The 72,089-nt window shown below is 37.8% G+C and overlaps 1 pseudogene; it reads left to right on the forward strand.

Moving 5' to 3' along the window:
• Positions 1–6,725: 6,725 nt before the first annotated feature.
• On the forward strand, positions 6,726–20,007 carry LOC149261702 (uncharacterized; annotated as a pseudogene).
• Positions 20,008–72,089: the final 52,082 nt, after the last annotated feature.

The following is a 72,089-nucleotide window of genomic DNA, read 5'->3' on the forward strand; positions in this document are numbered from 1 at the left end:
TTATGCAGGAGCCACGAGCTCAAATGTCAAGTTCTTGTTAGCAAATAATGAACAGATGGCAAAGAACTTGTAAGCGCGCAGGCAGAAGGAAAAAAAATCTGCAGGATCCACAATGGCAGAGATGAGGAAATAATTTTTTTATGAAGTATCAACTCTTGAGGCCACCATGCAGAAACTCTATGATGGATTTTTCACCGTGCATAAGGCAGTTGTCTATCTATATGGTTTCTAGCAGTGAAGCAGAAAGATTGTCCAAACTCTCAGGGACATACATGTTGTTATCGCACATGTGCAAGAATGGACAATGAGGTACAAGGGTGCCCCGCTTCACTTGCCCAAAATGATGAAGTCGCAGGCAGAGTTAGACAAAGAAAATATCCGGCTGCGGATCCAAAACTATGAGCAGCTCGCCCTGTTCGTCAATAGCATACAGGCTTCATATGCATAGTTGTATAATATTTTGGATGTCATGGTGAGAATGCAGCAGATCCCTCAATTCATTCCCTCACCGAAGCTAAGGAGAAGAACCAAGTTTGACTAGAGATCGATAGGTACATGGAGCAGCTAAGGTGAAAGGCCACTAGCGATGACTTGGAGCTGAGCGCAGAAAATATGCAGAAGTACATTGGTGGTCCTAGCGTAGTCAAGACCATGTTGTGCATGCTTCAGGATGAGTTGGATAAGGGTTATGCAGCTCTTAGGCCATAGTCGCTCTCATCCATAAGGGAGCGACCAGAAACCTAAATTCTCTCTCATAAGCCTGCCTGCCAGCGACTATGGAACACAATTGCTAGTTTTGTGCCAGTGACCCCAAGATTTAAGCCACTTTTCTAACCTAGAATCATGGCCTCTACCCAGAACTTGTTGTAACTTCCAGAATTCACTAAAAACATTATAACAATGTTGATCAATCAAAAATCACCCTCAAGACTAGGCTTGAGCATCCCCAACAGGGACTGACATTTTGTGAAACACTTGGCATCAATGCAACCTACAGGTCTAGGATACAAGACAAAGCATAAACGACTAAAACAACTTATGAAGCATAACCAGAAGGATCACCTCCTTCTCCAATGAACTACTACATCATCCATTAGGTTTTGCATCCATCCATTTAATAGTTACAAGTAAATATATGAAATAACCATGAAATAAACTAGTCATCAACCATGCTTATAACCAGTATAAAACCATATAAATATCATAGATATGAAAGTCATTAAATCCACATATAAATCAATTCAAAAGTAAGAGAACTTAACTTTTATTAATCATAGACAAATCTGAACAAGTTCAGGATTTCCACCTACCACCCAACCATAGACATGGCTGAACCAAATCTCTCTTTTAGCTAGTCAACCCCATGCCATATTCCAAGCATGAATGTGGGATCTCATAGAAAAAAAAAATACAAGAAAAACCAAGGGAATCCAGATCTTAAACCACCTCCACCCTCATCAAACCGTGATCACACCAAAACTAGTGCTCCGATCACAACCGAACCAAACTTGGAATGCCATTTGGCATCCATCAGTATCCTTGAGGTATTTTCTGTCTCCTTGTCTCTCAGGCTTTATCGCAATCCAAATCGGATCACTAGCCCCTAAACCGAGACCGCTCCCTCAAGATTTATTGTGTATCCCACCAAAACCGGTCAAGGAATTCCTAGACCTTTCAGAATGAACCTTGAGACCACCTCCGCCTCAGATTCTGAAATTCATCCCGCAAACCAAAGCTAAAAAACTGAAATAAACATCCCAACATACCATGGCATCTGGAAAAAGGAAAGACTAGGCTGAAAACCATTTTCATAACCCGGAAAAACCATGCCTTCGACAGCAAGAGAACCATAGACCAACATGCAAAGCCATGCATGTCCAAACTAGCTAGGAAATCACACATGCAAAATCTTACATGCAAGTATTCATGTTGAAGCTGCTTGATCCTGCTTTCCTTTCCTTGATCCTTGCTTTCTTTTCCTTTCCTTTGCTTGCTTTTCCTTTCCTTGCTCCAAACTAGAGTGCTCCAAGAAAAATCTAAGTGACCAAGAGTGAGAGAGAGAGAGAATAATGAGAGAGCTCCAAACTATAACTGACAAAAGATTAACATTGAGCAACCTACCAACTGATCCTCAGAAGTGTTTTTTTTCAATTAGGCCTCTAATTTCTTCATTTTCCATTAATTTCCTTCATTTTCCTCCTCACATGTAACCTGTGACCTTTCACCTTACTCTTCTCCTAATTTCCTTTATTTTCATAAATAAATGTGCCAAAAATGCCTTTTTCCTTTTAATGCCTTTGTCAAATTTCCTTGGCCAAAACACACATCCAATGATGCCCACTAGTATATATTTGCCTAACATTTAGCTTGGAATAAGTGTCCCTTAACCGTGGCCTTATTTTGCCTTCATTAACGTTTATTACATGAACTTTTCACCAGGCTTGTTACATGGAAAATGTATATTATTTGTAAATATGTTGTAAGTGAAATTCCAAGTGTCATTAGTGGAATGTGAATAGTCACTATGTAATGTAATGAGTTATTTGTAAAGAAATTGAAGATTCATGAGGGTAGTCAAAGAGTCACAAGGGGAATGTCAAGGGTCACCCACCCTTTGTTATAAATAGAACCTCATAACTCATAGAACAGGCTTTTGGGAGCCAAGATTTTGGCTAGGCTTAGGTTTAGAGAAGGCTTGAGAGTATTGTGATGATCCTTGGCTTCTCCACAGCATAGAGCAAGTATACTTCTTTGGAGGAGCAAGTGTTCTTGACTGTAATGTTCCACTATTGGGGCTAGTGGTTGTCAATGGTGTATGTGTGGATGGAACTTTCACTTATAATAATAATAAATGAGCCAACATGTTTTCATGCATATGTTGTTATTGTAGTTGGACTATTCTGGTTGCTTTAGCAATGTATGTTGTTTAACTTACACATTTTCTTATGAACTATTTTTTATGCAATGGTATGAATCTGGTTGAAGACATGTTGTTGGATTAACCCATCACTTTGTTGTGTGGACTATTCCGTATTTCATCTTGTGATGTCATTTTGCTTGTGTGTTCCTTTCAAGCTACGTACTATTACAATATTCTAAGGGACACACTTCCTTTTCCCCTCCATTTGTTAGAACCCCCATGCAACTCACTTGACTCGCTGCAAGGTCACACACTTGCTTCCGACCAAAGTCATCATACTTACCTTTGCGCACTACCGTGATCAAGGCACTACATTACCACCCACCGTTGGGACTCTTACTCCAAACGGTCAGAGGTCTAGTTGGGACTTCTTACCGAGGAGATTCCCTTGAATGTTGGCGAAGCCAACACCGTCAACAATACCTCAACCTAGATAATGATTAACAACCTAGAGATATTGATAGAGACTATAGTGTATTCTCTTAGTTGTTAAAATAAAGAGAAATAAATAGCAACAAGAAAGACAATAGAAACACAAATAAACACATAGAACAAATATTTACCCTAGAAAGCTTTAACCAAGAAAACTAGCACCAAAATATATATTTATAATTATTTGGAAAATTCATCCAATTCCAAACCACTTGAGGCATGTTACAATGGAGTTATTGAAGCATTAAGGTAGGCTTCATAACATCAAATACCATGGGCTACCCAATGTCATGGAACTATAAATAACCAATGGTAAACCCATCAATGATTGAATAAAATTATGTTAACTTATCTATGAGCTAGTCAAGATTAACCCAACATTCCCCTATTAAATTTACTTGAGATAATCATGCACCTTCCTCAAAGTTTTTTAATTGGGCTTCCATGAATACAACATGTCCCTTATCACTTAAGTCTACATTTATACTTTACATTAGTGAACCATCAAACCAAAAATATGTGTGCATAAATTGGTCTTATAACTACATGCCCATTACATACACGTGATAAAATCCGACTCAACAAAAATAATTACAATTATATGCATGAGCACATGAAGTTATGAATCATCAACCAGTTTCATTACCAACATCCCTCCTACTCCAAATACAATTAGATATACCAAGTACTTATCTTATCACTATATGCGTAATCAAATGATGCAAGAAGCATCTAGCTACTTCTTTACTAGCATCCCCTTTACTCCAAATACAATGAACCAAATCAAGCACTCATTATCTATTTTTTTATTTTTTTTTCTATACATCCATGAGATTACAAAATTTATGCTCCACAGAATTCATCTAATGCATTTCTAGCCATCATTCACCATGGTTCGTATACTCATGAACCATCACTTCTATTTATGTGCAACCCAATATAAATATTTGTCAATTGTAAACCATATTTAAGGTATTTCCACAATAGGCATTCATAGCAAAAATTCCCTCTATGGGTAGCGAATAAACATCTCAAATGGGTTTCACTCTAATTAGCCACCAATGAGTATCTCCAAAGAAGGATTTTTTATTAGATTCTCAATTATCATTACATGAGTTTTTCTAACTATCTAGATTCAATATTGAACAACTATACTACATACCAATGTTTCAAGCTCTGTTCCATTTTCATCAATTTCAAGTATCTAAGCCTTAAGGCATATGGTTCTCAACTATTTCTATCATAATAGACATGAAAGAATAGCATCATGCATGCATATGCAACTACTTCATTTTGCATATCAACATTTGGCATCTACATTCTTTGAACATTGCCAATCTCGACATGGGGTATTTCCCATCACCAACAATCTCATTCGAATAATCAATAATCATGACTCATTTTATAGTCGTCTACTAATATTTTAGCTATATCCTCAATATGCATACAAATGAATGGGCATACTATCATCCCTTCTAAACTATTCAACCTTGCTTCTAAACATAGAAACATAATCATTATTCTCACTCTAGGCGTCTAACTCATGATTAGCTTCCTCCTTACGCAAGAGGTGTTTTGAGATTTACATCTATAGCAATACTAACTTTTTCAACCATAACCCCAAAACTATCCATCTTATGAACTTCAAATAAAATAAACCAAATTAAAGTAGTGATGTCATCCCAATAGCACAAGTAAAATTAGGTGGCCCTTTTCTCATTAGCAAAACCACATAACAAGATTTCCATAAACTTTTGGATGACCATGAACATTTCATCTCACTTATGTGTAGATCAAGAAAGGAAAAAAGATTAATTCCCCATTACTCTTTTCAAGACATTTTACACATCCCAACAAATCTATGCTTTGCCCTAAACATATTTGGATGCAACAAAAGAAGTTAGTTCCATTTTTCATATTTCAGTTATATAGTCTCTCCTCCCATATCCAAGCAACTAATTTGTGGATTCACTCTTATGCATACATTTATACAACTTTTATTTATGTGCCAAAAATAGTACTCTCATTGGAAAATCTAGGTCAATCTAGCTCTCATGCCATATGTTAAAACTAAAATAAAATAGCAATAAAATACATAATAGAAACTCTATATTTACCCTAGAAACTTTTCACTAGGAAAGCTAACACCAAGACACAGCTCTTATTTATTTGGCCAAAGTGAACCAAGTATACAATCATTATTTTTTCAACCCTTTAGATAGGCTTTAGCATATCGAATTTCACAGGCCTCTAAACCACCAATGGTTCTTTCCTCAACGAGTTCAACCCATTGTGCAAGACAGCGAGTCCATTCAAGGGGGATTTGTAAGATAAATGAAATTGGCTGAAGGGGAAGATTGTACACAGGAGCATAATTGCGATTCATGTCTACGCTTCTGCCTAGTAGAGTGTTATCAAACGCAGAGGTTGCCATCTGAGAGACAATATTTTTTCCTCGAAAGTGTGCACTAACAGGGATGATGATTTCCCTTCGAAAAGAAGGAGAGGAGGAATCAGTAGAATGTGTTCTTTATTTTTTCATACAAGCCTATTTCACCTTTGAGCTCTTTTATTAAGGGAAAAATAAGGTCATGAGCAGTTATTTTCCTGTGAATTGCAATCGTGATCGCATGGTGTTCAAATAAGTAGACAATTAGTGCGAAGAAAAAACGAGCATAGCATGGGATCTGTCATGTGAGTGTGACTTTGAACAGAGTGGATTGTTTTTTTTCTTTCAAACGCCTTTAAATATTAAAATTTAATGAATAAATTGGGTAAATTCATCTGGATAATAGTAGTGAGGTTCAAATCTATGAACACCTTAATTGCCTAAAATAGGAATGGGAATGTTCTGTTTATGTATTTTGCACATAAATTTGTTTAGTTCACAACTTCTTGCAAATATCCAAAAATACTTGCGCGAAAGAGATCTTTTCAACACTATTGTAAATACTCTACACTTTAGGATTTACAAATTTTCGATAAAATCTTTATTTTGTAGTAATGATAAAGCGTAAGAGTATTAAAAACCCCTTAGCCCTGTACTGTGTAAACGCATATTTCCTTTGATTGGGCAGCTCCCTCCTCCCTTCCTTTGTTAGGGAGAGGAAAAACAATCCATGAATTGATCGGTGCCCTGCAAGGCAACTGCCAGAAATCTCTCTGCATTGCTGCGGAAACACTCCATCCTGCGCTTCTGCCGGATGTGCACCAGTAGAGTGGCCGCGTCCAGCGGCTCCTTGAGAAAGAGGCACTCGCTCACCTCCATCATTGCCCTATTCTTTTCCTCGCTTATCACCGCTCCCCTGTCTTGTTCTGTTCTATTATGCTTCGCCAGCAATGGAGTAAACTCAGCAGGAGCTGCCATATGATTATGTCGCCACTTCACAGTGCTGAACGCAATTCAGACTTTCGAGCGTGCGCGATTCGATCTCGGTACCTTCGCAGTTGCGAAAGAGGTGTGGAGCCAGAGCAAGAAATAAAAGCACAGCAACTCACGATTGTGTCCGAGAATTGCACCTTGGAAGTGTAAAACAGCTGCGGTCCGCGGTATAATTTTAACTGGATATAAATAGCAAAAACAACTGGCTTGGTCCACTGTTATGTCTATATAGGAAAGTCACCCTTATTATTTAAATGAATACTGTTGATAGATTCCATTTTCTTTAAATGAACAGATTTCTTTAATACCGTGGGCAGGTTCCATATTTTTGCAATAGAATATAGTTGGTGGCTCCAAAATAATGCCGTAGTCTTTAACGCGACTTTTTGAAAGCCTTTCCGGCGATTTTTTCCGGTGAAAATCCGGCAGTAATTTAGTGAAATCCAAGTTTGATAACTAGTTTTTGCACAATGAAAGCGTCCCAGAGGTTTTTCAGGGTGCTGAATCCGAATATGCAGTTAAAAAACGATTTTAACTGCAACAAATCATGATTTCATCTCAATTTCTTCCGCCGGATTCCGTCACCGGAATCTCAAAAAGTCGCATTATAGACAACTCCCAAAATAATTCTATTTTATACGTAACGTGGATTGAAATCTCCAATGTGCGGATGGTTGGTTATTGTCTACACCCAGGTGAAGTTGTCAACATCATGTGAACTACCACGCTGATAAGCCACCGCTAACAAATGGGCATCATTACCACTGAGATGTGTTGAAAGTGAAAACTAGTGATATGGAGGCAACGCCTAACCAGTCATACATAGGGTATTTAATACCCGGGGATATGCACGCAGGTTAACGCGATAACATCGGAGCGAGAAGTTTTGGCATTAAATAATTTTTGGGCTTTCGCGTGTTATCGAGCTAAACTGCGAGCATATCCCCGGACATTAAATACCCTATGTATGACTGGTTAACCGTTGCCGTGATATGCACACAGAATATGAATGATGCAGCAGGCGCATTGAACCTTTTAACTACTTTTGGTGTCGATTGTAAGTACCCATGTTGGCCGGTTATCTATGCGAATTTCGCATCCTTCTCATTTTTAATATCACATTTTCATTTTATTTTTTTGGGTTCTGATGCAGCAGGCGCATTGAACCTTTTAACTACTTTTGGTGTCGATTGTAAGTACCCATGTTGGCCGGTTATCTATGCGAATTTCGCATCCTTCTCATTTTTAATATCACATTTTCATTTTATTTTTTTGGGTTAGGTTAGTTTAATAGCAATGAAAATATTAATTAGTAGATAAATTAGTTTATTTTAACTCTAAATTTATCTCGCAATTGGACAAGCTTAAAAATATAGAAAATGACTCATGGTAGAACAGAGTAAAATAGAGTGGTTGTGGTAAAACTAGATGTGAAAGTTTAAAGCTATATCACAACAAACCAAACTTTAGATTATGATATCAAAACATAGGAAAATACATTCCCATGATAAATGGAGGCTCAGCTCCAAGTAAACACAGTGAACCCAATAACTTGTTGTTTTCGCGTGCTCACCAATATTTGCTCCACAGTTTTCTCCTCTCCCAATAACTTGTTGTTTTCAGGGGCCCACCAATATTTGCTCCACGATTTTCTCCTCTCTACCTCTCAGATTTACACCCTCTCAACTTCTCCACTAGACAAAAAGACTTTTACATAGATATATATCAAAACATACATTTTTGACACATTAATGCATGATTGAACAAAACATTAAGACACACACCCTCTCAACTCCTCAATCATACAAAAAGACTTTACATAGATATATATCAAGACATACATTTTTGACACATTAATGCATGATTGAACGAAACATTAAGACACGGTATGGGCGATTTTACATAATAAATGATTTTCTGAACTTGCAGAGGTTGTAGAATGCAAGTAATAGTTGCGAAGTGATTTTTGAATTTAATTATCTGATGTGTGTTGCAGAATGGAGAACTCGTACTCCTGCTCAGAACTTTTGTCCTTCAGCTTGCAAACAAAACCCACAACCTGCAAAAATCGACTGGGAAAGTATGGTTGCTGTGAGTTTATTAACTGCAGTAGTTGAGATTAATACTTCAACACTCCCCCTTAATCACAATTGTCGTCATTGACAATTATCAAACTCTGAGATAAACAAAATTTTCACGTGCCAATGGCTTTGTGAAAATGTCAGCAAATTATTGTTGTGACTTAAGTGCTACAACACAATTTCTCCATTTTTAATCAACTCTCTATTATTTAGCATCAATGTGCTTAGTCCTCTTGTGAAAAACATAGTTCTTTGATATAGCAATTGCAGAAGTGTTGTCACAGAAAATAATTGTTGTTCCCTCTTGGTCATGGCATAGATCCCTCAACATCCTTCTCATCCAAACTTCTTGACATGCTGATGTTGTTGCGGCGACATATTCAGCTTTTGCTATTAACAATGACATTATTAGTTTCTTCTTGGAGACCAATGAAATGGCTCCAGAACCCAAATGAAAAACATATCCTGACATGCTCTTTCTGTCATCGACACTCCTTGCCCAATCACTGTCGGTGTAACCAGCTAGCCTAAAACCATTTGTTGCGGTGTACAAAATATCATACTCCTTTGTCCCATTGACATACCTTAGAATCCTTTTGGTTGCTTGCCAATGTGTCTCCTTAGGTGTCTCCATGAACCTCGACACCAAGCTTACTGCATACATTATATCCCGCCTAGTGGCGGTCAAATACATCAAGCTGGCCACCATACTTTTGTATAATTTCGGATTCACATTGCTATTGCAATCTTCTTTGCTCAACTTCAACCCCATGGCAATTGGAATTGGTGTGGGCTTGCTATTCGGCAAATTAAACCTCTCCAAAATGTTTGCTACATACTTTGCTTGGGAAAGAAAAATACCATTTTCTATTTGCTTCACTTCTATGCCCACAAACTATCTTAACAGCCCCAAGTCAGTCATTTCAAATTCACTTTTCATGACTTCTTTGAAATCAGCGATGAGGAAATCATCACTGTCTGTAAAAATCAAATCATCTACATATAAAACAACAATTACAAGCTTACCATCACTCTGTTTAATGTAGAGAGTAGGCTCACTGTCACATTTGTTGAAGGCATTGTCCAACAAGTAAGCATCTATCCTACTATACCATGCATGCAGTGCTTGCTTCATCCCATAAAGAGGTTTCAAGCATCTATCCTACTATACCATGCATGCAGTGCTTGCTTCATCCCATAAAGAGGTTTCCTCAACCTATACACCTTGTCTTCTTGGCCTTCTACCTCATAACTAGGTGGATGCGCAACATATACTTCCTCTTTTAGCACTACATTCAAAAACGCTCATTTTAGATCTATTTGATACACTTTCCATTTATGTTGCATGACAATCGACACGACTATATACACTATCTCCATCCTTGCGACTAGCGCAAATTTCTCAGCATGTCTTCCATGTTGCTGCTTATATCCTTTGACAACTAGCCTTGCTTTATGCCTTTCAATCTTCCCCTCAACGTTGCTCTTGGTCTTATAAACCCACTTCACTCCAATGACTTCTTTTCCTTGTGGAAGGTTCACTAACTCCCATGTGTCATTCTTTTCTATTGCTTTTATTTCTTCCTCCATTGCCACAACCCATTTTTCTTCTTTTACTGCATCCTCAAAATGGATTGGGTCATCTACATGACAAAATAATGCAAATAAGGAATTCAGACCAACACTACTATCAACTTCATCTTGCTCATAAATTTCATTTAAATTTCTGAATTTTGGTCTTCTTATGCTTGCGGAAGATGGGCTTGACATATCACTTGGTGTTGCGCTTGAAGTAGATGACATTGTGGGTCTTTGCGGCATGCTTGGAGAAGAACTTGCTTGACTGTGTGACGTTGTCATGCTATTTGTTGATGGTGTTACTTGATGCTTACTTTGTTGTGCTTCAATAGGAGTAGAGGGATCCATTGTTGAGGAATTGCTTGTTGTTGTCAATTCCTCTTTGTCTTCATGTGGTATACATGCTTTCACATTGATTGTCTTCTCTAAACTTCCATCCCATGCTTCCTCTTCTATGAACTACACATCTCTGCTGATTATGACCTTCTTGGTTGATGGATTGTAGAGCTTGTATGCCTTGGATTCATCACTATATCCAACAAATATGAATTTCTCCCCCTTGTTGTCCAACTTCTTCCTCAACTCATTTGGGACATGTGCATATGCCACACACCCAAACAATCTCATGTGAATGACACCATGATTTATTCCACTCCATGCCTCTTCAGAAACCACGTTCTTGACGCTTTTGGTTGGACACCGTATTCATGATATATGTTGCACAAGCAACAGCTTCAACCCAGTAATCATTTGGAAAATGATTTTCCTTCAACATACTCCTTGTCATTTCCGTAATGATCCTATTCTTCCTTTCCGTGACACCATTTTATTGAGTTGTATACTTTCTTGTAAATTTCTTGTGAATTGCATGCTCCCTACAAAAATGAAGGAAGTCATTTGAGATGTATTCACCACCTCTATCAGTCCTCAAGACTTTGATGTAGTGTCCACACTGCTTCTCAAAAAGATATTTGTATTGGCGAAAGCATTCAAACACTTCACTTTTATGTTTTAGGAAGTAAACCCATGTCTTCCTTCTGTAGCCATCTATGAAGGTCAAGAAATAGTAACTACCACCAATTGATGGTGTCTGCATTCGTCCACACAAATCTAAATGGACAATCTTCAAAGATGCCTTTGCCCTTATTGACTTTCCTACTGTAAATGTCTCTCTATGTTGTTTGCCCAAGATGCATCCTTCACATAGGCTATCCAATTTTTCTATGAGTGACAACCCCTTTACCATGTCTTTCCTATGCAGCAAATTCGAACCTTCAAAGTTGAGATGACCAAATCTCAAATGACATAGCCAATTTTCATCTTTGACCTATGCTTGAAAGTTTACTTGTGTGACAGTTGCAACTTTTCTTTCATCTTCTTATGAATTCATTGATAGTTGTGCTTGTGCACATTCTTCCTTCAAATCTGATTTTATCTTTAGGGGAAACATTCTATTGCTTTTCATCTGAACTTTTGCAATCAATTGTCTGCTTGGAGGCTTATCCAAAATTGTGCACTCATCATTTTTGAAAAAGACATTGTAGCCCTTTTGCATGAGTTATCCAATGCTTATGAGGTTATGCTTCAAACTAGGGAAAAAATAAACATTTGAAATGTACTTCTTCTCCCCCTTCTTTCTTAGAATATTGACTCTTCCTTTCCCATGACAAAGAATTTTCTATCAGTCCCTAATGTCACTTCAAATTTCACACTTTCATCTAAATTGGAAAACATTTCAATGTTCCCTATCATGTGGTTGCTGCACCCTGAATCTAGAAACCATACATCACTTTGTTTTTCTTGTGCTACATTACAAGCTAAAAACATGCTATCTTGGTTCTGATTTTCCTTTGTGAAATTTTCACTTGGTTTGTTACTTGTGTCATATTGCTTCTTTCTACATTCATTTGCATAATGACCATACTTCTTATAGTAATGACATTGGACTTGAGATTTATCATACCTCTAACCTTGTGCTTGATTTTGACTTGGGCCTTGACTTGAATTTTGATTGCTGCCCCTTCCACTTGAGTTTGAAGGGCTGCCTCTTCCACCTTTGTGTGGGCTTCTTCCTCTTCCTCTAGCATATGATCTTCCTCGTCCTCGACCTTGAGCAAATGAAACTTGTGTCTTGAAGGCATGCTCCAATGAGGAGCTTGACGCTCTATTCAGTCTATGCTCATGAGAAATCAATGATGCATGTAGGATCCACTGAAAACTGTGAGAGATCCTTTGTCTCTTCTATGGCCACAACAATGGCATCAAACCTTGCTAGCAAACTTCTCAAAATTTTCTCAACTATTCTCCTTTCCTCAAGTGTCTCACCATGAGACCTGATTTGAGTAGCTAGTCCAATTACATGTGTAAAAAATGAGTCTACATTCTCAGACTCTTTCATATAAATTGTCTCAAAGTCTCTCCTCAACATTTGTAGCTTTGTTGTCTTCACTTTTTCCATGCCTTGGTAGGTTGTCTGGAGGGTGTCCCATGCTTTCTTGGACTTTGTTGCTACTGCAATCCTTGGGAAAATACTTTCATGAACTACTTGAAAGATGTAGAAGAGGGATTTTGCATCCTTCTTCCTATTGTCCCTCAACAAATCCCTTTTTGGTTGTGTCAAGGCATTGTATGCTGCTGCATCTGCTGGTTCTTGAAACCCATTCTCCACCAAATCCCAAATGTCTTGAGAATAAAATAGGGCCTTCATTTTTATAGCCCAATAATCAGAATTTTTCCCATTAAATTGAGGTATCTGAGGGTTAGTCAAGCTTGTGTTTGATGCTGCCTTCAAAACAATTTGTACTCCTAGTAAAAACACTTGTTTTTACACTAATAGAGGTTAACTTGGCTCTGATACCATGTTAATAATTTTACATGGGGCAAAGGAGAGGAGTCTACCTCAACAAATCAGTTGCATAGGTAAAATCTCCATTTGTAGCAAGCAAATCACAACAAGACAAAAGCTTAAAAACATAGAAAATGACTCATGGTATAACAGAGTAAAATAGAGTGGTTGCAGTAAAACTATACGTTAAAGTTTAAATCCATATCGCAACAAACCAAACTTTAGATTATGATATCAAAACATAGGAAATTACATTCGCATGATAAATGGAGGCTACAACTCCAAGTAAAACAACAATTTTTACTGCAATTTCCATATCGCAACAAACCAAACTTTAGATTATGATATCAAAACATAGGAAATTACATTCCCATGATAAATGGAGGCTACAACTCCAAGTAAAACAACAGTTTTTACTGCAATTTAGGCTTCACCAGGGGCCGCGGAGTAACACACAGTAAAATCCAGTAATTGTTTTTTTCGCGCGCCCACCATTATTTTCTCCACATTTTCCCCTCTCTACCTCTCAAACTTACAAACAAAAAGACTTTTACATAGATATATATCAAAACATACATTTTTGACGCATTAATGCATGACTAAACAAGACATTAAGACACAGTATGGGAAATTTTACATAATAAATGATTTTTTGAACTTGCAGAGGTTGCGAACTACAAGTAATAGTTGTGGAGTGAATTCTTGCCCATACATATTTACTAACTATGTATTAAATACTCATTTGAATTTAATTATCTGATGTGTGTTGCGGACTGGAGAACTCGTACTCCTGCTCAGAACTTTTGTCCTTAAGCCTACAAACAAAATTTTCAACCTGCAAAAATCGACTAGGCAAGTATGGTTGTTGTTAGTTTATTAACTGCAGTAGTTGAGATTAATGCTTACAACACAAATCTCTCCAGGTGTAAACCTCTTTTTTGGGTTCAAAACTTGAGGAAACGTTTGCACGTTGAGATATTTGATCCCTCTAGGCGTTAGGAATGGAACATTTGTTACCAACAAGACTTCCTCCCAAATTAAAATTCAATACAGAGGGCTAGGAATGGAACGTTGGTTGCCAAGGCGACTTCTGAGATGGGCTATATACGTTGCTTAGAACTCACACAAGAAGTTTAATCTAACTGATTTTGACTAGATCTCTGCTTTGAAAATTATGCACTCATCACACCATGCAATGTTGAATTCAAAAAAGGAATAGCGAATTTATGGGTGAAAGGTACATACATTGTTAGTTAGTTTTGTCGCTTCAAGGTCTGAACCATTATGGGATGAACCCGAATCATGTGACCTTAGTGTTTTATCTACATGTAGCCATGCAAATTTAGTTGATGAAGACTCTAAATATTTTTACTGCATGAGAGAACATTATCATATCACACCTACAATGGAGCACTATATATATATGTATGTTTGTCTAATCGGCATGCACTTAGCATCGATAGAAAATCTTCCATATCATCTTTGGAAAGCTTGGGAATGGCATGAAGGCCCTTCCAAATGAAGAGGAATGGAGCCCAACCAAAAGGGAAATCCTCACATGTGTTTCCTCAGCTTTCGCTGCACCAAAGGCTGGACTCGCCTAAGGGATCACTGCAGCAACCTCCATTGACAACATCTGAATGCAAAGCACCCTCAACTTATCCCATAGGTAGGGGCCGATCTACTTTCACTCTTCTAGGAAGAGGCTAGCAATGGATTCAACAAGCTTGAGGATTTTATCAGAGAGAGGAGGATTCAACCCATATGGGATCACAATGTGATGACAATTTCAGTTTTTTGGATTTGGTTTCCATAGAAAAATAGTTTGGAGTGTTAGATTGGGCTCCAAATGGAATGTACAAAAGTGATATTTGGTATTTATCTGCGGCTTCATGTCTCAAAGCAAGAATGGGATAGTTTTTATAGTATAAATCAAACTCTAATATGTACTAGAATGGTAGTCTCATGCTTTTAAAGATGAACTTAAAGTTGGGAATGACTCACCAGGTTTTGAATATATCGAGAAGAGGAAAGTTGCTTCAGGAAGATGGATATTGCCAACGACAACAAGAATATATGTCTCTGAGTTTTTGAATGATAATGGTTCCTAGCTCTGGAAAACCCTATAGAGTTGCCTTATTTCTCTACAGAGCTCTAGAAGTTTAGTTATTTGGCACTAAACACAGTCTCTGTAAGTTGGACGATAGAACTGAGACTCTCTTAGAGTTGATCACGTGACTTGAACTTTGGATCAAACTGCATACAACAAACATGCCCATATCATTCTTGGACCAAACTCCATCACCAATTTCCGAGGCCAAAAATCGCGCTCCTCTACACAGGGTTCGTTGTAATTTCTTGTTCTGATGGTAGTTTGACTTGGATGGTAGTTTAGAAAAAAAGTGAACAATGTTTACCTGCAGCCATGATGTGGAGAAGAGAGATACCTGAGGCTAGCAGACAGAGATATCTAGCTAGCTAGGTCCAGATGCTAAAGTACAGTATGAACAAATCCCCTCAGTATCCTCCACTAGAATCACTTCTTGTCCATGAAGATTCGATGGTGGCATTCGATATTGCATCTGTCGCAATGGACTGAAGATTTGATTGTAGCATTTGATATTGGGTCTGTCGCCATCAATGCACTGAAGATTCGATGGTGGCTTTTGATATTGGGTCCGCTAGTAGTAAAACCATAATTCACAATTCTCTCAGATGTCATTTTCCGATATTATGAAAAGTTTGTTGGGATGTCATTTTCCCGCTCAGTGAAAAGTTTGTGGTTGGGAGGGGTATTGTAAAACAAAATTAATGTTTAAATTTTTTAAAGTGTTAAATTTTCCAATGTTCAAAAAATAGATATAATATTTTATTTGCACTTTTACATATTTTAGTTGTATTTGAGAAACTAATAGGATTTTACATGTTTTTGGTTGAAATATTAGGTGGTATTTATTATAATAATAAAAATAAAAATAATTTAATTTTAAGGTTATGTTTTTATGTATTGATTTTGTTATTAAAGTTTATGGAGGTAAAATGTGAGATGTTGGAAGGAAACAAGTGTTTTTTAGCCTAGTTGTATTGAAAACATTTAGGTGTTCTTGCATATTAAGTGAGTAAAAATAAAATAGAGTATATAATAAATAGATTTAATAGTTAAAAACAAGTGTTAGTTTATTAAAATTCATATTTCAAATTTGGAAGGAGTAGAGTACACATGTTTCTTTAGGTTAAATATATTCAACTTTTTGGCCAATGGGGTTGTAAGACAACTTGTTGGCCAATGGGGTTGTAAGACCCTATGTTTTCATCTTGAGAAAATGTAGTTCTCTCCTAGTCATTCGCATAGTTTAGGTTGTTATAAGAAAAGTAGGTGTTTTTCCTTAAGACGTGAAGATTTCCTTTTACGTAGTATGATAATGCGGTTTCAATGAAGGATTAAAATAGGGAATGAGCATGCACATGGGATGCTAGTGTTAGGTTCTGCTTCAAGTATGAGTGCATGTCTAAGAAGACTCTAACAAAGGTTGAAGAGTTTGAATAGTTAGATATGTTGGAGGGTTGTAGTCTCAATTAGAGATTTAGAAAAGTAATTTAAGCACCATGAGAAGTTGTGAAGCAAACTTAAGACATTTGACAAGTTGCACGAAGGAAATTTGGTAGTGGTACTAAGTGAACATTCTTTGATCAAAGTTCATACCCTCTCCTTAGCACTACCACTTTGCAAGACGAAGAAGAAATGTGAAATATATGTGCAACCAACTAAATAAGTTGGCAAGGTTGTTGCAACATATATAGGTGGTCATGTCGTGTTGCAAAAGGAGGTGTTGGCCCACTCCCCTTTTCGATAATTTGTCAACCTTTGAATTTAATTCCCTGTGAATGTGATCAAATTATATGACCCTAAAGATTCTAATAAGCTCCATAATTTTAATAATCCTTTTTATCCAATAAAGAAGTGTACAAGGAAGTATAACCTTTCATGAATTTAAAACAACCTTTGAATCCCCTATGACTTGTAGGTTTAGATTGTTGAAGTGATGCAATTAAAATGACTAACATAAACGACTAATTCATATTATTGTAGTTTCCTTTAGGTAGTCATATTTTTGTTCCTAGACTAAATTAGTCATTCACGTTAGTCATTTTTAGTAGTATTACTTATTAGCTTTTCATATATTTTAACTCGGGACTAAATTAGTCATTTATGTTAGTCATTTTTAGTTGTGTCTCTTAATATTGCTAATTTTTGGTAGTATTTCACTTGGAAAAGTTGTGGTGACTAACGTTTTTAGTCACCTAGTCACTAATTTCACCATTTTATACTAGTGAGAGAAGCATAAGGGAGGCCAATATTTTTACAGAAGAGGAAGGTCAGGATCTTTTCATTAGGTGTCAGCAGTGTAATGAAAATGGGCTCATAAGGTGCCCTGTGTGTTGTTGAGGTTTTTGTGAAAACCTAAGCCTCCCAGAAGTTGTATATTCACACTGTAGCATTTTTAGATGAATGAAAGGGGATTGACTCTCTTAGTTTGGTAATTTTCATGGCTTGTTCGATCTCTCAAAGATTCTTGGCAATTTTGGGCTTTGGAGCGTCAAAGTTTCCTACAGAGTAAAAGCGATGCAAGGACCTTAGAATCCAAGGAACAAGCATCATTTTCAGGTTGGCTGCTTTATCAACCTTGGCCATTATTTATCTTGAATTTCTAGAAAAAAAAAATTGAATTTATAAGCTATGCTCTAGAAGGGTATATTTCCTGTTGAATTTTTTTGTTGTTAAGCATTAAGACCTACAACGTTTTGTTGTATGAGAGCGCGCATAAGATTATTTTGCGAGTGGGTTTAGCGCTACACATACACATTGAGGATGATTTGTTGAACTTTTGTTTTGAGGAAATGCGTCTACAGTTCCTATTGCACTTTCCTAAGGAGAGTTTGGATCCAAGGGCCATTGATATCATTAACAGTTTTTTGTGGAGGGATCTGAAGAGAAGACCCAAAGCGATACAAGCACTGCAACATCCATTTTTCTATCAGTACTACAAAATATTCCAACCTCCTCTCTTTCCATATATGTGGAACCCTATTGGTCATACAATTTTCTTATCTGATTTAAAATAGAGAAGTTTCCATCCTTATTTTGTTTGCCATAAAGTTGCATTTACAGGAGAAGCTACATCGCAAATCAATCCAATGGCTGGATTCGGAGTAGGGAAACAAATGGTATTTGAATATAATGGCAATCAAAATGGTGGGAACGACATACCCATTTCCTCCACAACGGATCACATGTTGAGGTTGAGTTATTCAATTTGGCAAAAAAATAGTTACCTAAGGTCATATCAAATTCCTCCATCTTTCTCCATTACAAATTTTGCATCACTCCCATTTCTAGGAATATGCCTGAAGCTACTCAATCCAAACACTGGTATACCAACCTGATTATGATAATCCTGACAGTGCCAATAGCTGATCAACCGAACAACAAGGGCTTACTCAGTTGTGGCATAGTTGAACTATATGTTATCTCCTTTTTCAAACCCGGAGCCACCTATAGCATATATAGCGGTTATGGATGGATAAGAGCTATCTGTATCAACATTAAATTAGTTTATCATTTAATCTGTTTGTGCCTTCCCATCCATAAAATCTGTATTTTTCATAAATTACGTTAAGGCTTGCCATAAAATCAAATTTGTACTAGGAACAAAATTTTATAAGTTGAATAAATTTGAAATGTGGTTTAAAATGTGAGTCTTAATGTTTTTGTGTATGTGTTTTCTTGCCAAATTTTGTTTTTTAGATAGTACAAAGTTTTTTTCACATTTTTAAAGTCTGATGGCAGCCCAATGAAAGAAGGTGGTACTGCTATAAACAAGAATCAAGATGTTGTGACAGACATGCTTGCGAAAGGGTTTATTATAGGAAAGGATGTTATGAACAACTCCAAGGCATTTGATGAGAAGCATGGCTTCACGGAAAATGTTTATGCTAAGGTGACAAATTTTGATAAGAAAATCAGTTTCACTGAAAAGATTACTACTGGAACAAGTGTTATAAATGAGAAAGTAAGATCAGTGGATAAAAAATTTCAAGTATCAAAGAAAACAAAATCAGCATTTGTTGTAGCTGAACAAAAGGTCAATAATGCAGGTTCTACCCTCATGAAGAACAAATATGTGTTCACTTCTGTAGCATGGGTGACTGGTGCCTTCAACAAGGTTACAAAGGCCATTGAGGATGTTGGTATGAAAACTAAAGAAAAGGTTCAATTAGCTGAAGGGAAAAAGAATATACAAAGTTCAACTGCAACTAGTCATCTATCCTGTGATTTTGAACAATTTCACAATGTTAAACCTCCAAATGCATATGAGCCTTCAGGGGTGCCATTTAGTTCAGCAGGAAACTCAACTACATATTCCAACTTGCCACGATATTATGATGATTCCTTTTCTCCCATTAATCAGTCTGTCAAGGGGTCTAGTGAACCAACTGAACTACCACCTTCTTAAGGCCTGATTTGTCACTTAAGATGGAAATTTATGTATCTACTACCTCTCTTTTATTAATTAATATTTTTCTATCAGTTGAAGTCTTGTAAATTGTCATGTATTGTAGACCTCATGTCACTCAAAAAAATTTCTTCCGTTTTATTTGATTTCAAGTATTTTATATTATTCAGTTGAATTTACTATTCAGGTTCTTTTCAAGAATTGGTGATGGGCATTATCTTCCACAATTTTCAGCCATCAGGTTAATAGCATAAATCTAGAAAATGGAATAACTGTTACGGTTAATCAGAAGGTGCAATAGTATAATGGAAAGCTACTCGAACACTTGTTGTTATGTTCGTTGTTGTGTTGGAAGGGAACTATATATTCTTCTTTTTGGAAACCATTTGTTAAAAATTGTCTTTCATAGGTGAAGAAAATAAGTTCAAGCTTCAGCTTTTTGTTGTGAATTAACTCACATATGACCTAGTTTAGTTATTCATTAAGTGCCCCTTGATACGATCGAAATAGACATTCGTTTTATGGGAAGGTCAGTGTTTTGGCAGGGGGATTACAAAATTATTTTATAATTATTTTATTTATTTGTTTTCATTGGTAGTGACTAGGTTTAGTGGCCTTGGGAGGATGATGAAAATACATATATGTTTTATAATCTGTCAATTTTTGAATTTTGATTATCTAAGCTTAAAAAGATGTCTTTACATGGACATAATTGGATGATAGTATCTTTTAGGAGTTGTGTTTAATGTACCTGATAAATGTGGGCATTGTGTTGAGAATGCAACAAGATGATGGAGCTTAGTGGAAAGGAAGTCGCCTTCACTAAGTGGGCTCGCAAGCTATTTTTGGCGCAAAGTCTATTTTTAGACTATGTCTATTTTTAGACATATGGATCATGGTCTATGAGTTGCAGGATGCTATTTGTGGATGATTGGTCATGTTGGTAAAAATAGATGGACTTCTATTTTTATACATATGGGCGGAGTCTATTTTTAGACTGCCAGGCTAAAAATAGAACAGTCAAATATTATTAGCTCATAATAATATTTGGACTATAAACATTATCTTATCCTCTTGGAGCACTTCAGTTCGAGCTACAGATGTGGCACATGCAACTGTCAGAAGGAAATACGCTTTTCTTATGGGTCAGTTGAGCTATTGCATGATGGAATTCAATTAGAACTCAAGTGATTGAGTTTGGTGGAGTTGATTGAGGAGTTGATGGAGTTGTGTTCAGTTTGACTTGGTTGAACTAGTTGTATTTAGTCTAATTGCAGAATACACTAGTGATGAGTGGTGTGAATTAATTATTAATTAATTCACTAACTATTAACTCATAAAGCAACTAAAGAATACATTAGTTAACTCAGTGCATGGACAGTTCAGTGGAGACAGGTGTTAGAGGTTGAGACTGCTATCAGTTGTCACTATAGTTCTGCATGAGATTTGCACATGCATTGATGGAGATTGCTAATGAGGATTGCGTAGTACAAGCCAAGGAAAACGAGCTTGGATCATTCCTATTCTTGCTTTGGATTGCGCAGTAGAGGCAGGCAGACAATGAAGGAGATTTGAACCTGTGACTTGATTCAGATCTGAGCTAGTTTGTGTGTAGCAGGTGGAGATAGTACTGAGTACTTGTGAGGAGTATTGTACTATGTATTGTTACATGTTCTCTATCATTATAATATACAGATAGTGTGGGGTTGCCAGTTGTATGCTTTCCCCAGATAACATACTATGTTAATGTGCGCATGCGATTGATGTTTCATTGTTTTTAATTCTGCAAAATTGATGATCAACGTAGAGGAGGTTATGTATTATGCATGCATTCCGCAATAGTGTATAATCGGGATAATATCTGTGAATAAGTGTCATATTATTCAAAATTTCTACATGGTATCAGAGCAGATTTGATCATCAGATCTATTATTCAGAAAGTGTTTACATTTTATTTCTTCAGGAAAAGTCTGTAATCGGGCCAGGTAGCCTCTGGATTCATCCTTCCTTTGGAAGGTGAGATATCCGGTAAAAGCCCATACAGTCAATCTTTGTACGAGAAATAATTTGTTCTCACGAATTTTAGATCAGAAGTGGTTGAGTTTTGAGCTAGTGGAATTCGAATTTGTAGCAGTGTTTTCTGGGTGTCAAAGTTGAAATGTCTTTCAACGGATTGCGATTGGAGTATGCTCTTGAGGGCAGCTCTAATTATATTGCATGGAAAGACAAGATGGAGGCGCTGTTAGATGACAATGGGCTGAAGGAGTTCATAGAGGTTGAGGTCCCAAAGCCTATTGATGCTGCTCATGTTGAGGTTTGGCAAAAGAAGACAGCAAAGTGTCGAAGGATTCTATTGGAGGGCGTGAAGGATCACATTGTGTCCAGCCTGCATGGAAAGGCTTCTCCATACTTGATGTGGAAAGCGTTGACAGATCTATTCCAAAGTAAGAGCAACCAGAGGAAGTTGGTGCTCAAGGATAAACTTAGAAACATTAAGTGTGAGAAAGGAGACAGTATGCCCAAGTATCTCACGAAGTTCACTCAATGCAGGGATGAGCTGGGAAGTGTGGGGGTGACTGTCAATGATGAGGACTTGGTGAGCTTGGCTCTCCTTGGTCTTCCGAAAAATTTTCATTCCTATCATGACTCTGTCAATGGTCGGGAGAAATTGGCAGGATGGGAGAGACTTTGGTCAGATCTTGTGCAAGAGGAGATCAGGCGGAATACCAGGGACGGATCTTCATCAAAGGCACCTGATGAAGAAAATTGTGCTCTAGCTGCCAAAGCAAAGAAGGGGAAGAACAAGAAAGCTTCTCATTCTGATGCGAAAGGCAAGAAGCAGGACATGTCCAAGGTGAAGTGCTTTCATTGTCACCAGCACGGACACTATGCCACAAATTGTCCGCAGAAGAAGAAAAATAAGCAAGCTGATGGATCTACAGCAGGAAAGGCCTTAGCCTCGCAGTTTGACCTTGATTTTTCGTTGATCGCATGCTTGGTATCAAGTGTGATGGGATTGGTATCGTTCTTGGACAGTGGTGCGTCTTTTCACATGACAAGAGATCGAGATTTGTTTTCTGATCTGGATGAGAAAGATCTTGGAGTGCACATCGAGATGGGCGATGATGGTAGATACAGTGCGACCGGTATCGGTACCATTTCCTTTGAGAGGGAGTTTGGTAAACCCTTCGTATTCAAGGAAGTGATGCATGTTCCAGGATTGAAGAAGAATCTTATCTCGATGGTGATGTTAGAAGACAAGGGATATGATGTTGTTTTCAGCGAGGGAAAGGCTTTCCTGCGCAGTAAGACAACTGGAGAAACTCGGAAGATAGGGGTTTGAGTTAGGAACCTTTATCAGTTTCATGTAGATGGCTGCGCAGCAATGGCATGCAGGGCAGAAGGATTGGTGAGCCGGGATGATGGCGAGCTGTGGCACAAGAGATTGGGCCACCTTCACCATGGAGCCTTGAAGATACTGTAGCAGATTACTACTGGGCTTCCTAAAGGCACTCTTGCGCAGTCAGATCAGTGCAAGGGGTGTACTTTTGGAAAATTTGTGAAAGGCACCTTTCACGATAAGGATAGTCGCGCCATGACAATCCTTGAGAGAATTCACACAGACGTGTGTGGACCTTTCTCAGTAGCTTTGACAGCAAAGCACAGGTATTATGTGATCTTTTTTGATGATTTATCTTGGAAGTGTTGGATCTTCTTCATGTAGAAGAAGAGCGAGACGTACTCAAAGTTCTGTGAGTTCAAAGCACTGGTCGAGAACGAATCGGGGAAGAAGGTGAAGGCTCTTAGGAGCGACAATGGTCGTGAATTCATCTCTGGCGAGTTCAAGGACTTTTGCAATGCAGAAGGGATTCGAAGAGAGTTCATAGCTCCCCATAACCCACAGCAGAACGGGGTTGCTGAGCAAAAGAACAAAATGATCGTGGGTGCTGCACGGGTGATGTTGCATGATCAGGGCATACCCCTTCACTTGTGGGCGGAAGCATGCAATACTGCAGTATATGTGAAAAATCGTTGTCCTCACAGGATACTTGGCATGAGTACACCCGAGGAGGCTTATTATGGTAAGAGGCCTAGTCTTTCTCATTTGAGGATTTTTGGTTCTAACGTTTACATGCATGTGACGAAGGATGCCAGGAAGAAGCTGGAGCCGACCGCAGAGGTTGGGATATTTGTGGGGTACACTGATATGCCCCACAACTATCGTGTGTATTTGCCAGACAGTCGCAAGACTGTTGTGCGACGGGATATCAAATTTCAGGAGGAGAAAGCCATGAAGTGTTGGCTTGAGAGGGAGCCACACTTGCATGCAGATGATGAGCTATTAGTTCCTAAGGATGAGCTTCAGCATGTGGATTAGCCAAAAGATGAAGTTCATCGAGTGGAAGAGACCACTCATGCAGCGCCAACCATCAAAGGGCAAAAGCGCACTACAAAAGCTGAGCGACTGGCTCAAGATGCAGAGAAGGTTGTAGGACCACCTACAGGCCAACGCAGACAGAGACAGTCACCTAATCGGTACACTGGATAAATGGCTCTTGTGAGAAAATGTGTTGTGACTGAGCCATCCTCCTTCGAGGAAGCTATGGAGGATCCCGCATGGGTAGATGCCATGGTGGAAGAGTATGATTCGATTGTCAGAAAAAGTGCATGGGAGATTGTCCCAAGACTGGAAGGGAAATCATTGGTGGGTTCGAGATGGATCTACAAAGTGAAGCAGGCTGCTGACGGGAGTGTGGAGAAGTACAAGGCAAGATTTGTTGCCCGAGATTTTTAGACTATGTCTATTTTTAGACATATGGATCATGGTCTATGAGTTGCAGGATGCTATTTGTGGATGATTGGTCATGTTGGTTAAAATAGATGGACTTCTATTTTTAGACATATGGGCGGAGTCTATTTTTAGACTGCCAGGCTAAAAATAGAACAGTCAAATATTATTAGCTCATAATAATATTTGGATTATAAACATTATCTTATCCTCTTGGAGCACTTCAGTTCGAGCTACGGATGTGGCACATGAAGCTGTCAGAAGGAAATACGCTTTTCTTATGGGTCAGTTGAGCTATTGCATGATGGACTTCAGTTAGAACTCAAGTGATTGAGTTTGGTGGAGTTGATTGAGGAGTTGATGGAGTTGTGTTCAGTTTGACTTGGTTGAACTAGTTGTATTTAGTCTAACTGCAGAATACACTAGTGATGAGTGATGTGAATTAATTATTAATTAATTCACTAATTATTAACTCATAAAGCAACTAAAGAATACATCAGTTAACTCAGTGCATGGATAGTTCAGTGGAGACAGGTGTTAGAGGTTGAGACTGCTATCAGTTGTGACTATAGTTGTGCATGAGATTTGCACATGCATTGATGGAGATTGCCAATGAGGATTGCGTAGTACAAGCCAAGGAAAACAAGCTTGGATCATTCCTATTCTTGCTTTGGATTGCGCAGTAGAGGCAGGCAGACAGCGGAGGAGATTTGAACCTGTGACTTGATTCAGATCTGAGCTAGTTTGTGTGTAGTAGGTGGAGATAGTACTGAGTACTTGTGAGGAGTATTGTACTATGTATTGTTACATGTTCTCTATCATTATAATATACAGATAGTGTGGGGTTTTCAGCTGTATGCTTTCCCCGGATTACATACTGTGTTAATGTGCGCATGTGATTGATGTTTCATTATTTTTAATTCTGCAAAATTGATGATCAACGTAGAGGAGGTTATGTATTATGCATGCATTCCGCAATAGTTTATAATTGGGATAATCTCTATGAATAAGTGTCATATTATTCAAAATTTCTACACATTGGATGGCCACAGGAGCACAAACAACATAAAGCCTAAACAAATTTGTGATGGTGCCTTTCATATATGTAGAATTTCCCACTGTAGATCAACAGATTATGCAATACACTAAAGCAAAATACAAGATCTACTTCTACAACAAACTTGGCGAAAGCTTAATCGAATATGAGCAAGATCAATAAGAACACATATAACAGATGAATGAGAAAGCAATCACACATGAACACAGAAGAATATCCTGGGAAAAGCCTCAACCTAAAACCCCAATCTCTGTAATATCATACAAGTGGAAATATGTTCAGATTACAAAAAGAATCAGCTCTCAAGTTATCCTGCTCTCTCTGCAATAGAACAATACAGCTCACAGACTGAATAGACACAACATATGTCTTCCTCCAGTGCTCCAAGCCTCCTATTTCCTTGCGCAGTTTTCCTTGGGGTCCAATGACGCCACCTGTGTGAATTGGCCTCATTCACACTCACTAAACTAAAGAAGTAATTGCGCAATCTCTGAGGAATAAATTCCTTATGCATGCAAGAGATATCCTCCATGGAATATTCCTGCAACTAATAGTACACTGTCCCATCACCTAATCTCAACTGGGTCTCTGATTGAACTGACATGCATGAGTTATTTATGAGAGAATATTTAGTTATATAAAGTGCAACAGTTACATACATGCATGCATTAACTAACTGAACTCACAATCAGTTCCACAAACTGTTGGAACTAATCTAAATGGACTTAACTCAATTAACTGAGCTAACCAATTACAACTCAAAGTACAACTCATCCTGATCTCCTTAATCAAGGGATAACTTCCTCAATCAATGGAGAAATTGTTGCATGTCTTCACATAGACTTCATGTTTGATTTCCTACAACTAATTAACTCAAGATGAATTAATTAATTATTTTACAAACAACTGCTAAGATCAAATTCAAATTTTAATTCTCAATTTTAGTTTAGGGGCTAACTAAAATTGGAATGTATCCCGAAATGCTATTTATAGCAGTGATATTTTTAGCACTTCTATTTTTATCATTTCTTGTTGCTATTTTCAACACTCCCTCTCAACAAGAAAGGGATTATCAGTAACCCCAATCCTGTCTCTGTGGAACTCGAACTTGCATTTTGACAATGCCTTAGTCAAAATATCTGCATCCTGTTCCTCGGTCGAAACATACAACAATAACATGATCCTCTTCACCACAGAGTCCCAAAGATGATGGTACCAGATATCTATGTGCTTGGACCTGTCATGAAAAACTGGATTCTTAGAGAGTTTGATACAAATCTGATTGTCGCAGTAGATCACAGTTGGATCCATCCTCTGACCAAACAATCCCACTAGAATCTTCCGCATCCAAATGGCCTCACATGCTACCTGATTGGCAGCCATGTATTCAACCTCTACTGAGCTAAGTGCAACTGACCTCTGTTTCCTGCTATACCAGGAAACTGTAGCTGAACCAAGGTTGAAGATTCCTCCAAAAGTGCTCTTCCAGTTTGATGGACTCCTTGCCCAATCCGCATCTGTGAAGCCCTGAAGCTTCACTCCCTCTGTCCGTCTGTACCACAATCCATACTGAGATGTGCCTCTGAGGTATCTCAGCACATGCTTCACTGCCTTCCAAAACAGCTTGGTAGGCTGAACCATAGCTTGACTCAGCTAGTTCACCGCAAAGCATAAGTCTGGTCGTGTGTTCACTAGATACATAAGTGAACCCACAAGCTGCCAATAAACAGTAGCAGCTACTACCTCACCTAAAGTAGCATCCTTCTTCCTCCAGTTACCGGCTAGAGGAGTCTTCATGGGCTTGCACTTCTCCATGCAGAACTGCCTGAGTATCTCATTAGCATACTTGCCTTAAGACACAAAAACTTCTCCATCCTTCTGCCACACTTCCATGCCTAGAAAGTAGTGCATAAGACCCATGTCTTTCATCTCGAACTCTCTTGTAAGGTCCTCCTTGCAAGATTGGATCAGCTTATCATCACCTATCAAAATCAGATCATCGACATAAAGAACAATGATCAATGGCTTACCTTCTACCATGATCTGGTAAAGGTTCACATCTGCTTCACTCTTGGTGAAGCCCAACGCAGTGAAATGGCTGTCGATCCTGGTGTACGAAGCACGGGGTGCTTGCTTCAGCCCATATAAAGCCCTCTCTCCACATGCTTCATTGTTCTTCAGTTTGATTGATTCCTGCACTCGTTTTATTTGCATGCATCATCATTCACTCAAATATGCACCCACCATCACTTCCACCTTCAAATCTTCCTATTTCCATGCCCCCATTGGGTAGATCTGGGCTTCCTTGGCCCAGATCCCGCTCCTCCCTGGCATGCACTGCGCATTTCTGGATATCAAGGGTTTGCCTTGGCTCTAGGAATTGTGTAGAGGTTATCAAGGACTAGCTCCAACTGCACACTGCACACTTCTAGGAGCCAGTCCTAAGCCTTGGCCACTGGGATTGTGCAATGCATAATCTCACCTAGCCTAAGCCTGACTGAACTGCGCATTCCGCGGTTCCAATCAGTAAGACTTCCCACTAGTAACTGGGACTACTCAATGCAAAGAACCAATTGGAATTAGTCACCTTTGAGAGCCAGGGTTGCACAATTCTTCCCAGCAGTTTCCCCATTTGTTGTTTGGTATGTTCTTGAAGTACTTTTGGTTTCAAGCTAACATTTTCATGTCATGAGTGTCCTCTATGTCTCCAAGTACAACAATTTTTTAGCAACTCTCAAATAGTTACAGGTAATATGGATTCCAAGAAAGCTGCATCAAAGAATACTCTTGAGAGTAGTACTGGAGAGCAGTTGCGCAGGTGTCAATGAATTTTCTAGTTTCTGTAGACACTTAGTTGTTCATTGAGAAGGGCATGAATTTTACATGGCAAGAAATGAAGGATATGTTTGCAGGGGACTTCAAGGAAGATCTAGAAGATCGACAGGTGCATTTCAATATCCACCGATCAGGCTTACATACGGTTGCATGCAGGTAGCCCACCTTCCCTTGTGCAAACATCATCCACTGGATTGTCTCACACACATATCCAAAGACTATGACAATGACAATCCCAGTGGCACACGACTTTCTACCTTCAGGACAAAGCACTATCATTAGATGTATCACTTACCCTAGCCGGTGAACCGCATGGATACACTTCTCTATGCCACCCACAGCTTTGTGAACACTAGGGATATTATAAAGCGTTGGCTGAAAGATTCTTCAAAGTTCAGATAAATAGCCAATAATGTTTACAAGACCAAGTCACTTAGAAAGGCCTACTAGTTCTTGATCATCTTTGCATGTAGATTATATGGTCAAGAGAGCACAGAGACCTTTTCAGATAATTGGGTGGTTGTGTTGGAACAGTTGGTGAATGATGAAAGGTCATTCAACTCATCAAATCCATTGGCTCTTCAGTTGAAAGTCCATGTGACTAACGCTCGGAAACTGCCCAAGGATGAGCAAGAAAGATTCTACATGTTCGCGTATTTACTTGATGCAATCTATGCCCAACATCAGTTTCCTAGCATGGGTTGGACATGGACACCACAAGAGAATGTCGTCAATATTTATTGCAAGTTTCTTTCTGAGTGCAGCTACCGAGGAGTTATGGCGAGGCTAATTGACCATTTCATTATCCCAGTGTACAAGATTATATTTGAGCAGTATCCACCTTGCATGTCTCAAGAAGCGATTATATTGGTATGCCCCACCTGGTGGAACCTTCATCAAGATGTTTGGCAGAGAGAATCCTCTACATGTTCTACCAAGATATGCCACGGACAAGTTGGTGATGCAAGATGTCGCATATCACATCTCCATAGGGTTATCAGCAAGGTTGCATAGGAGCAAAAATGCAGCATAGCCTACTCTTCCTTTGTGGATTGGATTGTACGAGATTAAGAGATTAAAATATGTGGATGTCGAAGCTAAGGAGATAGCAAAGTTGGAGTTCGACACCAAAGACTTCAATCCATATGATCCCCACAGTATTTTCAAAGACCATTGTGCGAAGGTGTATTATCCATGGATCTACATGACATGTCATTGGGCAGAGGAGGACCCTTGGAGGTATTGTTACAACTATTCCAAGCTCAATGAACCAGTAAATATAGCCACAACATGGAAATCTGCTCTGCAGGAAGTAACACCATAGGAAGCAATAACAATAGTAGCGATAAGCAGCAAACTGGTGCAAGACAAGGGTAAGAGGAAGATTGTTGAGAACCCAGAGGCTGAGAAAAGCTACAAGTTCAAAAAAGATCCTCTCATTGAGAAAGAAACTTTGGTAGCAGAGGCAAAGAGGCAACAATGCATAAAGAGAGCATAGTGAAGGAAGGGATAAAATCAAAGGTTGGAGGAAGCAGAAAGAAAGTTGTAGAAAATGGAGAAGAAGTTGAAGGAAGAACATGAACTAAGAAGGAGAGAGATGGAAGAGAAGAAGTGACAGGAACAAGAAGGAGGGCAAGGTGCGATGCTAGAGAAAATTGTGCCCATACAGGTTGAGGAGTCACAATAGTTAACAGATGAAGAAGAGGGTGAGGAGATGTAGGACCAGGAGCTTGCTCAGTAGATTAAGCAAATGGTTTAAGCAACAGACATGGAGTTGGGACAAGAGCCACATGACCAAGATACTGACCTCATGCTGAGAGCATCCAAGGTCGGCCCTCAATCTCCACCACCTCCAATATCAGAACTAGTCTTGAGCGATCAAGGAGAGGTTATTCTCCTTGATGATGATCTAGTGATGGATGTTTACAATCTATCATTCGACGAGTTGCAATAGAAGATTGTACAGGAGCAGATAAATAATTTTCCAAATGATCATGTGTCACCTGCATTTATGAAGGAAAGGGTGATGGTGTGAGATGTCAAAAATCATCCAATCACCATGGTCGATGCCACTATGGCTTATGTAGGAGCCATGCGCTCAAATGTCAAGTTCTTTTTAGTAAAGAATGAACAGATGGCAAAGAACTTGCAAGCGGGTAGGCAGAAGGGAAAACAATCTGCAGGATCCGCAATGGCAGAGATGAGGAAATAATTTTTTAATGAAGTATCAACTCTTGAGGCCACCATGCAAAAACTCTACGATGGATTTGTCACCATGCATAAGGCAGTTGTCTATCTATATGGTTTCCACCAGTGAAGCAGAAAGATTGTCCAAACTCTCAGGGACATACACATTGTTATCGCCCATGTGCAAGAATGGACAATGAGGTACAAGGGAGCCCCGCTTCACTTGCCCAAAATGATGAATCCGCAGGCAGAGTTAGACAAAGAAAATATCTGGATGCAGATCCAAAACTATGAGCAGCTCACCTCGTTCGTCAGTAGCATACAGGCTTCATATGCACAATTGTATAAGATTTTGGATGTCATGGTGAGAATGCACAGGATCCCTCAATCAGTTCCCTCACCGAAGCTGAGGAGAAGAACCAAGTTTGACTAGAGATCGATAGGTACATGGAGTAGTTAGGGCGAAAGGCCACCGACGATGACTTGGAGCTAAGCGAAGAAAATATGCAGAAGTACATTTTTGGTCCTGCGTAGTCAAGACCATGGTGTGCATGCTTCAGGATGAGTTGGACAAGGGTTTTATAGCTCTTAGGCCATAGTCGCTCTCATCCACAAGGGAGCAACCAGAAATCCAAATCCTCTCTCATAAGCCTGCCTGCTAGCGACCCCAAGATTTAAGCCACTTTTCTAGCGCAGAATCATGGCCTCTACCCAAAAGTTGTTGTAACTTCCAGAATTCACTAAAAACATTATAACAATGTTGATCAATCAAAAATCACCCTCAAGACTAGGCCTGAGCATCCCCAACTGGGACTGACATTTTGTCAAACACTTGGCATCAATGCAACCTATAGGTCTAGGATACAAGACAGAGCATAAACAACTGAAACAACTTATGAAGCATAACCAAAAGGATCACCTCCTTCTCCAATGAACTACTACATCATCCATTAGGTCTTGCATCCATCCATTTAATAGTAACAAGTAAATATATGAAATAACCATGAAATAAACGAGTCATCAACCATGCTTATAACCAATATAAAACCATATGAATATCATAGATATGAAAGCCATTAAATCCACATATAAACCAGTTCAAAAGTAAGAGAACTTAGCTTTTATTAATCATAGACAAATCCGACCAGGTTTGGGATTTCCACGTACCACCCAACCATAGACATGGCTGAACCAAATCTCTCTTTTAGCCAGTCAACCATGTGCCATATTCCAAGCATGAATGTGGGATCTCATAGAAAAACCAATCCAAGACCAACCAAGGGAATCCAGAGCTTAAACCACCTCCACTCTCATCAAACCGTGATCACACAAAAACCGGTTCTCCGATCACAACCAAACCAAACTTGAAATGCCATCTGGAATCCATCACTATCCTTGAGGTATTTTCCATCTCCTTGTCTCTCAGGCTTTATCGCAATCCAAATCGGATCACTAGCCCCTAAACTGAGACCGCCTCCTTAGGATTTACCATGTATCCTGCCAAAACCGGTCAAGGAATTCCTAGGCCTTTCGAAATGAACCTTGAGACCACCTCTGCCTCGGATTCTGAAATTCATCCAGCAAACCAAAGCTCAAAAACTGAAATAAACATCCCAACATACCATGGCATCTGAAAAAAGGCAAGGCTAGGTTGAAAACCATTGTCATAACCCAGAAAAACCATGCCATCGACAACAAGAGAACCATACACCAACATGCAAAGCCATGCATGTCCAAACCAGCTAGGAAATCACACACGCAAAATCTTACATGCAAGTATTCATGTTGAAGTTGCTTGATCCTGCTGTCCTTTCCTTGATCCTTGCTTTCTTTTCCTTTCCTTTGCTTGCTTTTCCTTTCCCTGCTCCAAACTAGAGTGCTCCAAGAAAACTCTAAGTGGCCAAGAGTGAGAGAGAGAGAATAATGAGAGAGCTCCAAACTTGAACTCACAAAAGATTAACATTGAGCAAGCCTAAAATTGAGCAACCTGCCAACTGATCCTTAGAAGCGTTTTTTTTTCAATTAGGCCTCTAATTTCTTCATCTTCCATTGATTTCCTTCATTTTCCTCCTCACATGTAACCTGTGACCTTTCACCTTACTCTTCTCCTAATTTCCTTTATTTTCATAAATAAATGTGCCAAAAATGCCTTTTTCCCTTTAATGCCTATGTCAAATTTCTTTGGCCAAAACACACATCCAATGATGCCCACTAGTATATATTTGCCTAACATTTAGCTTGGAATAAGTGTCCCTTAACCGTGGCCTTATTTTGCCTTTATTAACGTTTATTACATGAACTTTTCACCAGGGTTGTTACATGGAAAATGTATATTATTTGTAAATATGTTGTAAGTGAAATTCCAAGTGTCATTAGTGGAATGTGAATAGTCACTATGTAATGTAATGAGTTATTTGTAAAGAAATTGAAAATTCATGAGGGTAGTCAAAGAGTCACAAGGGGAATGTCAAGGGTCACCCACCCTTTGTTATAAATTGAACCTCATAACTCATAGAACAGGCTTTTGGGAGCCAAGATTTTGGCTAGGCTTAGGCTTAGAGAAGGCTTGAGAGTATTGTGACGATCCTTGGCTTCTCCACAGCATGGAGCGAGTATACTTCTTTGGAGGAGCAGGTATTCTTGATTGTAATGTTCCACTATTGGGGTTAGTGGTTGTCAATGGTGTATGTGTGGATGGAACTTTCACTTATAATAATAATAAATGAGCCAACAAATTTTCATGCATATGTTGTTATTGTAGTTGGACTATTCTGGTTGCTTTAACAATGTATGTTGTTTAACTTACACATTTTCTTATGAACTATTTTTTATGCAATGGTATGAATCTGGTTGAATACATGTTGTTGGATTAACCCATCACTTTGTTGTGTGGACTATTCTGCATTTCATCTTGTGATGTCATTTTGCTCGTGTGTTCCTTTCAAGTTGCGTACTATTACAAGCTTCTAAGGGACACACTTCCTTTTTCCCTCCATTTGTTAGAACCCCCATGCAACTCACTTGACTCGCTGCAAGGTCACACACTTGCTTCCAACCAAAATCATCATACTTACCTTTGCGTGCTATCGTGATCAAGGCACTACATTACCACCCACTGTTGGGACTCTTACTCCAAACGGCCTAAGGTCTAGTTGGGACTTCTTACCGAGGAGATCCCCTTGAATGTTGGCGGATCCAACACCGTCAACAATACCTCAACCTTGATAATGATTAACAACCTAGAGATATTAATAGAGACTATAGTGTATTCTCTTAGTTGTTAAAATAAAGAGAAATAAATAGCAACAAGAAACACAAATAAACACATAGAACAAATATTTACCCTAGAAAGCCTTAACCAAGAAAACTAGCACCAAAATATATATTTATAATTATTTGGCAAAGCCATCCAATTCCAAACCACTTGAGGCATGTTACAATGGAGTTATTGAAGCATTTAAGTAGGCTTCATAACATCAAATACCATGGGCTACCCAATGTCATGGAACTATAAATAACCAATGGTAAACCCATCAATGATTGAATCAAATTATGTTAACTTATCTATGAGCTAGTCAAGATTAACCCAACATTCCCCCATTAAATTTACTTGAGATAATCATGCACCTTCCTCATAGTTTTTTAATTGGGCTTCCATGAATACAACATGTCCCTTATCACTTAAGTCTACATTCATACTTTACATTAGTGAACCATCAAACCAAAAATATGTGTGCATAAATTGGTCTTATAACTACATGCCCATTATATACATGTGATAAAATCCGACTCAACAAAAATAATTACAATTATATGCATGAGCACATGAAGTTATGAATCATCAACCAGTTTCATTGCCAACATCCCTCCTACTCCAAATACAATTAGATATACCAAGTACTTATCTTATCACTATATGCCTAATCAAATGATGCAAGAAGCATCTACCTACTTCTTTACTAGCATCCCCTTTACTCCAAATACAATAAACCAAATCAAGCACTCATTATCTATTTTTTTATTTTTTTTCTATACATCCATGAGATTACAAAATTTATGCTCCATAGAATTCATCTAATGCATTTCTAGCCATCATTCACCATGGTTCATATACTCATGAACCATCACTTCTATTTATGTGCAACCCAATATAAATATTTGTCAATTGTAAACCATATTTAAGGTATTTCCACAATAGGCATTCATAGCAAATCTTCCCTCTATGGGTAGCGAATAAACATCTCAAATGGGTTTCACTCCAATTAGCCACCAATGAGTATCTCCAAAGAAGGATTTTTATTAGATTCTCAATTATCATTCCATGAGTTTTTCTAACTAGCTAGATTCAATGTTGAACAACTATACTACATACCAATGTTTCAAGCTCTATTCCAATTTCATCAATTTCAAGTATCTAAAGCATATGGTTCTCAACTATTTCTATCATAATAGACATGAAAGAATAGCATCATGCATGCATATGCAACTACATTTTGCATATCAACATTTGCCATCTACAATCTTTGAACATTGCCAATCTCTACATGGGGTATTTCCCATCACCAACAATCTCATTCGAATAATCAATAATCACGAATCATTTTATAGTCGTCTACTAATATTTTAGCTATATCCTCAATATGAATATCAATGAATGGGCATACTATCATCCCTTGTAAACTATTTGTCCTTGCTTCTAAACATAGAAACATAATCATTATTCTCACTCTAGGCATCTAACTCATGACTAGCTTCCTCCTTACGCAAAAGGTGTTTTGACATTTACATCTATGGCAATACTAAATTTTTCAACCATAACCCCAAAACTATCCATCTTATGAACTTTAAATAAAACAAACCAAATTAAAGTAGTGATGTCATCCCAATAGCACAAGTAAAAGTAGGTGGCCCTTTTCTCGAGCAAAACCACATAACAAGATTTCCATAAGCTTTGGATGACCATGAACACTTCATCTCACTTGTGTGTAGGTCAAGAAAGAGAAAAAGATTAATTCCCCATTACTCTTTTCAAGACATTTTACACATATGAACAAATCTATACTTTGACATAAACATATTTGGATGCAACAAAAGAAGCTAGTTCCATTTTTCATATTTTAGTTCTATAATCTCTCCTCCCATATCCAAACAACGGATTTGTGGATTCTCTCTTATGCATACATTTATACAACTTTTATATATACTCAAAATAAGACTACTCTCATCAGAGAGTCTAAGCCAATCTAACTCTAATACCCTATGTTAAAAGTTAAAAAAAAACAAAAAACAAAAAACAAAAAACAAAAAACAAAAAAACAAAAAAAACAACTTTTAACTAAAAAAAGCCAACACCAAGACACATCCATTATTTGTTTGGCCAAGTGAACCAAACACTAAGCATATATTGCAATCAAGATTTTTTCAACCCTTTAAATAGGCTTTAGCATATCAAATTTCACAAGCCCCTAAACCACCCATGTTTCTTTCCTCAGCGAGTTCAACCCATTGTGCAAGAGAGTGAGTCCATTCAAGGGGGATTGGTAAGATAAATGAAATTGGCTAAAGGGGAAGATTGTACACAGGAGCATAACTGCGTTTCATGTATAGGCTTTTGCCTGGCAGAGTCTTATCAAACCCAGAGGTTGCCATCTGAGAGAATATTTTTTCCTCGAAAGTGTGCACTAACAGAGATGATAATATCCCTTGAAAAGAAGGAGAAGAGGAATCTGTAGAATGTGTTCTTTATTTTTTCCTAAGCGCCTATTTCACCTTTGGGCTCTTTGATTTTAAGGGAGAAATGAGGTCATGAGGAGTTTTTTTTCCTGTGAAATGCAATCGTGATCGCATGGTGTTCAAATAAGTAGACAATTAGTGCGAAGAAAAAAGAGCATACCATGGGATCTGTCATGTGAGTGTGACTTTTAACAGAGTGGATTGTTTTCTTCTTTCAAACGCCCTTAAATATTAAAATTTAATGAATAAATTGGGTAAATTCATCTTGATAATAGCAGTGAGGTTCAAATCTATGAACACCTTAATTGCCTAAAATAGGAATGGGAATGTTCTTTAAATGTTTATGTATTTTGCACATAAATTTGTTTAGTTCACAACTTCTTGCAAAAATCCAAACATACTTGCGCGAAAGAGATCTTTTCAACACTATTGTAAATACTTTACACTTTCGGATTTACAAATTTTCGATAAAAACTTTATTTTGAATTAGTAATAATAAGCGTGAAGAGTATTAAAAAACCCTTAGCCCTGTACTGTGTAAACACATATTTCCTTTGATTGGGCAGCTCCCTCCTCCCTTCCTTTGTTAGGGAGAGGAAAAACAATCCATGAATTGATCGGTGCCCTGCAAGGCAACTGCCAGAAATCTCTCTGCATTGCTGCGGAAACACTCCATCCTGCGCTTCTGCCGGATGTGCACCAGTAGAGTGGCCGCGTCCAGCGGCTCCTTGAGAAAGAGGCACTCGCTCACCTCCATCATTGCCCTATTCTTTTCCTCGCTTATCACCGCTCCCCTGTCTTGTTCTGTTCTATTATGCTTCGCTAGCAATGGAGTAAACTCAGCAGGAGCTGCCATATGATTATGTTGCCACTTCACAATCTTGAACGCAATTCAGACTTTCGAGCGTGCGCGATTCGATCTCGGTACCTTCGTAGTTGCGAAAGAGGCGTGGAGCCAGAGCAATAAATAAAAGCACAGCAAGTAACGATTGTGTCGGAGAATTGCACCTTGGAAGTGTAAAACTGGCTACCGTCCGCGGTATAATTTTAATTGGATATAAATAGAAAAACAACTGGCTTGGTCCACTGTTATGTCTATATAGGAATACTGTGGATAGATTCCATTTTCTTCAAATGAACAGATTTCTTTAATACCGTGGGCAGATTCCATATTTTTGCAATAGAATACAGTTGGTGGCTCCAAAATAATTCTATTTTATACGTAACTTGGATTGAAATTTCCAATGTGCGGATGGTTGGTTATTGTCTACACCCAGGTCAAGTTGTCAACATCATGTGAACTACCACGCTCATAAGCCACCGCTAACAAATGGGCATCATTACGACTGAGATGTGTTGAAAGTGAAAACTAGTGATACGCACACAGAATATGAATGATGCAGCAGGCGCATTGAACCTTTTAACTACTTTTGGTGTCGATTGCAAGTACCGATGTTGGCCGGTTATCTATGCGAATTTCGCATCCTTCTTATTTTTAATATTACATCTTCATTTTATTTTTTGGGTTAGGTTAGTGTAATAGCGATGAAAATATTAATTAGTAGGTAAATTAGTTTATTTTAACTCCAAATTCATCGAGAGGCATCAAATTGTTAAGAATTTTACAGGTCAGAGGAGAGGAGTTTATCTCAACAAATCAGTTGCGGAGGTCAAATTTCTAGTTGTGGTAAGCAAATATATAAAATGACTCATGGTAGAACAAAGTAAAACAAAGTGTTTGTGGTAAAACTAGACGTGAAAGTTTAAAGCCATATCACAACAAACCAAACTTTAGATTATGACATCAAAACATAGGAAAATACATTCCCATGATAAAGGGAGGCTCAGCTCCAAGTAAAACAAAAATAACTTCTTGTTTTCAGGCGCCCACCAATATTTGCTCCACGATTTTCTCCTCTCCCAATAACTTGTTGTTTTCACGTGCCCACCAATATTTGCTCCACGATTTTCTCCTCTCCCAATAACTTCTTGTTTTCACATGCCCACCAATATTTGCTCCACGGTTTTCTCTACCTCTCAGACTTACACCCTCTCAACTCCACACACCCTCCCAAGTCCTCAACCATACAAAAAGACTTTTACATAGATATATAGCAAAACATACATTTTTGACACATTAATACATGATTGAACAAAACATTAAGACACAGTATGGGAGATTTTACATAATAAATGATTTTTTGAACTTGCAAAGGTTGCAGACTGCAAGTAATAGTTGCGGACTGCAAGTAATAGTTGCAAAGTGATTTTTGAATTTAATTATCTGATGTGTGTTACAGACTGGAGAACTCATACTCCTGCTCAGAAATTTTGTCCTTCAGCTTGCAAACAAAACCCACAACCTGCAAAAATCCACTGGGAAAGTATGGTTGTGAGTTTATTAACTGCGGTAGTTGAGATTAATACTTCAACACTCCCCCTTAATTCTTTGAGATAAACAAAATTTTCACGTGCGAATAGCTTTGTGAAAATGTCAGCAAACTGTTCATGTGACCTGAGTGTTACAACACAATTTCTCCATATTTAATCAACTCTCTAATATTTAACATCAATGTGCTTAGTCCTCTTGTGAAAAACATAGTTCTTTGATATAGTGATTGCAGAAGTGTTGTCACAGAAAATAGTTGTCGTTCCCTCTTGGTCGTGGCATAGATCCCTCAACATCATTCTCATCCAAACTGCTTGACATGCTGATGTTGTTGCGGCGACATATTCAACTTCTACTATTAATAATGACATTATTGGTTGCTTCTTGGAGGCCCATGAAATGGCTCCAGAACCCAAATGAAAAACATATCCTGACATGCTCTTTCTGTCATCGACACTCCCTACCTAATCACTGTCGATGTAACCAACCAGCCTAAAATCATTTGTTGCGGTGTATAAAATATCATACTCCTTTGCTCCATTGACATACCTTAGAATCCTTTTGGTTGCTTGCCAATGTGTCTCCTTAGGTGTCTCCATAAACCTCAACACCAAGCTTACTACACACATTATATCCAGCCTAGTGGCAGTCAAATACATCAAGCTAGCCACCATACTTTTGTATAATGTCGGATTGACATTGCTGTTGCAATCTTCTTTTCTCAACTTCAACCCCATGGTAGTTGGAATTGGTGTGGGCTTGCTATTCTGCAAATTAAGCCTCTCCAAAATGTCTGCTATATACTTTTCTTGGGAAATAAAAATACCATTTTTTGTTTGCTTCACTTCTATGCCAAAAAACTATCTTAACAACCCCAAGTCAGTCATTTCAAATTCACTTTTCATAACTTCTTTGAAATCAGCGATGAGGAAATCATCACTACTTATAAAAATCAAATCATCTACATATAAAACAACAACAACAAGCTTACCATCACTCTCTTTAATGTAGAAAGTAGGCTCACTGTCACATTTGTTGAAGCCATTGTCCCGCAAGTAAGCATCTGTCCTACTATACCATGCATGTAGTGCTTGCTTCAGCCCATAAAGAGCTTTCCTCAACCTATACACCTTGTCTTCTTGGCCTTCTACCTCATAACCAGGAGGTTGCACAACATATACTTCCTCTTTTAGCATTCCATTCAAAAACACTCATTTTACGTCCATTTGATACACTTTCCATTTATGTTGCATGACAATTAACACGACTATATACACTATCTCCATCCTCGTGATTGGCTCAAATTTCTCTGCATGGTATCTTCCATGTTACTACTTGTATCATTTGACTACTAGCCTTGCTTTATGCCTTTCAATCTTTTCCTCAACGTTGCTCTTGGTCTTATAGACCCACTTCACTCTAATGACATCTTTTCCTTGCGGACGGTTCACTAACTCCCATGTGTCATTCTGTTCTATTGCTTCTATTTCTTCCTCCATTGCCACAACCCATTTTTCTTCTTGGACTGCATCCTCAAAATGGATTGGGTCATCTACATGACAAAACAATGCAAATAAGGAATTCAGACCAACGCTACTATCAACTTCATCTCACTCATAAATTTCATTTAAATTTCTGAATTTTGGTCTTATAATGCTCACAAAAGATGGGCTCGACATATCACTTGGTGTTGCACTTGAAGTAGATGATGTTGTGGGTCTTTGTGGTGTGCTTGGAGAAGAACTTGCTTGACTGTGCGACGTTGTCATGCTATTTTTTGATGGTGTTACTTGTTGCCTACTTTGTTGTGCTTCAATAGGAGTAGAGGGAGCCATTGTTGAGGAATTGCTTATTGTTGTCAATTTATCTTTGTCTTCATGTGGTATACATGCTTTCACATTGATTGTATTCTCTAAACTTCCATCCCATGCTTCCTCTTCTATGAACTACACATCTCTGCTAATTATGACCTTCTTGGTTGATGGATTGTAGAGCTTGTATGCCTTGGATTCATCACTATATCCAACAAATATGCATTTCTCCCCCTTGTTGTCCAACTTCTTCCTCAACTCATTTGGGACATGTGCATACACCACACATCCAAACACTCTCATGTGAGTGACACCATGATTTCTTCCACTCCATGCCTCTTCAAGAACCACATTCTTGACACTTTTGGTTGGACACCTATTCATGATATATGTTGCACAAGCGACAACTTCAGCCCAATAATCATTTGGAAAATGATTTTCCTTCAACATACTCCTTGCCATTTCCATAATGGTCCTATTCTTCCTTTCTGCAACACCATTTTACTGAGTTGTATACCTTGTTGTAAATTTCTTGTGAATTCCATGCTCCCTACAAAAACGAAGGAAGTCATTTGAGATGTATTCACCACCTCTATCAGTCCTCAAGACTTTGATGTAGTGTCCACATTGCTTCTCAAAAAGATATTTGTATTGGTGAAAGCATTCAAACACTTCAATTTTATGTTTTAGGAAGTAAACCCATGTCTTCCTTGTGTAGTCATCTATGAAGATCAAAAAATAGTAATTACCAATTGATGGTGTCTGCATTGGTCCACACAAATCTGAATGGACAATCTCTAAAGGTGCCTTTGCCCTTATTGACTTTCCTGTTGGAAATGTCTCTCTATGTTGTTTGCCCAAGATGCATCCTCCACATAGGCTATCCAATTTTTCTATGAGTGGCAGCCCCTTTACCATGTCTTTCGTATGCAGCAAATTCGAACCTCCAAAGTTAAGATGACCAAATCTCAAATGCCATAACCAATTTTCATCTTTAACCTCTGCTTGAAAGTTTACTTGTGTGACAACTGCAACTTTTATTTCATCCTCTTGTGAATTCATTGATAGTTGTGCTTGTGCACATTCTTCCTTCAAATCTGATTTTATCTTTAGGGGAAACATTCTATTGCTTGTCATCTGAACTTTTGCAATCAGTTGTTTGCTTGGAGGCTTATCCAAAATTGTGCACTCATCATTTTTGAAAAAGACATTGTAGCCCTTTTGCATGAGCTGTCCAATGCTTATGAGGTTATGCTTCAAACCAGGGACAAAATAAACATTTGAAATGTACTTCTTCTCCCCCTTATTTGTTAGAATATTGACTCTTCCTTTTCCCATGACAAATAATTTTCTATCAATCCCTAATGTCACTTCAGATTTCACACTTTCATCTAAATTGGAAAACACTTCAATGCTCCCTGTCATGTGGTTTCTGCACCCTGAATCTAGAAACCATACATCACTTTGTTTTTCTTTTGCTACATTAAAAGCTAAAAACATGCTATCTTGGTTTTGATTTTCCTTTGTGAAATTTGCACTTGGTTTTTTACTTGTGTCATATTGCTTCTCTCTACATTCATTTGCATAATGACCATACTTCTTATAGTAATGACATTGGACTTGAGATTTATCATACCTCTAACCATGTCCTTGATTTTGACTTGGGCCTTGACTTGAATTTTGATTGCTGCCACTTCCACTTGAGTTTGAAGGGCTACCTCTTCCACCTCTATGTGTGCTTCTTCCTCTTCCTCTAGCATATGATCTTCCTCTGCCTCGACCTTGAGCAAATGAAACTTGTGTCTTGAAGGCATGCTCCAATGAGGATCTTGACGCTCTATTCAGTGTATGCTCATGAGAAATCAGTGATGCGTGTAGGTCATCCACTGAAAACTATGAGAGATCCTTTGTCTCTTCTATGGCCACAACAATAGCATCAAACCTTACTAGCAAACTTCTCAAAATTTTCTCAACTATTCTCCTTTCCTCAAGTATCTCACCATGAGACCTGATTTGAGTAACTAGTCGAATTACATGTGTAAAAAATGAGTCTACATTCCCAGACTCTTTCATATAAATTGTCTCAAAGTCTCTCCTCAACATTTGTAGCTTTGTTGTCTTCACTTTTTCCATGCCTTAGTAGGTTGTATGGAGGGTGTCCCATGGTTTCTTGGACTTTGTTGCTACTGCAATTCTTGGGAAAATATTTTCATAAACTGCTTGAAAGATGTAGAAGAGGGCTTTTGAATCCTTCTTCCTATTGTCCCTCAACAAATCCCTTTCTCATTGTGTTAGGGCATTGTATGTTGCTGCATCGTTCTTGAAACCCATTCTCCACCAAATCCCAAATGTCTTGAGAATAAAATAGGGCCTTCATTGTTATAGCCCAATAATCATTATTTTTCCCATTAAATTGAGGTATCTGAGGGTTATTCAAGCTTGTGCTTGATGCTGCCATTTCTGAGTGTAAAAAAAACTTTCTCGTTGCTGGTAAATATGCTCCAAAAATAACTTTGCCTTCAAAAAAATTTCTAACTCCTAGTAAAAACACTTGTTTTTACACTAACAAAGTTTAACTTGGCTCCGATACCATTTTAAGAATTCTACAAGGGGTAGAGGAGAGAAGTCTACCTCAACAAATCAGTTGCGAAGGTAAAATCTCCAGTTGTAGCAAGAAAATCACAACAAATCAGTTGCGGAGGTAAAATCTCCAGTTGTAGCAAGAAAATCACAACATGATAGAAGCTTAAAAACATAGAAAATGACTCACAGTAGAATAGAGTAAAATAGAGTGGTTGCCGTAAAACTAGACGTTACAGTTTAAATCCATATCGCAACAAACCAAACTTTAGATTATGATATCAAAACATAGGAAAATACTTTGGCATGATAAATGGAGGCTACAACTCCAAGTAAAACAACAATTCTTACTGCAATTTAGGTTTCATGAGGGGTTGCGGAGTAACACACAATAAAATCCAGTAATTGTGTTTTTTCACCCCCATCATTATTTGCTCCACGATTTTCTCCTCTCTACCTCTCAGACTTACACCCTCTCAACTCCTCGACCATACAAAAAGACTTTTACATAGATATATATCAAAACATACATTTTTGACACATTAATGCATGACTAGACAAGACATTAAGACACAGTATGGGCGATTTTACATAATAAATGATTTTCTAAACTTGCAAAGGTTGTGAACTGCACGTAATAGTTGTGGAGTGAATTCTTTCCCATACATATTTACCAACTATGTATTAAATACTCATCTGAATTTAATTATCTGATGTGTGTTGCGGACTGGAGAACTCGTACTCCTACTCAGAACTTTTGTCCTTAACCATGCAAACAAAATTTGCAACCTGCAAAAATCAACAAGGCAAGTATGGTTGTTGTTAGTTTATTAACTGCGGTAGTTGAGATTAATACTTCCAACACAAATCTCTCAAGGTATAAACCTCTTTTTTGAGTGCAAAACGTGAGGAAATGTTTTGCACATCGAGATATTTGATCCCTCTAGGTGTTAGGAATGGAACATTTGTTACCAACAAGACTTCCTCCCAAATTAAAATTCAATACAGCAAGGCTAGGAATGGAACGTTGGTTGCCAAGGCAACTTCTGAGATGGGCTATAGACGTTGCTTGGAACTCACACAAGAAGTTTAATCTAACTGATTTTGACTGGCTCTCTGCTTTGAAAATTATGCACTCAATCACTCCATGTAATGCTGAATTCAAAAAAGGAATAGTGAATTTATGGGTGAAAGGTACATACATTGTCAGTTAGTTTTGTGGCTTCAAGATCTGAACCATTATAGGATGAACCTGAATCATGTGACCTTAGTGTTTTATCTACATGCAGCGATGCAAATTTAGTTGATGAAGGCTATAAATATTTTTACTACATGAGAGAACATTATCATATCACACCTGCAATGGAGCACTATACATATATATATATATATATATATATATATATGTATGTATGTTTGTCTAATCGGCATGCACTTAGCATCAATAGAAAATCTTCTATATCATCTTTGGAAAGCTTGGGAATGGCATGAAGGCCCTTCCAAATGAAGAGGAATGGAGCCCAACCAAAAGGGCAATCCTCACATGTGTTTCCTCAGCTTTCGCTGCACCTAAAGCTGGAATTCCTAAGGGATCACAGCAGCAACCTCAACTGAAAACATCTAAATGCAAAGCACCCTTAACTTATCCCACAAGAAGGGGTCGATCTACTTTCACTCTTCTAGGAAGAGGCTGGCAATGGATTCAACAAGCTCGAGGATTTGATCAGAGAGAGGAGGATTCAACCCATATGAGATCACAATGTGATGGCAATTTCATTTTTTTGGATTTGGTTTCAATAGAAAAATAGTTTGGAGTGTCAGATTGGGCTCCAAATGGAATGTACAAAAGTGATATTTGGTATTTATCTGCGGCTTCATGTCTCGAAGCGAGAATGGGATAGTTTTTATAGTATAAATCAAAGTCTAATTTGTACCAGAATGGTAGTCTCATGCTTTTAAAGATGAACTTAAAGTTGGGAATGACTCACCAGGTTTTGAATAATCAAGAAGAGGAAAGTTGCTTCAGGAATATGGATATTGCCAACGACCTCAAAAAAATATGTCTCCGAGTTTTTGAATGATACGGGTTCCTAGCTCTGGAAATCCTTGCAGAGTTGCCTTATTTCTCTACAGAGCTCTGGAAGTTTAGTTATTTGGCACTAAACACAGTCTCTGTAAGTTGGCCGATAGAATTGAGACTCTCTCAGAGTTGATCATGTGACTTTAACTTCGGATCAAACTGCATACAACAAACATGCCCATGTCGTTCTTGGATCAAACTCTATCACCGATTTCTGAGGCCAAAAATCACACTCCTCTACACGGGGTTCACTGTAATTTGCCTGTTCCAATGGTAGTTTGACTCGAATGGTAGTTTAGTGAAAAAGTGAACAATGTTTACTTGCAGCTATGATGTGGAGAAGAGAGATACTTGAGGCTAGCAGACAAAGATATCTAGCTAGCTAGGTCCAGATGCTAAAGTAAAGTATGAACAAATCGCCTCAGTATCCTCCTCCAGAATCACTTCCTGTCCATGAAGATCGATGGTGGCATTCGATATTTCATCTGTCGCAGTGGACTAAAGATTTGATTGTAGCATTCAATATTGGGTTTGTCGCCATCAATGCACTGAAGATTCAATGGTGGCTTTTGATTTTGGGTCTGCTAGTAATAAAACCATAATTCACAATTCTCTCAGATGTCATTTTTCAACATTATGAAAAGTTTCTTGGGATGCCATTTTCCCGCACTGTGAAAAGTTTGTGGTTGGGAGGGGTATTGTAAAACAAAATTAATGTTTAAATTTTTAAAAGTGTTAAATTTTCCAATGTTCAAAAAAAAGATATAATATTTTATTTGCACTTTTACATATTTTAGTTATATTTGTTGGGTTGTGTTATATTCTTTCCATGTAGTTAATAGGGGGTTTGAAGGGCACCCGTAACCCCACTTTATGGGGTCCGGGGCAGCGCCCCGGAAAATTTTGGTTTTGGACCATATGTTAGGTTGGGCGGACCCACCTATGGTTTTGTGCATGATTTTCGCACATGTTTTTTGGACGCGATGGTTTTCGGTACATGGTATTGGATGCGATGGTTTTCGGTCCATGGTATTGGATGCTTCGGCATGTATAAATATGTATTGTAACATTGAAAGGAACATAATGAAAAATCAAGCTGGTAGTCCCGGTTTTGGGATCCAGGGAAAAATCTCTGTGCATATGTGTTTTATGGGTTATGCTCTCGCATTGTTTATTTTCTTTGTTTAAGAATTCGTATGCAGGTAATTTCTGTACAGGGTTAAAACCTACAATATTTGAGAAACTAATAGGATTTTACATGTTTTTGGTTGAAATATTAGGTGGTATTTGTTATTATAATAATAATATAAAAATAATTTGCTTTTAAGGCTATGTTTTTATGTATTGATGTTGTTACTAAAGTTTATGGAGGTAAAATGTGAGATGTTGGAAGGAAACAAGTGTTTTTAGCCTAGTTGTATTGAAAACTTTTAGGTGTTCTTGCATATTAAGTGGGTAAAATTAAAATAGAGTATATAATAAATAGATTTAATAGTTAAAAACAAGTGTTAGTTTATTAAAATTCATATTTCAAATTTGGAAGGAGTAGAATACACATGTTTCTTTAGGTTAAATATATTCAACTTGTTGGCCAATGGGGTTATAAGACCCTATGTTTTCATCTTGAGAAAATGGAGTTCTCTCCTAGTCATTCGCATAGTTTAGGTTGTTATAAGAAAAGTATGTGTTTTTCCTTAAGACGTGAAGATTTCATTTTAAGTAGTGCGATAATGTGGTTTCAATGAAGGATTAAAATAGGGAATGAGCATGCAAATTGCGGATGCTAGTGTTAGGTTCTGCTTCAAGTATGAGTGCACGTCTAAGAAGACTCTAACAAAGGTTGAAGAGTTTGAATAGTTAGATATGTTGGAGGGTTGTAGTCTCAATGAGAGATTTACAAAAGTAATTTAAGCACCATGAGAATTTGTGAAGTAAAATTAAGACATTTGACAAGTAGCACGAATGAAAGTTGGTAGTGGTACTAAGTGAGCATTCTTTGATTAAAGTTCATACCCTCTCCTTAGCACTACCACTTTGCAAGACGAAGAAGAAATGTGAAACATATGTGCAACCAACTAAATAAGTTGGCAAGGTTGTTGCAACATATATAGGTGGTCATGTCGTGTTGCAAAAGGAGATGTTGGCCCATTCCCCTTTTCGATAATTTGTCAACCTTTGAATTTAATTCCCTGTGAATGTGACCAAATTATATGACCCTAAAGATTCTAATAAGCTCCATAATTTTAATCATCCTTTGATCCAATAAAGAAGTGTACAAGGAAGTATAACCTTTCATCAATTTAAAACAACTTTTGAATCCCCTATGACTTGTAAGTTTAGATTATTGAAGTGACACAATTAAAATGACTAACATAAACAACTAATTCATATTATTGTAGTTTTTTTTAGGTAGTCATATTTTTGTTCCTAGACTAAATTAGTCATTCATGTTAGTCATTTTTAGTAGTATTACTTATCAGCTAGTCATATATTTTAACTCGGGCTAAATTAGTCATTTATGTTAGTCGTTGTTAGTTGGGTCTCTTAATATTCCTAATTTTTGGTAGTATTTCACTTGAAAAAGTTGTGATGACTAACGTTTTTAGTCACCTAATCACCAATTTCACCATTTTCTACTAGTGAGAGAAGCATAAGGGAGGCCAATATTTTTACAGAAGTGGAAGGTCAGGATCTTTTCATTAGGTGTTAGCAGTGTCATGAAAATGGGCTCATAAAGTGCCCTATGTGTTATTGAGGTTTATGTGAAAACCTAAGCCTCCCAGAAGTTGTATATTCACATTGTAGCATTTTTAGATGAATGAAAGGGGATTGACTCTCTTAGTTTGGTAATTTTCATGGCTTGTTCGATCTCTCAAAGATTCTTGGCAACTTTGGGCTTTGGAGCGTCAGAGTTTCCTACAGAGGAAAAGTGATGAAAGGACCTTAGAATCTAAGAAAAAAGCATCATTTTCAGGTTGGCTACTTTATCAACCTTGGCCATTATTTATCTTGAATTTCTACAAAAAAAATTGAATTTATAAGCTATGCTCTAGAAGGGTATATTTCTTGTTGAATTTTTTTGTTGTTAAGTGTTGGGACCTGTGGCGTTTTGTTGTATGAGAGCACGCATAAGACTATTTTGTGAGTGGGTTTAGCACTACACATGCACATTGAGGATGATTTGTTGAATTTTTGTTTTGAGGAAATGCGCCTACAATTCCTATTGCACTTTCCTGAGGAGAGTTTGGATCCAAGGGCCATTGATCTCATTAACAGTTTTTTGTGGAGGGATATGAAGAGAAGACCTAGAGCAATGGAAGCACTGCAACATGCATTTTTCTATCGGTACTACAAAATATTCCAACCTCCTCTCTTTCCATGTATGGGGAACCCTATTGGTCATACAATTTTCTTATTTGATTTAAAACAGAGAAGTTGCCATCCTTATTTTGTTTGCCAGAAAGTTGCATTTACAGGAGAAGATACATCGCAGATCAATCCAATGGCTGGAGTTGGAGTAGGGAAACAAATGGTATTTGAATATAATGGCAATCACAATGGTGGGAACGACATACCCAATTCCTCCGCAACAGATCACATGTTGAGGCCGAGTTATTCAATTTGGCCAAAAAATAGTTACCTAAGGTCATATCAAATTTCCCCATCTTTCTCCATTACAAATTTTGCATCACTCCCATTTCTAGGAATGGGCTTGAAGTTGCTCAATCCAAACGCCAGTATACCAACCTAATTATGATAATCCTGACAATGCCAATAGCTGATCAACTTCACAACAAGGGCTTACTAGGTTATGGCATAGTTGAACTATATGTTATCCCCTTTTCAAACCCGGAGCCACCTATAGCATAGATAGCAGTTAGGGATGGATAAGAGCTATCCATATCAACATTAAGTTAGTTTATCATTTAATCTGTTTGCGACTTCCCATCCATAAAATCTGTATTTTTCATAAATTACATTAAGGCTTACCATAAAATCAAATTTGTACTAGGAGCAAAATTTTATAAGTTGAATAAATTTGAAATGTGGTTTAAAAATGTGAGTCTTAATGTTTTTGTGTATGTTTTTTCTTGCCAAATTTTGTTTTTTAGATAGTACAAAGTTTGTTTTCACATCTTTAAAGTCTAATGGCAGCCCAATGAAAGTATAGTGAAAGAAGGTGGTACTGCTATAAACAAGAATCAAGATTTTGTGCCATCAACACCACCAAGTCTACCCTTGATTTTTTAATGAGCTTGTCTAACATGAGTTCTTCAGGCAAAGAGCCCCAAGTCTCATTTTAAGGTTTCTTTTCCGCATAGCCTAGGTTCTTCTAGGAAAGGGAGTCTCTCTATGAGAAATATCGCATTTCTATGAGTGCTCCTCAAACCAAATGTCTTTATGTCAAGCACAAACATGTGTAAGTGATAAAAACTAATCCATAAATCTTCTCAATTCAGGAAAATTCTATAGGATTAAACAATTCATGATGTTCTTGATGAATACAAGTTCTTTTGCAAACCAAAATTCCCAAATATTACAGGGACTCTCTTGCAAACTCACATTTATTCATATTATTTTATTGTTGTTATCAGTGAACTTATTACGTTAGCTTCAAATGTTGGAAATTCTGCTTTTATCCATCTCAACCAAATAAAATACCTACCCGTGATGTTTTCTTAAGAAACAAGTCAGTTTCATTACCCCAATCTAATTTCCACCTCCCTGAAGGAAAATATTTGTCTAAAACATTTTATGAAGTAGTAGCTCATCGGATGATGCCTCCTGCATCTTTCTTCATAAACACATTTCCCTTATGAATTTGACAACATTTAATATTATATTTTGTGGTTGCTTGCAATATCATACTATATTAATGTTGTAATTATGTTGATAGGTGCTTCTCTTTGGCGTTGCCGTGGGAAGATATTGTTCACCCCACTCAATCAAAAAGTCTCATTTTTGTCTGTCTCCCTCAAATTTGAATATGAAATGTGGAATGATTGAACCCTAACATGTGGCTTATCAATTCCAAATCCCACTCAATATCCTCTTGACATTTTTTCATATATTTCCCTTAATTATTTCCTTCCATATTGCCCCCACTTCTCCTATCAGCATTCCTTTCTACATCTTGGTGCAATTTCTAGTTTATTTTTTATATATTTTTTAAATATTTTCTAAATTTCTATTGGGTGTTTGAGTATTGGCATGAGTTTACCTGGGATGAGGCGACGGGGTGACGTGAGTATGGTGTCCGTAGTTGTATTTAAGCAATTAGTTCATTGTCCTATGCGTAACATTTTCAACCCTATAATTATTCAAATATCGTATACGCAATGACCTATTAATTTAGCATAACATTTTGCGTTTGTGGGTCGCTTTCATAGTTCAGATGCAAGTTCCGTGAAATCAATATGACAGTCAAAGCTTATGTCCGCTAAATCAATAGAATGTGGGCACTCGAGTTTGTTCTCATATGGAGAAGTGGGGGGCAAGGATGGAATTTGATGTGCAAAATTCTCGTCATATGCCATTTTTCCCATATTTGAAGTTTAGAGTTTTCTGATACCTGTTTTTCCTGTTGTGCTTGGAATGCTTGAAAATGTATTTTAACAGTCAATAAATTTCTGAAAACGTCATTACGCCCATTTATTTTCGCTTTATTTTCTAGCTAGCAATACCATATGCTCCAAGGCCTGGAAGCAATACCATATGCTCCAAGGCGTGGAAGCAATACCATATGCTCCAAGGCCTGGGTGTTATTAGCAAGTTGGCATCTACTTGGAAGTTGGAGCTACCATAAATCCTCAAGTCCCTGAATCATTAGTGAGTGGCAGAAGTTGCAACTACAAGGCTAATCGAGATTTTGATAGCTATAACTGTACATGATAGGTTTCGGGCGGCTTGGGACTCTCGAAAATGTATTATTTCTCGTTTGTTGTAGATTGGTAAAGCAATCCTCACTTCACAATAATCTCCTACAAATGTACTACATGGCCTAGATTTCTCATAACGTGTAGATGGATTGAGCTCAGAGTGACTCAAGTCAGTGGTCTTGTTCTCATTTAATGTCCATATATTAAGGATCTATACCTTAAATCACCAATCGACCATTATTAATATGCATATGCATGTATCCATTTCAAAAGACTTTATTAGAAATCACTAAAACATCAAGGACGTGCATTCAATGTTATAAAGAGATGCATTCAATAAGTGCACACCAATGAAGTGTTCATGGCTCATAAACATCTCGTTTAGCTTCGACCATTATTAATATGCATATGCATGTATCCATTTCAAAAGACTTTATTAGAAATCACTAAAACATCAAGGACGTGCATTCAATGTTATAAAGAGATGCATTCAATAAGTACATACCAATGAAGTGTTCATGGCTCATAAACATCTCGTTTAGCTTTGATAAATTTTTAGTGTTTAAAACAGATTTTTGAAATATATAAATGAATTGTGTTTAAGTCAATAACACCCTTTCTCGGGAGGAGAAAAATTATTATATGTATACCTCTCCAGCTCACATATATATTTAAAATATAGGATAAGTGGGGATTCATATACGAGGGATAAGTGGGGATTCATATATACCTCCAATGCTATTATCCTATATATTTTTTTAAATAATAATGGTAGTACTCTACCAATTTCCAAACTAAATAAAATAAGCTCGGAGTTAATTATTAATAATTTTTCAAATCAAGCCAAATATTTGTTTAAGAGTTAGGTGGTGTTTTCATTCAAGATTTGGTCTGACCCACTAAGCTTAGGCTCGGTAATTTAAAAACCACTCCCAACAACTACGCTAATGTGTTATATAAAGAATAGAAGAGCAATTCCGCCCGCGGCCCGCCGAAATGGTTGGTGCTTTGGCGGTTTATCACTAAGTAGCTTATTAGCTTAGTAGCTAGTAAAAACGAAGGTTGAGAGATATTTAGGTCAGCCATAAATTTCAAATAGTGAAAGGAAACGAGTATAACTCCGTCCTTGAGAAGATTGGGAAAAAGACAAGTTTAAATTCCTCAGTATTTAGATTTCAGACTTTCATTGAGAATGACTGTATATAACATTAATATGCTCAGTTATTGACAAGTAGTAATTAGAAGTGCTAAGTCATTTTTTGGATAGGAAAAATGTATGATTTAATTTAATTTACGATGATTTAATGCATAAACTTAATTTATTTTAAGAAGTTACTTATTGGAGTGAGGGATACAATTAATAGTATAGTTATGAAAATTTCGTATAATATATTAAATTTAAATTTGTATATTTTCAATGTTTTATATTGCTTTTTTTTGGTTTTGTTTGTGTTTTCATTGAAATTTGTTATATAAATTGTTTTGTTTTTGTTTTCATTGAAATTTGTTATATAAATTGTTTTGTTTTTGTTTTTATTGAAATCTATTATATAATTTTTGTAAGTAAGATTTTTAAATTTTTAATTATTGAAATTATATTTTTTAATATAAAATGAATTTGATGGTATAATATTTTTTTGGAGTATTTGAATTTTATAAATTTATCAATTGTTTTTGGAATTGTAGTAAATTATATATATATGGAAAAAAATAATTAGAAAATATATCTAGAAAATGCCATAACATATAACACTTAGACCATGCTTATTAAATTTAACATATGGAAAACTTTATGATAAACATATGACAATTTTTAACATAATTATGTTATTGAATGGTAAATTTTCAATCAAATGTTTATTAGTGAAGGGTTAATTTATTATAGGAACATCATTTTTGAAGGGAAATTTTTTAAACATAACCTTTCTTGACGGGAAGCACAAAGACCCAAAACATCAAAAGAAAATTGTAAGACGGGTAAAGAGAAATCTAAATTCCAACCTTGGGGGGCAGTCCACGTTCATAGATTTAATGCGGGTTCCATCAAATCGATCTAATGGTTAGAGCTCATGCCTTCTAGATAGATAGAATTCAAAGGCTCAACGTCAATCTGGTACAGAGAAGGAGGGGGGCTCCTCTTATACATCCTTGTCGTCCATTAGCAATGGATCTTGGCCATTGAAGGGATAGTGCCATGGTGGTTTGTTGGTTGGCCACAAGCGCCATATGACCAGTGTTCCCGATGAATGGAGTTGAAAAGGGGGTAAGCCCCTGCTTACTTTTGGCGTGCAGTTCTATTTTTCCTGTACACATTGCGATGGGAAAATGACAAAAACAAAGATCTTTAAGTGTCGAAGAAATCCCTGCCTTGAAGGTAAAAGAAGGGAGAAGGTGAAAGAGTCGAGATGAACTTTTAAAGATCGTGATAGACTTTATGAGGCAACAAGAGACGAAAATATTCCAATCCAAGAGTTTGTCTCCTCGAAAGTTTAAAAAGGAGGCACAAAAAGCTTGGGTTCAAAGTTTTCAAGGCCCAAGATTAAGATTTCTAGTCACGCTGATGGTCACATAGTCCTTTGTCATTTTTTCTTGAGGGCTAAAAGCTAAGTTGAAAAGGGTTTGACGTGGGGTTGACGGAGAGCGAGTTTGACAGCAAACAGAGAGACCTATGTTTGATGTTTGAGCATTGGCGTGAGGGATTATGTTGTCATGGTTGGAGATCAATCATTCTTACGATTGATGTGTCGATCACACCTGGGCTTGTGTGCTACTATCGGTTTGTGCTGCAATAGCAGGAATATTTTTTTAATGCATGCAACATGTGTGTGCAATCCTATACACATTGCAATGTGAAAATGACAGAAACAAAGATCGTTAAGAGTTGAAGAAATCCCTGTCTTCGAGGTCAAAGAAGGGAGAAGGTCAAAGAGCCAAAACATGATTTTAAATACCAAGACAGGCTTTACGAGGAAACAAGAGACAATAATATTTTCATCACAGAGTCTGTCTCCTTAGAAGTTTAAGAAGGAGGTGCAGAAGGCTTGGGTTCAGAGTTGTGGGGATCCGAGATTAAGACTTGTGGTCATACTGGTGGTCACATAGTCCTTTTTCATTATTTCTTGAAGGCTAAAAGCTGAGTTAAAAAGGATCTGAAGTAGAGTTGACAGAGAGGGATCACTCCTCAGCATGCGTGTTACTATTAGTTTGTGTAGCAATAACAAGAATATTTTTGTAAATGCATGCAACATGTGTATGCAATCCTATACATGTTGCGATCAACAAATGACATAAACAAAGATTGTTAAGAGTTAAGGAAATCTTTGTCTCGGAGGTCAAAGAAGGGAGAAGGCCAAAGAGCTAAGACAAAACTTTAATGATTGTGACAGAGTTTATGAGGTAGCAAGAGATGGAGATTTTTCTGTCTCAGGGTTTGTAACAACCCCTAGTTGATTCTCCACATAGATAAAATAAAAAGCAAGGTCATGAGATACATATTCCAAGCTGAATGGTGGGAAAAACACTATAGTGGGCATAAATTGTGATTTATTTATGCCTATGGAATTTAGCAAAGGAAAAGAGGCAATAATTGACATCAAATTATGAAAATAAACGAAAATAGGAGAAAAGAAAGATGAAGAGACACAATTGTGCATGCAAGGGAAATTAGAGGGAAAATGAAGGAAAATGAATAAAATAGAGATGTTAATGATAAAAAGGGACCAAAGAACAGTTCACAACTTTTGTCATTTCAGTTTTGGCTCTCACCTCTCCTTCTCTCATACACTCTTGCACACTTAGAGAATTCTTGGAACACTGTAGCATTCTCTTGGATTTGGAAGATGACAAGTAAGGGAGCAAAGGGCAAGTAAAGTAAAGTCAGGAAGCACATGGAAATAGTGGATCAATAGCTACAACTGGATTGCTTTGCAGGTAATAGGTTGCATGTATGATCTCCTCGTTAGTTTTGTTGGATGCGGGATGCATGCATGTGATTCCTTGGTTATGTGTTGTCATTGACATGGAGATTTTTTTGGATTGGCAGTGGTTTCAGCCTTGCGTTTCCATTTCTTGGATAGCCATGGTATAGTGGGTTCCCCATTTGGATTTTTTGGTTGGTTCTTAGTTTTCCTGTGGCGGTTGGTTGGAACAAACACTTTGGAGCCCTGAAACAGTTTGGATTACCTAGAGTCTATGGGTTGAGTTACTAGTCCCTAGAGCCTAAGAGTTGGGAAAAACACTCTAGAGCCTTGAAACAACTTGGGATGTTCCCTGGAGATTGTGGGTTGAGATACTAGTTTCTGGAGCCATGGACAACTTGGGTAGGGACCGATCTGGTTGTTGTGAGATCATTGTGGTTGAGGGTTGAGGTGGTTTGGCCTCTAGAATCTTTGGATGGTTTTTGTTTTGGTTTAACCATCATGATCCCACATTCATGCTTGGAATATAACGTGGGGGTGATTGGATAAAATAGATATTTAGTTCAGCCCAATCTATGATCGGGTGGTACATGGAAGTCCCTAACTTGGTTGGCATTTTTCGTATGTTAAAATGAGTTATTTTCCTAGTGTAATTGATGAACACAACTACTAGTTGTTATGTTGATATTATGGTCAATTTATCATGGTTTATATTCTGGTTATATGTTGGATTATATATTGGTTATATGATGTGTTCTCCCTATGTCTCTTATTCATGATTTGATAAGTTATGGAATAGTTGATGAATGCATGTGCTAATAAATGTTATTGCAACGAGCTAGAGAGGGCAGAGAGCCTTCTTGGTGACTCTTAGATGCAGTTCAGAAGTTTATGATCAAATATGCATTCACGACCTGTAGCTCATATGTTTATTCTTTGCTTGACGAAATGTACATCACGGATTGGGAATGTCTAGGTCAAGTTCTTGCTTGAGTTTTGATTGGTTGGATTTATCATCATCTTGTTTATGTTCTTGGAAAGTTACAAGCAGTTTTGGGCAGTGGTCTGGAGGCTAGCCTTAAAATTGGCTCAGATCTCGGAACCGCTAGCACAAAACCAGATTTTTTGGGTCATAACCGCATGGAGACAAGCCTGTGAATGCACTTATAGCCTTCCAGCCACATGGATGCATTGTCAAGGGTGTGGTTATGGAGTTATGTTAGTGGAAAATATTCTAGCTCAGAGATTGATCACCTAGGGTGGTTTCGTAGGCTCCTGAGTGGTCTGTAGTCTATGAGGGATGCCACTTTTTTATTGGATTATAGGCCCCACTCCCATAACTGGAACTTGGAGGTTGGGTCATATCATAGTGACATTCATCTCATGTTTACCCTAGTGAGATTGTAAAAGTGGGTAAATGTGGGAGGGGCAGTTACAGGGTTTGTCTCCTTGAAATCTAAAATGGAGGCGTGGAAGGCTTCGGTTCAAAGTTGTTGGGGTCCAAGATCATGACTTGTGGTCATGTTGGTGGTCACATAGTCCTTTGCCATTGTCGCTTGAGGGCTTAAAGATGAAGGAAAAAGGGTCCGATGTTGAGTTGATGGAGCATGAATTCAACAATAAACAAAGAGACCTATATTAGATGTCTGAGTGCTAGCGCGAGGTTGGAATTGCATGCCCAGGTTGGGGCGGTGAGGTGACATGGGTATGTTGTCCAGAGTTGTCAATGGTATTGACAATAGATCTTTGCAAGGACACCTAATAAAGTGAATACCCATATCTCTTTTTTCTATTAGATTCACAATATAATTAGGGTGATGAATATATTATTATTATTATCATCATCATTAAGAATAGTCTAACTTATAGATGAAATAAACTTTTTCACTAGAATCTGGAAAACAATTTCAAGAAAGAATGTGTTTTTTTGTTGTTTAAAATGCATTTTTGAATGCATACATGGATTCAGCACCCTTAAATACCACCCAAGGCACTTAAATTATATAGAGAAAACAACTTAAACTCAAGTTTTTAAAAATATTTGTTGGATGTTGATTAAAATCAACTAGAAATAATATCATGAAAAATGTCATTTCATCTATAAGTTAGGCTACACCTTTATTATTATTATCATTGTTATTAATCTTTGCACAATAACCCTCCAATAAAACCTATGCAAATATTTGTAGGTGTATGCTATGGCATTGGGAATGACACAACTTGCATGGCATAATTACGCCTATGTAAGTATCGAGTGCATTCAATTTAGATCAATAGCCATTGATCTCTACAAGCGTATGCTAGGATGGTTCAAAATGATGCAATCTAGATCCAGGACATTACTATGATGATGTAGCTAATTAATGCATTTAATTTTTATGTTAATGAGGTGTTTTCGGCTAAATAATAATAATAATAATAGGTAAATAAATAAAACACACACTTACAACTTTGTAACAGTGATATACAATCTATGTATATTATTATCTACACTGTATTTTGGAAACCTTTACGCAAGGTTCAAAGTTAGTGTGGCATCCGACAATTTCATTTCTCTAATGGTTGTTTTGTGCATATTTTTAGAGCAATCATTGTCACCTTGCAAGTTGAGCTCTCCCCGGGGTTTGATCCGGCACCTAGCATGGATTGATGAAGTAGTGGCGACTTGCCTCTGTGTTTGTTTTTTCTTGTGAAGATTTGGATCTTGTGCCATTAAATTAGCCAAATGGAGCTAAGGGAATTGCAAAGGACTTGACTTGACAAGTTTGAAGACAATATCTTTATGCCATTCTTTTTTATATATGTACATATAGACACCAAATGAATGTTTGTTAGATTTAGAACATATGTAATTAACCAAGTGCCAAATTTGAGTGATAGCTTGAATTTCACATGTTTAAAGTTTTGTGTGTTGCCAGAGCTTGGTCTTATGATTTTTTCCCCATTTTAAATGAACCCATCCAATCAGAAAATCTAGGGAATTTGGGATTGATAGCAAATGTGAGTTGTAAAGTAAATTCAAGCATGAAGGGAAGACTACTATAAGTTCACACTAATCTCTAGAGGAAGAGCGTGAGTGTTTCCTAAATAACAATTAGATTATGTAGAATCTAACATGTTTAGATATCAAAGCTAATCATTATGGTTCCTAGTAAAATCTTGAGAACCAAGGATTGTAACAAACCCCTTAGAGTTGAATGTTCTAAAATACTAGATCATGTCAATATACAGGAAGTAGGTTTGTAGATATGGGTAACTTACAAATCCATTTGTGTTGCATTAATGAAATGTGATACATAGAATGGGAAGTTTAAGCTTTAATCATATTATGATGGAAGCATGTCAGATTTTTATATGAGATTCCTAAAACATTGAAAAAACAATTTTATCTTTTTTCTTAATACAATTGCAGAATTGTAAAAAAGTGGTTGCACTATGTTTTAATTTTTCTACGGAGCATAAAACACCTTATGTTGTGATCTAAAAATGGAATCTACTTGTTTAAGGGTGCAAGGTATCCATTTCCATTTATGGAAATGAGTACACAAATACTCCAAGTTTAAATATGAAAATATGTGCACTTCTTATTTCTAATACAGAGATTGACTGTAGGGGCATTTACTGGATATGTCACCTCTAAAGAGAGGATGAGATCCAGAGGCTACCTGGCCCTCTACAGACTCTACCTAAAGAAATAAAAAGTAAACACCTAGATTCAATTAAAAACAAGACCTTGCTTGAACTTGACATTATGCAGAATCTTAGCTTGAAGAGGTGTGTGTCTTTTCTTCTGTTTATGTGTTTTAACTTGATTTGTTTCAGCTGATATTAAACATATATATCAGACATATAAGGAAGCAAATAAAAATCACACATAACAGCAAATTTAATAAGTAGTTCACCCCAATCTCGTGGGCTACGTCTCCTGTGAGCTTTAGTCAACTAGACTTGGCTCTTTGGGATTATGGTTTGAATTATTTTACAAGTTCCACACTCAACTCCAAAAGGTTACTGACTGAACCTATGGGTTTAGAAAAACCATATACATCCCTGTCATGGCTGTCCACTTTGTGCAGGCAGATCTAGGCTCCCTTGGACTTGATTCCTTCAGTAGGTGCACTAAGCTTCCCTGAGCTTCTTAATGGCACAAACTCCTTCAGAATGCTTCAAATCTCTCTGAAACCTCTGCTACTGTCTCCAGCACATATCTGACATAAAAAATGACTGTTCATTTGTTCAAAATGAGCACTGCATCCCCAATCTAGGTCTTCTCCCATGGATGGCTTTGGGTTGCCTGAAACTTCTCTTTAGCATCTCAGCCTTTAGAAGTCTCCAAATGCTTCTGAAAACACCTTCATTGGATTTATAAGGTTCCTTAAAGCAGAAATAGGCTTTTGTTTCACCTCAAACAGATGAACCTAGCCCAACACAGCTTAATCTCTGAAATGGCCCTAATGGCTCTGAAAGCTTCCCTGAAGCTAAACAGTGAGAATAATGCCTCAAAAGGCAACAAAAGCTGTAGAAATGGATTTAGAACACTGAAATCCTTCAGAATGGACCTTCATTCCACATTCAATGGCTGCACACATCCCAATGTAACTACCCAACTGATATGGCCCTCGTGGCTCCTGGAACTTCCACGAAGAAAAAACACCTGAAAATGACCTCAGATGGCTGTGAAACCTATGCCAATGGATTTAGAAGGTCGAAGAGACCCAAAATAAAAAAAAAATTCGTCCAAAAATGACTTTCCTAGCCAAAGTTATGGCTCATTGAAGTTTTCCCCCAATTTGGCCTAGAATCACTCGAGCTAACTGTAGTGGAAGTTCAGTTAGCTCCGCCAATTATGGCGGGACCGCCCAAATTTGGCAGTCCACCAAACATACCGCCAAACAGACCACACATTAAATGGTTAGTTGCAATCGCATGTGAACGGATTTAACATCTGGCAGTTTTTCTCGGACTGCGCGCCCAAAATTGTGGTTGACGGGTAGTCTAATCGTTGTTTAACCTGGACTTTGGGGACATGTGACCATGTATATATTATAACCGTTGAACAGTTTAATACCCAGCGGTTTAGGGTGGAGTGCCATGGTCCCGGCGGATGGGCATATGGTATGGGGGCTGGCCCTTAGGGGCTAGCCCCCTTCGGGCCCAGCCCAAACTAATTTTAAACTTCAAATATAGTTCCCGCCAAACCCATAACAAGTTTTGTCGCGCTGGTGCATTGGTAAGGCATTTGGCTTGTGGCAAGGAGGTCGCGGGTTCGATCCTCCGTGCCTCCCAAAATTTTTATATGCACCCAACATGCTGCTGATGTCACCTTGGGCCACGTGGGCCCCTCCGGGCCTGCCACGTGGCAGCCTGCCATTTGCTGCCCAAAAAGAATATTCCAAAGAATATTCTATTTTAATTTTTTTTTGAAAAAAAATTCAAAATTTCAATGTTATTGGGCAAGTTTTCTTTTTGGCATAACTTCCTCATACGGAGACCGTTTATCAAACTGTTCACAGTGCCGTAATTAGGAAGATGAGCTCTATCTGGTCGTTCAGGTTCAAACCAGTTTTGAGCACTTTCATTTTTGACCATTTTACGACACTTGGTCCTGAGCTCCTGATCATACCTTCCAAATGAGAGGGCTTTTGGTCCCCAACAGCTTACTGAATCTCTGAACTGAACTGTACAGCACTTGAGAAAACACAAATATCCTCTTTCATTCAACCAAATCAGCATACTGATGCCAAAATGTCCTACCTTATCAACTGTTGTCATGGCGCATATCACTGCATAAACCAAGTACTTGTCGAATCCCGACCAAGTTCTTTCGCCAGAAAAATCTGAAATTGCAGGAACCAGCAATGAAACTTGCTGATCTATGAGCTGAGATCTTCCTCTGAACATGTGGGCTTGCCAACTGTCATAATGCCCATCCATGGCACCTCCGCTCCAGAAGAAGAGCTGCCTCCGAAATGAGAAGGCTTTTACCGACTGTAGCATGTTGAATGTACTGCAAATGCTCATCCCAAACTCTTGGGATACTTGCTGCAAAAACTTCTTAAAAGAAGTAGAGAACCATGCTGAAATTTGAGCCCTCTTTGCATGCATGCTTTTCCAGCTCATAGAATTGTGCACAACTTTGCACCAAATTCTTTCCTTGCACCAAATGACACCAAAGGTACTTGTGCAACAAGACAATCATCAATAACAAGTTGTCTTGAAATATACTGAACAATGGACTCAACCATCAACATAGCAAGTGTGTACACAACCGACACAAGTCGACAAAACATGTGCACCACAATCGACACAAGTCGACAACATAAGTGGCACAATCGACACAAGTCAATGAAACATGTGACACAATCAACAATGTAAAAGTGTGCTCACAAGCAACACTAGTCGACCAACAACAAGATACATTTACAAACACCTATGCATCTATCATGTGCAATGAACTATATACAGTTCGAAAAATACACCTACAACATCTATGTACAGGTGTAACTTCAAATCTTCTTTTGCAAAGACCAACAAGTACATCAACCCAATAAAACACATATGGGTGTCAAGAGCTTAAATGAAAAACATTGCTGCAAAACTAGTGAGTATCATACTCATCTTTTACCTTCATGGTGAAATTTTTGCAACAACATAAAAGAACATGCATACATCCAAAGTTTGTATGTATAAAAGGAGTATGTCTTACTGTGTTAAGAAGTCCATCCACTTCTTACCAAGCCATTTCAATGGCGATTTTTGCTGCTGCAATTCTTCCTCATGTGAAACTTCCCTTTCCACATCAATAATGGAATCTGTGGTTCCACCTTTGCCAATCTTCTTGTCATCCTGCTGCATGCGTGTGGGACGACAAGTTGGATGTAAAATCCAACAATGAGAGGCAACATGTCCCTTCTTTTGGAAAAAAGTGCAAATCTTATGCACCTTCTTTAAAGGTAGTCTTTCCTTCATCCGTTCCCTATATGCTTTCTTCCTCATCCAGCATCTCGAAACATGATGGTTAAATTGACCACAATATGTACAAGGAAACTTTCTTCCATTAAATCATGTAAAATGATCATGCCTTGCAGAAACACAATCAAATTGATCATGAGAAGATTTATACCTCGTGTGCTGCTTTGCATGTTCATCCTTTTTGCCTCCATGAGGAGATGAACTAGTAGAGGCTTCAACTTTCAATTGCAGACAAACATCTTTGTTCTTGTCTTGAAAACTACCTAACATAGCATGCTTGCCATAAGCTGCATGTCTACCATATTCTTGTTGCAACAAAGGCTTAAAACAATGGCAATCATCATTGAAACAGATTTGACATATTTGTCTCATGGAACTTGGAACAAAAGTTCTCTTTGAATTAGCCTCACATGCCTTCATGGCTTTTGAGTCTTTGCCATTAGCTTGCACATAACCCAATCCAAGATTCTTGGATCGTTCCTTAACAGAAGTGGGTTCAATCATGCCTTGTCCATGCTTTCCTAATCCTTTGCCTTCATAACCCATCTTAATCATAAGCTTGGATCCTATTCCCCTTGTATGCTTTTCGAACGATCCTACACATCTTTCTGAAGAGGAAACTGAAGACAAACTAGAATGGATTACCTCTTTCTCACGCATGTTCTTGGTCAAAGCCTCTTGGTCTTGATGAAGTTGCACCTTCATATCATGCAATCTTTGAAGAAGCTCTTCCTTCTCTTGCTTCATGGCCAACAATTTCTCATGAAGCACTGTGCTTTCTCTTCTATCCTCAAACAGGATCTGCACCATATCCTTCAATACATGGAATTCACGCTTCATGTCCTCATCAAAGAACATTGTGAAGGAGGAAACTTCACTAGTAGAAGTTGTCATTATGAGGTCAATGAACAAATTAACTTCAACAATCTGCTTAAAGCTTTTCAAAACAAGTGACAAAGCTTTCTACCCAAATGTCTTTACAGACATCACATTCAAGCAGCCAACAGCAAATCAACTCAAGAAAAATTCTTGGAGTGATTTTAAGGCCCTTTTGGGGTAAGGAAAATATCTTTGATTCCCTTGTGTCTTCTCCAAGACTGAGCTGATCAGCAGCTATCCCCAAACTTCTGCAAACTTAAACAACAAGCAGTTTGCAGAATAGTAAAGCAGTCAATCTTCAACACTGCTTTAAACACCTTTCAAGCTATACAATCAAGCTACTATGATGTCAATTAAGCAAACCTAGTGCTCTGATACCATCTGATCTGAAAATGGAATGTACTTGTTTAAGGGTGCAAGGTATCCATTTCCATTTATGTAAATGAGTACACAAATACTCCAAGTTTAAATCTGCAAATATGTGCACTTCTTATTTCTAATACAGAGATTGACTGTAGAGGCATTTACTGGATATCTCACCTCTAAAGAGAGGATGAGATCCAGAAGCTACCTGGCCCTCTATAGACTCTGCCTAAAGAAATAAAAAGTAAACACCCAGATTCAATTAAAAACAAGACCTTGCTTGAACTTGACATTATGCAGAATCTTAGCTTGAAGAGGTGTATGTCTTTTCTTCTGTTTATGTGTTTTAACTTGATTTGTTTCAGCTGATATTAAACATATATATCAGACATATAAGGCAGGAAACATCACACATAACAGAAAATTTAATAAGGAGTTCACCCCAATCTCGTGGGCTACGTCTCCTGTGAGCTCTAGTCAACTAGACTTGGCTCTTTGGGGTTATGGCTTGAATTATTTTACAAGTTCCACACTCAACTCCAAAAGGTTACTGACTGAACCTATGGGTTTAGAAAAGCCATATACATCCCTGTCATGGCTGTCCGCTTTGTGCAGGCAGATCTAGGCTCCCTTGGACTTGATTCCTTCAGTAGGTGCACTAAGCTTCCCTGAGCTTCTTAATGGCACAAACTCCTTTAGAATGCTTCAAATGTCTCTAAAACCTCTGCTACTGTCTCCAGCACATATCTGACATAAACAAATGACTGTTCATTTGCTCAAAATGAGCACTGCATCCCCAATCTAGGCCTTCTCCCATGGATGGCTTTGGGTTGCCTGAAACTTCTCTTTAGCATCTCGGCCTTTAGAAGTCTCTAAATGCTTCTGAAAACACCTTCATTGGATTCAGAAGGTTCCTTATAGCAGAAATAGGCTTTTGTTTCACCTCAAACAGATGAACCTAGCCCAGCACAGCTCAATCTCTAAAATGGCCCTGATGGCCCTGAAAGCTTCCCTGAAGCTAAACAGTGAGAATAATGCCTCAAAAGGCAACAAAAGCTATAGAAATGGATTCAGAACACTGAATTCCTTCAGAATGGACCTTCTTCCACATTCAATGGCTGCACACATCCTAATGCAGCTCCCCAACTGATATGGCCCTGGTGGCTCCTGGAACTTCCACAAGAAAAAACACCTGAAAATGACCTCAGATGGCTGTGAAACCTGTGCCAATGGCTTCAGAAGGTCGAAGAGACCCAAAATTAAAAAAAAAAAAAATCGTCCAAAAAGGACTTTCCTAGCCAAAGTTATGGCTCATTGAAGTTTTCCCCTAATTTGGCCTAGAATCACTCGAGCTAACTGTAGTGGAAGTTCAGTTAACTCCACCAATTATGGCGGGACCGCCCAAATTTGGTGGTCCACCAAACATACCGCTAGACAGACCACGCATCAAACGGTTAGTTGTAATTTCATGTGAACGGATTTAACATCTGACAGTTTTTCTCGGATTGCGTGCCCAAAATTGTGGTTGACAGGCAGTCTAACCGTTGTTTAACTCAGACTTTGGGGACATGTGACCACATATATATTATAACCATTGAATGGTTTAATACCCAGCGGTTTAGGGTGGAGCGCCATGGTCCCGGCGGATGGGCATATGGTATGGGGGCTGGCCCTTATGGGCTAGCCCCCTTCAGGCCCCGCCCAAACTAATTTTAAACTTCAAATATAGTTCATGCCGAACCCATAACAAGTTCTGTCGCACTAGGGCATTGGTAAGGCGTATGGCTTGTGGCAAGGAGGTCGCGGGTTCGATCCTCCGTGCCTCCCAAAATTTTTATATGCACCCAACATGCTGTTGATGTCGCCTTGGGCCACATGGGCCCCTACGTGCCAGCCACGTGGTAGCCTGCCATTCGCTGTCCAAAAAGAATATTCCAAAGAATATTCTATTCTAATTTTTTTTGGAAAAAAAACTCAAAATTTTAATGTTATTGGGCAATTTTTCTTTTTGGCATAACTTCCTCATACGGAGACCGTTTTTCGAACCGTTTGTAGTGCCGGAATCAGGAAGACGAGCTCTATCCGGTCATTCAAGTTCAAACCAATTCTGAGCACTTTCATTTTTGACCATTTTACGACACTTGGTCCTTAGCTCCTGATCATGTTAACTCAATAAACTGATTCATTAATTACTCAAAAATAAGTTAATTTGTACATACTATCACCAGATGGTTTGAAAAATTATTTTCTTCTACTATGGCCATTTTTTAAAAAGATATATCTGTAGGTTTTTTAAAACGTGTTATTTTGACAAAAAAAGTTGGCATGGCTCCACTAAAAAAATAGAATTATGAACAAACTATGACACACATTTATTATTCTATTTTCTAAAATAACTGGAATCTTTAATGTTGAAATGTGAGGATAGGAATAATAAAGCATACATAAGTGGCATTTTTTTCTTCCAATTTTATTCCTTTAGTTTAGAAACCTATGTGTTGGCTAGATCACTATGCAACACCTTTTTCTCCAACATCTGTACAGAGAAAGTCAAAAAAACCTTTAACGAATACTTGTGCGTGTAAAATAATTCAGAGTATGATAGAAGCCAAGACAAAGAAATTTGTTAGTAATGTTGCTGATCTTTTCTTAAAAAAATTTGGTTATTTATGTGTGATTATATAACTAATTAATTATTCCACATATATTATTATTATTATTATTATTATTGAATCATTTAATTTTATGTATTTATAAAATCAATCAATTTTTCTTGTTACATTATTATAACATTAATTAGTTGGATAAGTATTGATTTTAGATATAATGTTGGTTTTTTTAAAGTTATGAATAGTATTTATAATTATAATTAGTGTATCATTAAATTATATTGATTATACTTAATGCATTGAAATTAATACATTATGCTCAATAGGTTATCGTTTGTTAGTTAATTCTATTGTTAATTAAGTAATTGTCTTTGATAGTATTGATAAAGGTTTTTGAAAAAGTATAAGAAACATTTTCTATGCTACAAAATAGATTTAGAATTATATCTTTTGACATTGTTGTTGTTTCTTTTCCTATATTTTATTAACATTCTTATATGATTGGAAATGTTTTGCTAGGCATCGGGCGTATTAGCAATGCATGTTTATAATTGGTTTTAGTGAAATAGATATCATATGTTAGGCGTTGTTGTCTATATTCTAATGTTCCATTGATTCTGATTAGACAGTTAGCTTAAGAAATCGAGGTTATGCACCAAGGCAAAAAAATATTTGTTTCCAACAAATAGCCCCTTAGCACAATTGTAGTTTTATAGATGGCTTAAATGCTTCATTTACAATTTAAGTCATTTATTTTTCCTTCCATTTAATTTTGTTTTGATGTCTTATGTTTTGTGTGAATATTGATCATGTGCAAGATTTCTCATGGAATCTTATTGTTTTTCTCTCGTCACAAGTGCAACTAGTTTTCTCCTTTTGTTTTAGGAAGGAGGAGAGAATTATCACATTCCAAATAGTCAATTGTATTGGTATTTAAATTGGTTGCTATTGTGTTTGCTTCTTCTCAAAAAACATATTTCAAAACCTTGTTTTAATAGATAGAATTTGCAGCAAAACAACTTACCAATGTAGTGTAATAGAATATAGGATATGGAAACAAAAAATAGATTTACATTAAGTGAGCCAAATATGAATCTATTCCAGTTGAAACAATTCCATTACTATCTAAGAGATTGTTTATTTGATTCATTTGTTTTTCTTCTACATTTTTGATATAGCTCAGTGGAAATACAAGAATGCCTAGTCAATCACTTCTGATAATGATTTCCCTACGAAGATGATTCAACTACTTATTTAATGCAAAGTGAATTAGGTCCCATCTATTTGCAAAGTCTTCACAATGTTGATAATGTTGAAGCATATTTTCAAGGACTGAATACTCCTCCTTGTAGGAATTTACAGGGTAAGTTCCTCAGAAAGAATACCAAAAGGACACCGCTCACAACTAGATCTCAAATCAATACACCAGTATTTTTGACGTGGTTAAAACCCTCAGAGTGCAAGGAGGGAAACAGTCCACGGCCTGTCCCAACGTGGGTACAGACAATTTATTAATCAAAGAATGAAAATTTACATAAGCTTCTCTCATGCACGGATTACCCGAACAATGACCCTCCATGCGCTTTAAATAGAACTCATGGACCAATCGGGTGTCAAGCCACGGATTAAGTGTCGGTAATACCGAGGTGAGAGTGAACCGTCGGATCACTACATATCGTGACCGTCGGATTGTAAGTTACAAAATGTACAACGGTAAAGAAACACACTTTACCTAACTCTAACCTAACTCTATGCTAGACCAAGTTGAACTTAACTATATCCTATGTGTCGGAATATCCTAACATCCCCCCTTAAGAACAACTTGGGATAGGATTGAAGGATTTACAAATATGACACAATAGGAGAAGGAAGGAGGCACTAGAGCCTATCCCCCCTTAGTGACAACTTCCTGAACTCCAAGCATATATCGAAGTTTAGTGAACTTCGCCTCTGTGAGAGCCTTTGTGAAGATGTCTGCAACCTGATCATCCGTTGGACAATATTGCACTTCAAGAACATGGTCATGAATGAGCTTTCTGATGAAGTGCATGTGTAGTTCAATGTGTTTGCTGCGCTGATGCTGGACTGGATCTTTGCATAGCTGAATGGCACTTTGATTATCACACCAAAGTGTGGTTGGATGCTGCTGCTCAAAGCCAAATTCTGATAGGATCTGACGAAGCCACAAGGCTTCCTTACTAGCTTCCACGGCACCACGATACTCTGCTTCTGCTGACGAAAGAGAAATGGCAGCCTGTTTCTTACAAGCCCATGTAATAGGTCCTGAACCAAGAGTGAAGACATAACCGGCAGTAGACTTCCGATCATCAAGGTCACCAGCCCAATCAGAATCAGTGAAACCAACTAACAGAGGAGCTGCTTTGGCACTGTAATGAATCCCAAACTGTACTGTACCTCGAACATAACGAAGTATTCTTTTAGCTGCTTTCCAATGACTTTCACGGGGGTTTTGCATAAAACGAGCAACAAGGCCAACAGCAAAGGAAAGATCAGGACGAGTATGGGTTAAATACAAGAGTTTTCCGACAAGTTGACGGTATAAGGTAGCATCAACTTCAGGAGAAGTACAAGAGACTGAAAGTTTGACTCCAGACTGAAAGGGAGAAGGGGCTGGCTTACAGTCTTCCATGTGAAAATGACGAAGAATATCACAAGCATACTTGGACTGGGAAAGGAAAATACCTTCTTGGGATTGCAAGACTTGAAGACCGAGAAAATAGTGTAAGTGTCCTAAGTCTGTCATTTCAAATTTCTTTTTAAGGCTGGACTTCACATGGTTTATAAGGTTGGGATCACTACCAGTAAGAATAAGATCATCAACATAAAGAACAAGGATGATAAGAGAGTTGCCCACTTTCTTGGTGTAGACAGTATTGTCAGAATGACACCTAGAAAAGCCAGATTCTAAAAGAAAGCTATCCATTTTGGCATACCAAGCCCGAGGAGCTTGCTTGAGGCCATAAAGGGATTTCTTAAGTCGACAAACGAGGCTGGAGTCTGTTTGTATGAAGCCAATGGGTTGTTCCATATAGATTTCTTCCTGCAAGTCCCCATGCAAGAAGGCAGATTTAACATCCATTTGATGGACTTCCCATTTTAAAGAGGCAGCAAGGGAAAGAACAAGGCGGATAGAGTTCATTTTGGCAACTGGAGAGAAGGTTTCAGTGTAGTCAATGCCTTCAACCTGTGAAAAGCCCTTAGCAACTAGACGAGCTTTATGTTTATCAACTTTCCCATCTGGTCCATACTTGGTTCTGTAAACCCATTTGCATCTAACAAGTTTGCGTCCCTTTGGTAGAGGAACAAGATCCCATGTATCATTTGTCATCAATGAATGATATTCTTCATTCATAGCTGCTTCCCAATGTGGATGGCCTGAAGCTTCTGCAAAAGTGTCAGGATCATGATTTACTGGAGCTTGAGCCAGTAAAGAAGAGGCTCTTTCAAACTGAGAACGTGTACGTCGCTGATCTGTAGGATCACCGGCAAGATCACCTGCTGCATCCCGAGTAGCACGGACCCATCTTGGAAGTTGAGGATCCTGAGAAGGTGGGGGAGGATTATCATCCTCGCTTTCATCATCAGAAGAAGAAATGTTTTCAAAGATAGAAGAGATAGGAAGAGGTGGCACATCCGCCGGACTAGGCTCGCAGGCCGATTTATTTTCATCAAATTTTACATCTCTTCTAATGATAACATTTTTGGACTTAAATGGAATAAGTCTATAACCTTTTACATCTTCAGAATATCCAACAAAAGTACATTTCTCACTCTTAGGTTCTAAAGCTTTATGCTTTTCATCTGGAATATGGGCCCATGCTTCACTTCCAAACACACGAAAGTGACTTACATCTGGTTTAATGGAACTCCAAGCTTCTTCTGGAGTGATATTCTCTAGAACCTTAGTAGGAGTGCGATTGATTATATAATTTGCACAATTAATTGCTTCGGCCCAAAAACTAAGACTGAGTCCTTTAGATTGCAGCATACAATTAGCCATTTCCTTTAAGGTGCGATTTTTCCTTTCAGCTACACCATTTTGTTGTGGAGTGTATGGAACAGTATGTTGCATTTGAATTCCATTTTCGGTGCAAAAGTTGATGAATGCGTTTTTAACATATTCTCCACCATTATCAGTTCTTAGCTTAAGAATTTGATGTCCAGATTGTTTTTCAACAAATGCTTTGAAGGCCAAAAAAGTTCTAAATACTTCGCTCTTGAGTTTTAAGAAGTATACCCAAGTGCGTCTAGAGAAATCATCAATGAAAGTTAAGAAGTACTTGCAGCCAGAGAATGAAGCAACAGGAAGAGGACCACATAAATCACTGTGCACAAGCTGTAAAGGGGCTGAGGCGTGCCAAGAGGCACGTTTGTCAAAACTGTCCCGATGATGTTTTCCGAGTACACATCCGGAACAAACACCATCTTTGCAAGATACCATAGGAAGACCTGTCACCATATTTTCTTTACATAGATGCTGAAGGGAGCGATAGTTTAAGTGACCAAACCGCTCATGCCAAAGTTTGCTCACTTCATCATTATGAGCAACAAATACTGAGGGAAGATGGGATGACCCAAAGTTGTGAAACTTATACAACCTTTTGGAATCATCAGCAAGACCAGTAGCTAGAATCTGTTTAGGATCTTTTAGATCCTTGATTACAACATCATGAGGTGAAAATTCAACAATTTTACCTTCACCTGAATGAGTTATCTGATAGACAGATAGAAGGTTGCAGGATAAGTTTGGAACACATAATACATCATTGAACTGACCATTGTCTAGATGAACAGTTCCAGTCCCTACAACATTAAGAGATCTATCATCACCAACATATATATTTTTGGTGTTACAATCATTTAAAGAAGAAAACATGGCTTGGTTTTTGGCCATGTGACAAGAGGCTCCAGAATCAATGAGCCACTCATGAGAATGAGAAGAAGAAGAAGATACATTTAATGCATAACCAGACTGAGATGATTGACGATGACATGCAGAAAGTGCCGTTCCGGAAGTTGAAGTTGAAGTAGGCTCCAGATGGATGTTATGTTTCTTCATTGCGGCTTCCAAGGCTTCCATCTTCTTAAAGCATTTAGATTCTAAGTGGCCATCTCGATTACAAAAGTTACAATGTCTGTCAGTCCTCTTCCATTTGTTTTTATTGGTCTTGTCATTTTGCTGAAATGATCTTTCATCTTGAGGCTGAGTTGGTTTAGGACCATTCCTTTGAGGATAAGACTTCTTAGGATTCTTTGAATTTGGTTGCTGCTGGGCGGCTAACGCTTTCGAGGAAGAGTTTCCAAGATTAAGAAGACCAAGGTGTAAGAGTTTTTCTTGTTCTCTTATTAAGGAATCACAAAAGGAGTCAAAGGAAGGGGGTTTGTAGTCTTTGCCTTGACAAATGAAAGCTTCCCTTGTAGAATGGAAAGTGGAAACAAATACAGAGTAGGCTGGTCCCAACTTAGTAAGGATGGAATAAATAAGGTTACCATCTTCTTTCTTAACTTTAACACCTTCCAAGAGATATCTAAGGGTCTTGAATTTGGACAAGAAATCTTCAATGCAAGAAAAATTATTAGGATCCAAAGTAAGCAACTCATTCTCAAGTTGATGGGCTCTAATTTCATTTTTAATCCCAAAAACTTTAGCAAGTTTTTCTAATGCTTCATGAGGAGTTTCAATTTCTGCAATGTGGAATCTAAGATCAGGAGAAACAGACATTCCTATCAAACCACGTGCTTGATCTTGTCTATTTTCCCATTTTTCGGCCTTGTCTTCATCTTTGGGTTTCTTCTCTTGGTCTGTGGCTATTCTGAAGAGACCTTTACTTCTAAGTAAATCTCCCATGTAGGCTACCCATTGGAAGTAGTTAGTGCTGTCAAGAATGACTTGGCATGGACTTTCCATTTTTTGAAAAAAACCTGAAGCTGAAGATGCTGAAAGTAAGTGGTCCAATGGATAGATCTCGAAAAAATAGGCGGTTTTAAAAAAAACGGCTCTGAAAAAGGCTTCCGGATGAAGAAGATATGGCTTTTTGAAAAAAAATTGTTGGCGTTGCCGGCAAAGTGCGCGAATGTGCGGGAATGAAAAAATCCGCCCCCACAAAATGGAGACTTGAACCCAAGACCTCTACTCTCTTAAAAAGTCTTTGAACCAATTGATCTATACAAAATATTTGAGAGAGAGAGAGAGAGAGAGAGAGAGAGAGAGGGGGGGGGGGGGGGGCTCGATTTG

The sequence above is a fragment of the Pinus tabuliformis genome, chromosome 6, assembly GCF_031772625.1.
Source record: "Pinus tabuliformis cultivar Carrire ecotype Pingquan chromosome 6, CPIR1, whole genome shotgun sequence".
Lineage (NCBI taxonomy): Eukaryota > Viridiplantae > Streptophyta > Pinopsida > Pinales > Pinaceae > Pinus > Pinus tabuliformis.